A 72,089-nucleotide genomic window follows, 5' to 3' on the forward strand; every position below is an offset into this window, starting at 1 on the left:
GTGGTTAAGGGTTCCATTGTATCAATGGTCTATCGCCATTATGACAAAGTAGTTAGTTAGTTTAGTTAACAGCCTTATTTTCAGCTCATTACATTACTTAACATTGATTATTGCTACCATCCAGGTTTAATTTTCCACAGCCTGTAAGTTATGTACAAATTGGGTATAAATTTGCTAACAACCAAAAATATATTTATGACTGATAGTTTAAAGATGAGACTACATGAATTTAAACCATTGCTTTCCATTTCAGGATTGTATCCCTCTTACAATTGATAATAAAAAATATTATAGTCATGACAATAGACTGACAATCAACAATGCAGACAATGAAGATATTGGATATTACACGTGTAAACTTGAATACAAGTATCTTGGGAAGATATATAATGTAACAAGGACAACACCATTAAAAATGAAAGGTAGGACAATTGGTAAACATATTAGTCTTCAACTCTTTCTCCTAGCAAAATTAAGAAAGGAGATTTTTGTACAGTATGGCATGTTTTACAGAACTAATTTAGGACAGACTTTTGCACTTGTATAATTGGTGGAAGAATAGCACTCATAGACATAGGTGAGAGGAATCCTGCTTCTTCTGCTGTGCGATGAAGTTGGAAAATATAACAGGATGATTCAAGTAAAATTTGGAATGTGATCTGAATAGTTATGTGCATAAATTTGCTTAATACAATGTTACACATTTAGATAATTTGGAATATACAACAAAATTAGTTTTGTTTCTTGTGTATTTTTGATATCTGGTGATATTTGTCTAAAATGCATGCCAGCAGTAATTTGTGCATATGTGAGATTTTAAAAATAAGGTAATCATTTAACTGGTCCACAACATTAGCATCTACTCTATATTCACAAAGTAATGTGATCTTTAGGAGACGGGAGCCTTAATGTTATGATCTTTGCATATTATCCAATTTGCAAATGATGGAAGGGGGCGATAAGAAAGAGAGAGGGAGATGCTATTGAGAGTTGGACAACAGAGAATGGATCTTCAAAAAGGCAAGAGTGAGAAAGAGAAACTGTTCAGGGATAAGCTGGTGGAAGGCACCCCTACAACTTTTCAAACAGGGAAGGGAAATTGACACACACACATACTTCCACTGTTCTTAGTTGAATGGGAGACAAGACAGCCATAAATCAACCGTACTGAGAAACTTAAAAAATGCATAAATATATAAAATACCAGCTAAAGATCAGAATCTGCTTTCTTGTCTATTGAAATGAGGATGTTATCTGTCATGCTCCATGTTTGATGTGTCCTCCAGTGACTCAGCAGACCAGTTCTTGGGGTCTTTGCGCAGAGAGGGTATGAGTTGTCGTAGAGAAAGGAAGATTCTCTAGTCAGGATTCTGCTTTGTCTCTCCTTTCAATTGTATTACTTCATCAAAGCAGTTTCTACAGTCAATTTCCAACATTTTGCAGCTTGTTCAATGAGTCATCATCACATATCACAGTTTGTGGCACCATCCTCCTAAACACCCATGTCAATTTGTTCCCTTCATAATAAGGTCTTCAGAGTGTCCACAAAACATTTCCTTTGCCTTCCTTCAGACACATTACCATCCATAAGTTGAGAAGAGTTTGTTTTGTTGAAGTAGAATTGCATGTTGGGGATTAGGTAAAGGTTCTGCTGAACTGAAGGAGATAAAGGGAATCTATTAAGTACTCAGGCTACAGGAGCGGTAAAGACGAGTTGTATAAGACAGTCGGCCTGAAAGGTAAACTTTGAAGCCTTTGTATAGCTCTATCCATGTGTGATTGTTTTTGCAAGGAGCTGGTGTTTTTTGATTGTCTGTGATAGTTATTCTAGTCTGTTAATCTTACCTCCACTGTTAACACCCATGGACCTGAGATTAACCTGGTATCTTTAGAAGGTACCAATGTCTCTTAGTAAGTGTAATATAGTTAGTAGTGTTATGTGTAAAATTAACATAAGTTACCTTTAATTTGACGACTTACTATGAAATCTCATAGACAATCAAAGACTGAAACAATAATTTAAACCTTATTGCATGTAGCAACCAAAATAAGACCCTCAAATAAGCAAGTTAAACCTCATCACTCAACATGGCTATTACCTGATTAATGGTGAAATTTAACTACAATTCCATTCAGCATCATCTGTCTCTGAATGTCTAGGGTTTGATCCTTGTGCAGTGTTGTTCTTCAAAGTTTTACTGCTGGAGAATCCCAGAGTTGAATTCTTATACAGTCTTCTCTCTTTCAAGTTTATGGTGTGACATTATTGATGCTCCTTTAGAATCATTTATCCACAATATTGACAACTCCTCTGGAGCTATCAAGTCTACAGCTTGTCTCCTTATCAGGAGTGACTTTAGTGCTTCTTGTTACATTTGGCCTTGACTGCCAGTTTTCCTGTGATTATTGCAGAGTCATAGAGTCATACAGCACAGACACAGACCTTTCGATCCATCCAGTCCATGCTGACCATAATCCCAAACTAAACTAGTCCCTCCTGCCTGCTTCTGGCCCATATCCCTCCAAATCTTTCCTCATTCTTAAATTCTTTTGCAGGGCAATCATTTATCCTTGTGGTATAAGGCAACCAATTATCAAACAGTTGCTAAAACAGTTATGTTTATGTATCTTTGACTCCTCATTCTCACAGGCACGGCTAATTGCTTTCAGTTGCTGAATAACAGTTTGTCCTTTTGCTTAACAGTGTTATTCCTGATTCTTTCAATCCAAGAACAGTATTAAATTTCTGAAGTCTACTTTATCATAACAGTCTTAATCTAACTTGCTACCTTAGTTATTATGTAATAAGCTACTTCTCATAACTCAACTACATGCATCTTCTTCTGAAATCTTATTGGTGGTTAATTGCTGACCACTTAATATGAGTAAGCCCAGTGGATTAGTATTAATGATAGGGATTGATTGTAGCATATCTAACCAAAGAGATCCCAACAGACTGAACTATCAGCAAAGGACATCTCTTACAACAAAGAGACAAATCATGTTTCTGCCATAAATAATCAGCTATTAATACCATCATTAGAAATACCTAGAACAATGTTTACCATTCCGTAAAAGGGAATAAAAGTGCTTAGGAAAGGATGTGAATGGCATGTCTTACATATAAAATTTGAAATTAATACATCATAAATTTTCACTGATTTCTATTTATATGCTTTTCATAAAGTGTCTTAAGACAATAAAATGTATTTCTAAATTATTTTATTACTTCATATTTGATTCTATAAAATGTTTTACATAATTTTCTAAACCTACAAAAAGAGCACAGAGCACTTATGTATGATATATATACATATAAACATTTATTGAATAAAAAGGTAAAATATAAATTTAAAACCATCCAAATCTCTTCATCAGGGTTGAAATATATGGGTTCCAAAAACCTATGGATCCTCTCTGAGGAAAGAGGTGTAGAAGACTGGTTACTGCTAACCTCCAGTATGATTCAGTTGGAGAGTATTACATGGCTCTGGTAACCTGCCATCCCAATAACTGAAACTCACAGAAGGATTGGGAAGAGACAGAGCAAAAGCTGCTTTTGGGTGAAGAACTGGGCATCAATCTGGGTGCTATACTATCTATAACAAATGGAAAAGGATCAAAGAGGAGATTTAGAGAGTAAAATGTGTGGAAGGTATTCCTAACCCAGTGTGTATGTGTCAGTCACCAATGTTGTGGAGGTGGATAGCAGGACATTGCCTAATAAGTTCATTGTGATTACCTCCCTCCTCTCCATGATTGCAGACAATACCAAATCATAGCTTCATCCAATTTACAAACTATCCCCCCACCCTCATATAGGCTTTCGCCAATGGTGTTTCTCTCTTCACTAAGTGTTTGTCAGAATGCTGAGTAGCTGACACTACAGTGTGTTAATGATGGCCCTTTGTTAAGATAGGCAGAACTCTCACATTAGCCATTTATGACCTCACCAACTCCCTTGTAACCTTTAGGCAAATTTTGGGGACCTGGCATTTTCAGATCCTGTTGGAGCTCCTTCCCTTTCTCCTGCACTTTCAACTGATTACATCATCTCAGGCCCAAGAGCATTTTAGGCTTTATAATCTCCAAGCACAAGCCAATATATGTACAAGTGATGCTGTCCTGTGCTCTCATCATTCTGTGATATAATGACTCTATAGCATCTCAAAATTACTGTCATCATTTACCAGAATTGAATAATTGTACTCCTGCACATTTGTAGTTGCATATAGGATATCTTTGATTGAGATCTTTACATTTTGAATTGATTGTTTCAGAGACAATAATCAATCAAGTACAACCTGAAATGATAAGCCCTACAAATGAAACAATTGAAGCAAGACTTGGTGAGTATAAAGAAATAGTCGTAACTTATGGAGCTTTCATTCTGTCTCAAATATTCTAATGATATTTTAACCTTTATTGTAGTGCTGGCAGTAAAATATGTTCAATTTTATTTCATCATATGGATGTTGAAGACACAATGATTGAAAGATAATAATTCATTTTCTAGGGAAGTGATCATTTATTTGACCACATTCACAGTCCCGCCCCCCCCAGACTGGAAAATTCTCTTTCCTCAAAGTAACTGCCATGTCATATGTGTGGAACAGATCTTTGGTTAGAGAAGTTAGCACAATGCACATTAACAACTTAAAACAATGCCTAGTTGACTTTCAACATGAAAATGGAATGACAAATTTCCTTGGTGGTTCAGTAGCTGAATGGTCTGAATGATACTGAGCAATTTGAACCAGGAAAATCATGATAATGATTTAAACATACAAAGATAAGTGTGAAATCATGGAGCTCAGAACCAACATCAGATACGTTGTTCCCTTGTCTGCCTGGCTGAACTGGTTCTCATATTGAACAACTTTTTCTTCATGTATGCTCTTTCCCTACTTTTCCTTCAGGTAAAAGATAATACTCTGCATACCCACACAGGTACTAGCTATAGCCTATTTTCTAGTGAGTTACGTTAAACATACATTTTTCCAGTCTTACACCCCAACCTCCATTTTCTGTACTTGATGAGGATATCAGTGTCACTTCCTGTTCTCACCCCGAATGGAAAATCTCATTAACATTGTTCTTCCCTTCTCTCATTAACACCTGGTTGACCTCTAGCACTGCCTTGCCCTTCAAATTTTCTGTCTCCATTTCAGTGGATAGGCTATCAACTTCAGATCTGTAAACTCTCACAGCTATCTGGAGTAAACGTTCTCATGGGCTTTTTCCTATTCACTTTTCTAGTTCAATCTTTGCCTTTAATTATGGATTCCTACCAACTGTAAGGGCCCTTGACCATGACTAATGTATTTCACAGATAATCTCTTACTCCTTCCTCTCCCTCCCACAACTTCCACAGGAGTTAAAATAACTGCACAGAGCCTGAGCTCCCATTTTTTAACGTGTGGAGTGCACTGATTGTGGCCAAACAGTTCACAGTCAGTCTTTGAAAGGAGGAGATTCTCAATCTCCTGCTTATATCTGTCAGCCAGGGCTCCCTGACTGTCCCAAGCTAACAACCCCAATCAAGGGTCGCATAATCAATAAGGTCTCCCTGGTTCCAATCACTACAGGAGTCTAAGGACAGAGTGCGAAGGAAGGTAATAGGCTTGAAGGTGGATAAATCATCCAAATTAGATGGAATACACACCAAAATTCTGAAAGAGAAAGCTGTGGAGACTGTGGAGGCATTGTTAGCCTCAACTCTACTTTCCTGTCTACCCCGCCTCATAACCGTTCAACTATTAATAATTAAAAATCTGTCTATCCCCTCCTTACCAGGGACTCAGGGTTCGATTCCCACCTTGGGCGATTCTCTAAGTGGAGTTTGTACGTTCTCCCCGTGTCTGCGTGGGTTTCCTCTGGGTGCTCCGGTTTCCTCCCACAAGCCAAAGATGTGCAGGTCAGGTGAACTGGCCATGCTAAATTGCCCGTAGTGGTAAGTGCATTATTCAGGGGTAAATATAGGGTCGGTGTGGACTTGTTGGGCCTGTTTCCATACTGTAGAGAGTCTAATCTAAGTTTACTCAATGGCCCAGCCTCCACCACACTGAGTGGTGGTGATTTCCACACATTCACAACTGTACAAGAAATACAATTATTCTTCATCTATCTATGATCTCTTGTTCTAGATCACCGCACATGAGGGAACATCCTCTCTGCATCTATGTTGTCAACCCCCTTTAGCATCTTACATACATCAACTAGACTACCTCTCATTCTTCTAAACTCCAGAGAGTATAGGTCTCAACTGCTCAATCTCCCTTAATAAGACAAATGCCTCATCTCCAAAATCAATCCAATGTCTCTCCTCTGAACCATCTCCAACACAACTACATTAAAAATTGTGCACAACACTCCAGGTGCAGTTTCATTAATGCCTTGTGCAGCTGCAGCAACACTTCCCTACTTTTATACGCTATTCCTTTAGCAATCAGTGCCAAAACTCCATTTGATTTATTACCTGTTGTACTACATACTAGATTTTTAGTGATTTATTCACAAGGACACCCAGACCCCCCTGCACCGAAGCACTCTGAAGTTTCTATTTGATTTAAGTTGCCTTTCTCCTTCTCTGACCAAAATGGATAATCTCACACTTATCTAGGTTAAGTTCCATTTGTCAAATTTTGGACCATTCACCTAACCTAACCATATCCATTTGTACATTTCTTCTTGATTGCAAGGAACTGAATGATCAATTAATCCATTATCTATCCCATGCTGAAGCATAATGGCAGATTTATTTTTCAGTATTGACAAATGTATTGTTAGCCATTTAGTATGTTAATGAATGTGCCACTAAGTAAAACTATTTAATGATGTTAATTCAATTAGTGATGTTATTTGGGCTTTATTAATTTCCTGTTGTTCCTTATGATTCTAATAATTAAAGTAAAATGTTAAATCCTTAATAATTTAGAAGTATCATTGGGAAATCCTTCAGGTTCTAGTAATTTCCTCTGTGTAACTCCAACCTTAAATGTTTGGATGTGAAAAAAGAAACACATTGCATGACAGGTTGTTTTTTTTCTACATTGGCATAATCAGTTTGATTACACTTGAAACTGTGCAGCATTATTTTGTTAACTATATTTCTGTATATTAAGGCTGCATAGTTCTTTTCTGATTATTTCACAGGCTCAGAGCTAAATATAACCTGTGAAGTTCTGGGATCTGACGAAGTGGAAGCATTTTGGAGGCTTACCTGGAAAATGAATAACACTGATATTCCTGAAGATATGTTCAGAATTAAGCAAGGAAACAAAATGTATGTTTTACTTTTAATCCTTAGCTAAACTGATTGCTTGTTAGGAAAGTGTTGGATGAATGAAAAGAAACTTCTGTAAATGCACCTACTGATTATGAAAAAGACTTCTCTGGAGTTAAGCTACCTCTGTCTGTCAAAATATATTAATATGTAATTTACAAATGTATGTTTGATGATAAAGGTCCTTTCTTTCCTTCATCATTACATCGGATGGAATTGCCCATGTATTTATGCCCAGAATCTCAGATAATTAGGATGTTAATAAGGGAAAGAAGTCTGGAGTAAAAGATCAATGAAACTTGAGCATAAATGTGCTATACATGTCATTATCCTATTCTCATATTTTCTCACTGTTTTATGCCTTCTGTTGATTCAGGTGCTGAAATCCATCTCAATTTCACTTAAAATGTTCTATCCAATCTAAAATGTCTGATAAATGAATTTTTTGCAATTAATATTAGGTACAGTCAAAGAGGCTTGTCCTGGAGCTTTATTGCAATTTTTTTTTTCTGGTTTGTTTTATTGCAATTTCATACTAATGTGTAAGTTGCTTTAAAAATTGAAATATTTCTACAACCGCAAGCTCCAGAATGTGCTGTGGCTTTTCATGCATCAAGAATAATCACTTTGAAATTCTGCTACAATGTCTATGGGGAAATTGTGAACCAAATGACTCCCAAACAAAGAAGTTATTGAGATTTCACATGTTGTAACTTTCATTTTAACTTAACTCTGTCCCAATGCAAATGATATTTTAAGTGCAACAGTAGATTTCACATTGCAGGGCAGTTATGACAAGAGGTTATTTCTCATTTGCACATTGGCCTTCACAACACTCCATGCAACATGTGATACTATCTATAGTTCCACGTTTTCTAACTCTGTCTCTGGTAAATAAGAGCTCTCATTTTCCCACTGAATCAGTTCAGCCCTTAAGACTCAACCGACTCACTTCCATGCAAGATCCCAGAGACTGTTCGCTCCTGCAAAACCTCATAAAGACCAGATTCATAACAGTTCAGGTGGTACAGTCATAGAGTCATAGAGATGTACAGCACGGAAACAGACCCTTTGGTCCAACTCATCCATGCCGACCAGCACTTGGCCCATATCCCTCTAAACCCTCCTATTCATATACCCATCGAGATGCATTTTAAATGCTGTAATTGTAGCAGTCTCCACCACTTCCTCTGGCAGCCTATTCCCCAGAGATTCCTTTGTAAGCCCCTTTAATAAACCCAGTTTATTAGTCTGGTTTGATCAAGAAAACTGAACCAATAGTATTAAACATATACAATTCACAATTCTGCTATAACTGTGTCTTCATCTTTCTGAGTCTAGAGTGTGGTGCTGCAAACGCACAGTAGGTCAGGCAGCATCCAAGGAGCAGGAGCATTGATGTTTCAGACATAAGCCCTTCATCAGAAATCTTTCAGCTTTCTGTCTTATCGCAGTGTATTGTACAATCATGTATATTCATGTATGTGCTTCTCTGTTCTTCCCTCTGCAGTGGCATTCTTACACATTCTTACACTCACAACTGTTTTGTCTGTCTTTTTTCTGTCTGGTCGCATGGCGCTTTGTACCTTAACCTCCATCTTGTTGGTACTGTCTCCAGGTAAAGGTAACCGGTTTACTTGGGCCAAGAGTTATATTATTCAAGAAAATTACAATTAATCCCTTTACAATTTGTGCAAACTTTTCTAAGTTATTTCATGCATTCTTAAAAACAATTACAAACCAACAGGCACTTTAAAGAAATTACAAATTTTCATTACTGTATTGCGTTTGGGTCAAAGACTTAATTTGAATTCTCACACTTACAGAGGAGCATAGGGTGTCAGTCAGTATTTTCTTTAAATCTTGACTGTTAACACTGCCTCACAGCACCAAGGACCATTAACAGAAAAGAGGTAGAATGAGTGGATAGTGTCAAACTCCTGGGAGTGGTCATCCACAACAAGCTTTCTTGGACTCTTCATGTGGACACATTAGTTACAAAGGCCCAACACATCTCTTCTTCTGGATTAGTGGTGCTGGAAGAGCACAGCAGTTCAGGCAGCATCCAAGGTGCAGCGAAATTGACGTTTTGGGCAAAACCCCTTCATCAGGAATAAAGGCAGTGAGCCTGAAGCGTGGAGAGATAAGCTAGAGGAGGGTGGGGGTGGGGAGAAAGTAGCATAGAGTACAATGGGTGAGTGGGGGAGGGGATGAAGGTGATAGGTCAGGGAGGAGAGGGTGGAGTGGATAGGTGGAAAAGGAGAAAGGCAGGTAGGACGAGTCCAGACAAGTCATGGGGACAGTGGTGAGCTGGAAGTTTGGAACTAGGGTGAGGTGGGAGGAGGGGAAATGAGGAAACTGTTGAAGTCCACATTGATGCCCTGGGGTTGAAGTGTTCCGAGGTGGAAGAGGAGGCAGCTGATGAAATTTGGCATGATGGTGAATATCCTTGCCAACTATTATAGCTGCGTCATCGTGAGCATTCTGTCTGGATGTATCACCACCTGGTATGGCAACAGTACCATTCAAGGTCGGAGACAGTTACAGAGAGTGGTGAGCTTGGCCCAGGCAATCACAAAGGCCATCTATAGAATCCATCAACAGGCCTGGTGTCAAGGAAAGGCCACCAGCATTCTCAAAGATCCATCCCACCTTGGCAATGCTTTTCTACAACCTCTACAATTGGGGAGAAGGTACGGAAACCTGAACACATGTACCAGCCGGTTTTGCAACCGTTTCTATTCTCCTGTTATTAGAATACTGAATGGGCTCACAAACTCTTAACATTCATCTGTACCTGTGTTTTTATTTTTTACCGCTCTAACCTATTATTTACTTATCTATGCTACTTAACTCTGTGATCTGCCTGTATTGCTTGCAAGACAAAGCTTTTCACTGTGCCTCGGTACACGTGACAATAGATTCAATTCAATTCAATTCAAATGGATTGTGACAAAATTAGCACACAAATGGACTTAATTTTAAGTTGTTTAGGTTAAGGTTTCCAAAAATTGCAGTTTAAGCCAATGTTTGAATTTACACAACCAACAACAGACTGCAAACGTCTCTTCCTCTCAGGCAGATTTGCATCATAATCTTCCTAAATGCAATAATGATGGGGCATTGTTATTTACATTTCTTGCACTGCCAACAACAGTGAAATCTTGATTGCACTTGGAGTTAATGTAAAAGTTACACATCAGAGCATAACAAAGGAGTAGCCATAAGGTGTCTTGAGCTTGAACAGCCATTTAATAAGACTATTACTGAACTTTTGCATCAACTGTTCTTTCCTGCACTGTTCCCTTAACCATTAGTCTGAATAAAGCTATTGATCTCCATTTAAATATACTCAACTCAACAATTGAATTCTCTCTCTGTTGCTGAGTTTAGTGTCAGGCAGTTGGTTATCATGTGGGAGTGTGCTAGGTTGGGGCTTTTCAATCTCTGTTCTGATTATCTCTGCGGTCAACTTGTATTTAAAGAAACAGACTCCTGTTGGAAATTTATCCTTGATTAGGTACATACATCAAATCATGTGGTTCAGCAAGATATAAATTTCTGCTTCTTCTCTGGGGACTGGGCCCACCTGTGGATGACACCAATGACAGAAGACAAGAATTGGGTGTAAGATAGATGAAAAAAGCGTGGGACAGTTAAAGGCAGCTGCACCATATGCATGCTTCTTTTAAACTTTAAACATGCGTTTTTTGTGTGGGCGGCACGGTGGCACAGTGGTTAGCACTGCTGCCTCACAGTGCCTGAGACCCAGGTTCAATTCCCGACTCAGGCGACAAACTGTGTGGAGTTGGCCATTCTAAATTGCCCGTAGTGTTAGGTAAGGGGTAAATGTAGGGGTATGGGTGGGTTGCGCTTCGGCGGGTCGGTGTGGACTTGTTGGGCCGAAGGGCCTGTTTCCACACTATAAGTAATCTAATCTAATCTAAACATATCACTTTGAAGTAACCATGAAAGCAACTTCCCTGTGGCCAATACAAAAAAGAGCTCAGAGTAAATAGACAAATGCTCATCAGACTGAAAATAACATTCCACGTCCCTTTTGTTATATTTTGATGAAGGTTCCCCACTGCTTCAAGTGGGACAAATGTAATTTCTCTACTAATTGGGGAAGAGATGAAAATCATTTCCAGAAACTGCAAATTCATTGTGACCTACATAGGGTCATCTCGTGTATAGATCTTGCAAATGTCACATCCCTCACACTTTGTCTGCCATAATTTCAAAGTCTCAAAAACATAACAAAAAAAAGTCAGTTAGTTCTGCTTTTAAAAATCTTGATGTTCCATTTTCTCTCAGAAAACGGAAGATGAAGGATTTCTGCAGCCGTTACTTACTAATTAGCCTCTCAAAGTAATTTGGCAATGACTTAAAGGCACATTCAAGTTTAAACACATTTCAGTCTTGGTAGCTAAACACAAAATATTCTCAGCCACCATCAGACTTCATCTGATGAAAGAACAGTGACCCAAAAGCTTATGATTTCAAAATAAACTTGGACTATAACCTGGTGTCATGTGACTTCTGACTTTGCCCATCCTAGTCCAACACCGGCACCTCCACATCATGGCTACCTTTTAGTTAATGTATATACTTGAACTGACATTTTAAAATGTAATGTTTTTCCAAAAAGTAAAATTCTGAATAATATGTATCAAGTGATCAACACTTACTAATTGCTTTATTTTTATTTCACAGTGACAAAAAAGAAGCTAAGCATGCAGTAGTATCTTTAAGAACATTATCTATCTCCAGTATCATTGAAGAAGATTTTCAAACCACATTTGAATGTTTTGCAAATAACCCACGAGGCAAAAGTTATGGCTTTATAAAAATTATACCTCAATGTACGGTTTGCTTTTGGATTTAGTTTTTTTTACTGAAATAAAGGTATTTTGCTATTTCATATTTAGTTTAACAACCAGTCTATGCATAATGTAAAATTTAAAACACTGACAAAAGCCTGTTTCCATATTTGTATGAGTAGGGTTGGAATTATTGATTCCATGGTGGTCCAGGCATTGGCTTAACTGTAAACTCAGAGGGAATATTTGTACATACTTTCTGTGGAAGAATGAATGGTTTTGAATTTAGCTGTAGCTTTCTGGCCAATTTTCTCAGCAGTTTCTTTTTAACATTTGCAATTCATATTTGTGACGGGTGATTGTTAACATGATAGACATTTGTCCCTAAAAACGGCTGAGTTAGAAACAGGTATCTGAAGTGATTCAATTAATTCATTTATTTTTGTGATATCCTGATAGGTTTGTTCATTTGTACATTTTTTGGCCAGAACGTCAGTCCATTCACTCTTATTGTGTAATTTTGAGGCAGTTCCTCTCTGGTGCTAAGAATGAATATCTTGTTTGTTCAGTGCCTGGTGAGATTTCCTAGGTATTTTCTAGTGTCATTGTTATCTTTTAAGCTGGGAATGGGCAGTCTGCATCTTACCATCTTAATGCTGTCTTTTTATTGCATTACTTTACCTTGTTGCACTGCATTTCTCCGACTCAATCCCACTCAGAGTTTGTCAACAGAATAGGTAAGGAATAACACTGGTCTTGATTTATAGTAACTTTGACTTAGTGCTAGCTGTTACTTGTTCATCAAAAGGCATCAGTGTAATCTCTACTCTGGAGATCTTGGACAGGATTTTGCATTTTCCGCATCAGCGTACTGATATGAAGCTCTCAACTCTGTACTGTTCTTGATAACAATTATCCAGCACAAATTTTCCCTTGATTGGCCAGGTGGTGGCTAGAAATTTCACTTGCCTTGCAGAACAGTGGAAAAGTCCTTCAGTGAGTTAACTAACATTTATATGCAACTAATATTACCCAAACAGATTATCTGATCATTCATCTCATTTGCTGTTTGCAGGATCTTGCTATATTGAGACTAACTGCTGTATTTCTCTGTATTATGACAGAGAGTACTTTTGAAAAACAATTCATTAATTACTTTGGGACATTTAGATGCAAAGTGCTGTTAAATGCGAATTCTTTATTCTATCTGACCACAAGTACGAACCTTCAAGCATTGTGGCCTTTATATCAGAATGGGAGCAAGATTGATGGAGGAACAAGCTTACATTTTAAAGCATTTATTTTTAAAGCATGGAATTAATATGCATCGTATTTTTTAAAATGAAATTACAGATACTTGCAAATTAGTTAAAGAAAGTCTAGATGCTAAATAAGTTCTGCAATTAGACACAGAGAGGAAGGAAGGCAGAGTGTGAATCAAATATTTTTAAAATAAATTAGTTCTTTATCCATGCACTGAATGATGATTTCAGATAATAGATTAATAATGTCTTGCAAACTTCAACAGATCCTGTACAGAAAGTGGGGCGGGGGGTGGAGGAGGAGGAGGCAGGGGATGGGGAGTTGTGGGGAAGCAGACAGAAGGATATATTAAGTTGGTGGAGCAGCATAATGCCTCTTGGCTCCTTGATCCTGCTCTAACAATTAATATAATCACTGCTATATGAATTGTGCCACATTCCTGTCTAACCCCTTCCCCCCAAAAAACATTTTGCCCCTTTGCTTAATAATGAGCCATAGGAGTGGACGTAAGCCATAAGTCATTAAGCCCACCAAGACTGCTCTGCCATTCAGCAAGGTAACATCTGATGTGATAGTCCTCAAATGACCTTTCCTGCTATTTCCCTATAACTCTTGGTTCCCTTACTGATTACAATCTGTTTATCTCAATATTGAACATACCTAATGATCCAGTATCTACTGCCTTCTGTGGCAAAGAATTCCACAGATTCACTACCCTCTGAGAGATGAAAATCTTCCTCATCTCCATTTCAAACAGGTGACCCCTTATTCTGGGATTATGCCGTCTATCTTAGACTCTCCCACAAGGTAATACAACCTTCCACATCTACCCTGTAAAGTCCCCTAAGAATTTTGCGTGTTTCAATAAAGTTGCCTCTCATTCTTTGAAACTCCAATAATACAGGCCCGATCTACTCAAGCTCTCCTCATAACATAGGCTCCCTATATCTGGAATCAACCTAGTGAACTTTCTCTGGACTGCCTCAAAAGTAAGTATATCTTTCCTGAGATAGAATACTGTTCATAATATTTCAGCTGTCATCTGGCTAGTGCCTCGTACATATTTAGAACAACTTCCATATTTGTATACTACATTCCCTTTTATTTACAGGCTAACATTCTATTTGCCTTCCTTTGTACCAAATTCCAAATCCCTCTGGATTCTGTAGTCACAGTTACTATGTTTAATTCCTCTCCTCCTTTCCCTCCTTAATTATTTAATAATTTTGGAATGACATGTATACCTTTATTGGGAAGACAGATGCAAAATATTTGATCCAGTCCTCTTCCATTTCTTGGTTCCCTATTAGTATTCCCCCAGCATCATTATCTAAGGGATCTACATTAATTTTGATGCCCCACCTTGATTTATATCATTATGAAAGCTCTTGCTTTCTATTTGCTATTGCTTGCAAGTCTACTACAAAGTTTATCATTTTCCTCTTTATTATTTATTTAATTATCTATTGTTGGTTTTTAAAACTTTCCCAATCCTCTGGGTTGCTAGTAATCTGTCAACCACATTGTATATACAGCAGACTTTTTATTAACTGGAACTTATGGGACCAGGAATGCTGATCAAGTAGTCCATATAATTAATGTAAAAATGCACACTCAGTAATATAACAAAATGCAGGAGGTATACACATCACTGTGATACTTGACTTACAGTATAATCACTTAAGTAATAGCTTAAAATAAAACTTGCTCGCAGAAAGCCTTCTCACTCGCATCTTTGACTGACTGCTCTGATTTGCATAAATCACAATAACTTTTGATGTTTCAGGTGTATAATTTTTGCCAGTACGCAAGTATATGCATATGCATATGTATATGCATATATGCGAGTATGTCGAGAGTGCTAGTTCATTAGGTGCCGGTTAAAACAAAGTTTGCGTGTACCCTTCCTGGAATCCTTCTTTTCCACTGGAATACTACTATGCTGCGAGCCATGAATTATTTTCTTAAACATCTGCCATTATTCCTCAATTGTCTTTGGTCTTAAATATCTTTCCCAGCCCATTCCAGCTAGATGTGCCTTCATTTCTTCATAATTACCAATTTTGCAGCTTTACACATTTGTTTCCAACACAAGTTCCTCCCACATAAGCTAACTACTAAATTCTACAATCTTACTGTTGCTGTTCCCATGAGATTTTTAACTCTAACATCATTTATTAATCCTACCTCACCAGATCCAATATTGCCTGATCTCTTGTTGGATCAATCACATATTGTTTCAGGAAACTGTCTTGAACACACACTCTGAATTCTTCCTTGTGGCTACCTCTGCCAATCTGACTAACAATATCTACGTGAAGATTGAAGTCACCCATGATTAATGTATTGTCTTTTCTTCCAAGCCTTTGTTATGTCCTGGTTTATTCTCTGCCCACTGTACAGTCACTTTCTGGGGACCTAGAGCCAATTCTGACTTGTCTTTTCCCATTTATATTTCTTACCTCCACCCATATGAATTCTGCATCTCTGATCCAAGATCATTTCTTGCTTTCATGTTTATTTCATCCTCTACAAAAATGCTACCCTGCTACTCTTTCCTTCCTGTTTGTCCTTTCAAGAAATCACATGCATATGAATATTTAGTAACCAGCTTTGATCTCCTTGTAACTGACATCTTCTTAATTGCTGGAAGATAATGCCCATTAATGTGTATTTGTTTTGTTAATTCATTTATTTTGGCCCAAACATTTAAGTGAAGAGTCACTAATTTTCTTTTTTAGCCACTTTCCTCCCCTTTGATCCAACTTAATGATTTTTATTCTACGTTTGTATGCTCTAATAAGAATCTATCTCCTTCTGACTTAAAGCTTCTCAGAACTCTATAATTTTGCAGCATTTTTAAATTCTTTCTGCAAAGTGGAAAATTTCACCTTTTGCACTTTATACTTTATTTACCAAACCAAATCCGTATCTTTCGTGGCCTGCTTAAATCCTCTTCATAATCTACTTTCTGAACTGCCTTTGCGTCATTAGCAAATTTAGCAACCAAATATCTCTTCACCTAAGCCATTTATACAAATTGTGTGAAGTTAAGACCCCCACACTGGGGTTTTACAGCTGACCAATAACACTGGTGACAACTAAAATTAAGACTTCTGACTTCTATATTGCAGAAACCTATCCAATTAAACATCCAATGCTGTCTTTTTTTTATTTCCATTATAATTTTGATATCAGACAGAGATCAGGAAAGTTTATTTGAATTTTCAAGGATTTTAAAGTTGTGCAGAACACTGTCTGTTTACGATTTTTAATGATCTGGTCATTTTCCTCGAGCATACCTCTACAGTTTTAGGTTTTGGAAAAAATGCACAATCAGATGATGCATTTCACTCATAACACTTCCATTAAGATCTATCTTCCTGCTCCTACTGATCTTGAAGATCAGGCTCTTGGATCTAAATGATTCCAAAGGACATATTAACAGAAATATCCGTGTTGCTCTAAAAATGCTCACAAACCAGGTGTAGTGCATTAGATGTTCATTTAGCAACTCTATTAAACAAAAATGAGGTGGGTTCCTTTAAAGCAATTATGGGAGATCCTTGTCACATCTCTGGAATCTCTTTGCACACTCACACCATGAAGGTAGCTGGTGCTTTGCTTTCTTTGGTGAAGTCATTTTGATCTTTTTCCTTTGAAAAGCATTCAGTTATGATTAGCAGCCTTCCAATACTATAGGGCAGCGACATTTCCATTGTTGTGGGGCATCACTGACTGCATTGCTTTGCATCCAATTCAAAAAAAGTTATGGAATGGGTCACTGTTTTGGATCCAATGATATGCACTGGAGCCAAAACTCTCAGCACCATTTTATGATTCAGCTATGTCGAGGTATGAGGAAACGTACTGTAACATTCACACTTCTACCACAGTATTAGTGAAACACAGACTAGGTGTTCTCAGCTAAGGGAAGTGCTACTGTGTAGTCTGGTTGACATCACCAAGACTATTGAAGTTAGATGTGTCTGACAAAATAAATACCTTTCAAAAAGTCTTCAGTCATGGGGCAGGCAGGAGACAAACAGTCATCAAGAATCAGCAAGAAAATGAAGCATGTCCTAAGACAGAGAACAGAAAGAACACATAAAGAAAGATATAAAGACAAACAACTTGCATGTTTTAAAGTTAGAAAGTCCCAAACATTTCACAACAAATTAATTATTTTCAAACTGTTGTCACTGATGTTATAAAGGTAAACATGTCAGTCAATATTGTGCACAATAATTCCCCATAAATACCATTGGGTTAAAAAAACCTCTTTTTGTGAAGTTGATTGAGAGATTAATATTGACTGAGATTCCAAGGAAATCTTTCTTCAAACAACTGCCACAGAATCTTTCTCATCTATTAGAACAGGTTTGTAGGCCTTTTTACTACTGAATCCAAACAAAGTTGTACTTTTGTGCTTCTACACTGCACATAGTCAGAGCTAAAATTCAAAATTAATTAATAGCTTTTGGGTGGCTTGCATATAGATCGATAATTGGTGGTCAAATAAATCTATATACTTTATTAAACTATTATACAATAGTCATCATGCTTGTTGTTTTTTGATGAGACATTCTCAAAATATGTTTTAAAATTGGATCAGATTGCATCATTCATTAAAATGCTGTTAAAGCAACCTTTCTTTCAGTCACAATTCTTTAATTCTTTTCCTAGCCTCAGATTGGATACTACATGTGATTAAGATCTTTGTTCCATTGATTTTCATGACTTTGGCCTGTACAACAATCAGTATGATTTGCAAAGTGGACATCGTCCTTTGGTATCGTGACCTATTTAAATCCCACAAGGACATTGATGGTAACTATTACATTATTTCATCTGACTTTCATATATATATTTTAAATTTTTTCCAGAAAATAACATTATTATAAATGCTAGCTGTTAAGAGGAGATTTTGTACAGTTTACAATAAAATGTATTCTGCTGCTACTTCCTGTCATGAACGTCTTATGTCTCAGTGGGTAGTGACTGTATCTCTGAGCCAGATGTGCTAGATTCAAATTCCCTAAGACTTGTTAGAAAGAGTGTTCGTAATGCAGTTCAAGCTGATTGATAATCGGTGTGATAATCCTTCCAAAACGTGCCCAGTTTCCTAAAAAGGCAGTATATGTGTGTGTGTGAGAGAAACATAGAATCCCTATAGTGTGGAAACAGGTCCTTTGGCCCAACAAGTCCACACCAACCCTTTAAAGAGTATCCCAACCAAATCCATTCCCCTATATTTATCCCTGACTAATGCACCTAACCTACACATCCCAGAACACAATGTGCAATTTAGTATGGCCAATCCACCTAACCTGCACATCTTTGGACTGTGGGAGGAAATCGGAGTACCCGGCAGAAAGCCACGCAGACATGGGGAGAATGTGCAAACTCCACACAGTCGCCTGAGGCTGGAATCAAACCTGGGTCCCTGATGCTGTGAGGTAGCAGTGCTAACCACTAAAGCCACCAGGCTGCCCCACGGGATTGGTGGGGTGTGGGTGTGGGTGCAGGTATGGGAAGGAGAGAGATAGAGAGACGCAGGGTGGGGAGATGGGAGAGAGTTGGGGGAGAGAGAGAGAGAAGATACAAAACAACAGAACGCAAATTTCCTTTCCTTTTTCCTTCTTCTGCACATAGCCCAATTTCTTGGTACCTTAACAACTGGCAGATTGGGCTTTGCAGTGTGCTCTTCTCTAAGTTTCTTCTCATGTGGACAGGTTGTTAGCTCATACTCATCACGGGGAGAATCAACTTGAAGGAAAGGGATTTGTCAGTCCACCTGCATTGGACACATGTGGTGCACTTGATTTCTAAAGTTAAATACCTGTACATCAGTTTTGCATAATAATATCTGATGATTCAGGTTTTCTAAATTATTTGGTATACGATATCAGTCTGAGTTTAGGACTACAAAAATTAAACAATTTGTAATCACAGTGTTTGTTTATGCATATGAAATAGAATGTAATATGGCTGTCAGTTCATGACTATTACAAAGCAGTATTGAATGGTTTAATATTATGTATATCAACTAGCATGTAAAATCAATTTGATTTCTGTATTATGTATTTCAAGCAGTTATTTTCCATTTGACATTGTCAACCAGTGTGCAATATCATACAAGTAGAGGAAATAAGGAAATGGGTGTCCACTAGGCAGTCCAGAAAGAACAGGCAGGCAGTGTAGGAGTCTCCTGTGGTCCCACTCACTCACCGGTATTGCAGTTTGGAAGCTGATGAGAGTGTTGGTACTTCAGAGGAATACAATCAGAGCCAAGCTTCTGGCACCACAAGCGGCTTGACTGTATGGAAGTGGAGGTGGTAGTGAGGGGAGAGACAATGAGAAGAAAAGGGAAGGGACAGGGTGAAAATGATTCTTCAGTTAGGGAAGCAATCAGGCATTTCTGCAGCCAAAGACGTGACTCCAGCATGGTGTGTTGCCTCCCTAGTGCCAGGGTTAGGATGTCACTGAACAGCTGCAGGGCATCATGAAAGGGAATGGTGATAAGTTGGAGGTCGTGGCACATGTTGGTACCAATAATATGGACAAAGTGATAAATAAGATCTTGCATCAAGAATTCAAGGAACTAGGCAGCAGATTAAAAACCAGATATCCGCAGGGTTGGTGAGTCCAAAACTAAAGGGCATAGGTAAAGGTGAGAGGGGAAAGATTTAAATGGTATCGAAGGGGTACCTTTTTCATGCAGAGAGTGGGGTGTGAATGGAATGAGCTGCCAGGGGAAGTGGTGAAGGCTGGCACTCTTAAAAACACCTAGAAGGCATTTAGATAGGTATATGATTAGGAAAGGTTTAGAGGGATATTTACCAAATGCTGGCAAATGGGGCTAGATTAATTTACAATATCTGGTCAGCATGGATGAATTGGACTGAAGGCTGTACAACTCTATGACTCTATCACCTCAATGGTTGTATCTCTGGATTATTCCTGGTGCCATGTGCAAGTGAGTTTAGAAATAGGAAAATAGGACAGATGAATATGTGGCTCAAGAGTTGGTGCAAGAGGCAGAGCTTGAGGATCCTGGATCACTGGGACTGTTTTGGGAAGGTGGAATAGGTACAAATGGAATGGTCTATACCTGAGCCCAACATCCTTGCAGGTAGGTTTGCTAATGCTGTTGGGAGGGGTTTAAACAAGTCTGGCAGAGGGAGGGAACTCAGAATATTGATGAAACAGGGACACATCATGCTACAGAAAAGGAAGACAGTCACAGTGAGTTCAGTTACGTTGAGTGTCAAGAGAGTAAGGCAAGGCTGGCAAGTCTTTAATGCTAGGAGTGTAATATAAGACTAACCAGTGAATGGTGTGGATTAACACATGGAAAGATGATATTGTTGCCACCACAGAAATATAGTTGAGGGAAGGGCTAGACTGGCAACTCAACATTGGTGGTATAGGATCTTCAGTGAAATAGAGGAAGGTGTAAAAAAGGTGGTGGTGTAGCGCTATTAATGAGGGAGTCAATTACTGCAATAAGGAGAGATGATGTCTTGGAAGGGTCCTCAAATGATGCTTTGGGGGTAGAACGTAGGAATGTTAAGGGGGCAGCTATTTTACTGGGACTGTACTCTAGACCCTCAAAGAGTCAGTGCAAAATAGAGGAGCAATTATGTCGGCAGTTCACAGAGGTGTATAAGAGTAATAATTGGGTAATTATATAAGGGGATTGTCATAGTGTTATGGGTTTAGAGGGGTCAGATTTCTTGAAATGTATCCAGCGCAGTTTTTTGTACCAACATGTAGAAGTCCCAACAAGGGATATTGCAGTGCTGGATCTGGGGAAAGAAGCCAGACAAGTGCTCGATGTGGCAGTGGGGGAACGTAATAGGCAATAGTGACCACAACATGGCACACTTCAAAATTTGTCAGAGACAAGGAGAAAGATGGCCTGCAAAAGACAGCTGTGAACTGGGGGAAGACAGATTTTTTTCGAATAAAAAAGGATCGGGCCACAGTAGACTGGGAACAGTTCCTTGTGGATAAGTCTACAGCAGAGCAATGGGAGGGACATTCAAAAAGGAGCTGGGGAGAGTACAGGCCCAAAATGTACCTTTTAGTGTTAAATGACAAAGCAATAAGTTCAGAGAACCCTGGATATCTAGGACAATTCAGGATTAGATAAAGAAGAAATGTAGGGCTTTTATCAAGTCCAAATAGCACAACTCAGCTGCAGCCCCAGAGGAATATAAGAAGTGCAGGAGAGAACTTTAGAAAACAATTAGATGAGCAAAAAGGGAGCATGATAAAGAACTTGTGAACAGGATTAGGGAGAATCCTAAGCTATTTAATAAATATATTAAAATGAAGAGGTTAACCAGGGGAAGAGTAGGGACAATTAGGGACCAAGGGGGCAACTTGTGTGTGAGGTCGCAGAATATTGGAAGGGAGTTGAATGAATCCTTCTCATTGGTCTTCACTCTGGAAAAGGAGAATGCAGATATGGATTTCAGGAAAAGGGACTGTCTGGAACTTGCACAGTTTGTCATAGGAAATGGGGAGGTACTGGGGGGTCTGTCAGGCTGGATGAATCCCCTCGCCTGGTTGGATTGCATTCCAGGCTGCTGTGGAGGCGAGGCAGGAAATGGCAGGGACTCTGACACAAATTTTTAACTTCTCTTTGGTGACAGGGTGATGTGCCAGAGGACTGGAGGGTGGCTAATGTGATTCCACTTATTAAGAGGGGTGGACCAGGCAATTATAGACTAGTGAGTCTCATGTCAGTGGTAGGGAAACTATTGGAGAAAAGTCTGAAGGAGTGAATTAATACTCACTTTCAAAGGCATGGGTTAATTAAGGATAGTCAGCATGGTTTTGTCAAATACATTTGTTAGAATCTTTTGAAAATGTGATCAAGTGTGTGGATGTTCAGTTGATGTATTTTATATGGATTTTAGCAAAGCTTTTGAAAAGGTCCGACACGGTAGACTGATTAAAAAGGTTAAAGCACCTGGAAATGAGGGAATCCTTGGTGAGATGGATCAGAAACTGGCTTAGTAATAGGACATAAAGGTTAAAAATCACACAACACCAGTTATCGTCCAACAGGTTTAATTGGAAGCACACTAGCTTTCGGAGCATCGCTCCTTCATCGGGTGATAGTGGAGGGCTAATCCTAACACAGAATTTATAGCAAAAATTTACAGTGTGATGTAACTGAAATTATACATTGAAAAATTGATTGTCTGTTAAGCCTTTCATCTGTTAGAATACAGTGATAATTTCACTTCTTTCATGTGTAAATCACAAAACTGTTTTTTTTAAAAGTTGCATTCTCGGGCTAGCTGTTAACAATGGTAATAGCTAAACAATATGTTGAAGGTGTTAGCCCCCTGCGTTCTCTGTCTATGCCATGATGTTTAGATTGATTCTAATCTAAAACGTGAGATAATGGAGTTTTATGTAAATTCATGCAGTTTTTGAGCTCAGAGTTCTACAAGAATGCATGCAGTTTTTGAGCAAAATACAATGTAACCCTGCAAGTACAAATTCACCCCACAAAATATATATGTGCACGTGGGTCTTTGTCTGTCTGTCTGTGTGTGTGTCTGTCTGGGGTGGGGGTTGTACTATGGATTTCTTACAGAAACTCAGGACCCATGGAACACTACAGATTTCTTACAGAAACACAGCACCCACAAACCAGTCGAACCGGGAACATTCCTTGTCACAATGAACGTTTCCGCACTCTACACCAACATCCCCCACAATGATGGCATCACTGTAACAGCCTCAGTACTCAACACCAACAACTGCCAATCTCCAATCACCATCCAACAACTCTTCCACTTTATCCTTGATCAGAACGTCTTCACCTTTGACAACCAGTTTTACATCCAGACATGTAACAGCCATGGGGACCAAATTTGCACCCCAATATGCCAACATTTTTATCCACAGGTTCGAACAAAACTTCTTCTCTATGCAGGATCTCCAAACAACATTGTACACCAGGTACAATGATGACATTTTCTTCCTCTGGACCCATGGCGAGCAGTCACTGATAAAACTGCACAGTAACATCAACAAGTTTCATCCCACCATGAAACTCACCATGGACTACTTTTGACTATCTGTCTCATTCTTGGACACATGCATCTCCATCAAGGATGGACACCTCAGCACGACACTCTACCACAAACCCACAGACAACCTCACAATGCTGCAATTCTCCAGCTTCCACCCAAAACATATTAAAACAGCCATCCCCTATGGACAAGCCCTAGGCATACACCAGATCTGCTCAGATGAGGAGGAACATGATGGACACCTGGAAGTACTCAAGGATGCGCTGACAAGAACGGGGTACGATGCTCAACTCATCGACTGCCAGTTCCGACATGCCACAGCAAGGAACCGTAATGACCTCCTCAGGAGACAGACACATGCTGCAACTGACATATTTCCCAGGAGCATAAATTACGTGACATGCAACACATTATCAATGAGGATGAGCACCTCACCAAGACCTTTCCCACATCTCCACTACTTGCCTTTAAACAACCGTCAAACCTCAAAGAGATCGCTGTTCGTAGCAAGTTGCCCGGCTCTCAGGACAACTCTATACAAGACTATCACAGTTGACGCTGCAAGACTTGTCAGAGTGTGGACATAGATACCACCATTACGCGTGGGAACACCTCCCACCTTGTACTCATGTGACTCAGCCAATGTTGTCTATTTTATACGTTGCAGGCAAGGATGCCTGGAGGCATGGTACATTGGGGAAACCAAGCAAAGGCTACGACAATGGATGAATGGGCACCGCACAACAATCAACAGACAGGAGGGTTCCCGCCCAGTTGGGGAACACTTCAGTGGTCCAGGACCTTCAGCCTCGGACCTTCATGTGACCATTCTCCAAGGTGGACTTCGGGACAGGCAACAGCGAAAAGTGGCCGAGCAGAGGTGATAGCTAAGTTCGGTACCCATAGGGAGGGCCTCAACCGGGACCTTGGGTTCATGTCATATTACAGGTGACCACCATTGCGCTATACACACACACAGACACTCCTATACACACACACACACACACATACACTCCCACACTCACCTCCTCACAGACTTAAGACACGCTGCACTCACCACACACACACACACACACACACACACACACACACACACACACACACACACACACACACACACACATTCTCACACTCACAATCCCCAACCCAGACAGACAGACAGACACAGACCCACATGCACACATATATTTAGTGGGGTGAATTTGTACTTGCAGGGTTACATTGTATTTTGCTCAAAAACTGCATGCATTCTTGTAGAACTCTGAGCTCAAAAACTGCATGAATTTATGTAAAACTCCATTATCTCACATTTTAGATTAGAATCAATCTAAACATCATGGCATAGACAGAGAACGCAGGGAGCTAACACCTTCAACATATTGTTTAGCTATCACCATTGTTAACAGCTAACCCGAGAATGCAACTTTTTATAAAACTAGGTTTTGCGATTTACACATGAAAGAAGTGAAACTATCACTGTATTCTAACAGATGAAAGGCTTAACAGACAATCAATTTTTCAATGTATAATTTCAGTTACATCACACTGTAAATTTTGCTATAAATTCTGTGTTATGATTGAGCCCTCCACTATCACCTGATGAAGGAGTGTTGCTCCGAAAGCTAGTGTGCTTCCAATTAAACCTGTTGGACTATAACCTGGTGTTGTGTGATTTTTAACTTTGCACACCCCAGTCCAACACCGGCATCTCCAAATCAGGACATAAAGGGTAATGGTAGAAGGCTGTTTGAGTGACTGGAAACCAGTGTCTAGCACTGTACCACAAGAGTCAATACAGGGACACTTATTATCTGTTAAATACATAAATAATACAGATGAAAATGTGAGAGGAATATTCAGCAAATTTGCATACAACACCAATTTGGTAGCGTGGTTAATAGTGAAGAAGATGGTTACATGTTACAGGAAGATATAGATGGGTTGGTCAGATGAGCAGACAAGTGGCAGATGGTATTTAACCCTGGTAAGTGTGAGGTGATGCACTTTAAAAGAAGAAACACAATGAGGGAGTACTTAATGAATGGCAGGACATTGGATAATAGGATACGAAGAGTAATGGAGAAGGCAGTTTGAGTTACTGGAAGCCAGTTCCAGCACTGTACCACAAGGGCCCTCTTTCAAGGAACAGAGGGATCTTGCGGTAATTATTCACTAGATCCCTGAAGTCATCAAAGCACATGAATAGGATAGTTAAAAGGGCATATGTGACACTTGCTTTCATCAGTTGTGGCACAGAGTACAAGAGAAAAAGGTGGGGTTGTACAGAGCATTAGTTAGCTGGAGTACTGTGTGCAGTTCTGGTCACCTCACTACAGGAAAGATGTGATAACATGAGAGGGAGTACAGAGGAACTTCACCAGGATGTTAGGTGAAAGTGACTCCCTCATCAGGTCACACCTCCCCACCCCCCACTCCCACCCACCAGCCGAAACCCCACTCCTGGTACTTTTCCCTGCCACCACAGTAAATGCAAAACCTCCGTCCATGACCCCAAAGGATTCCACATCCATCAGAAATTTACATGTACCTCTACCAATGTCATCTACAGTGTCTGTTGCACCCAGTGTGGTCTCCTTTACATCGGGGAGACAGGACGTCTTCTTGCGATTGTTTCAGAGAACATCTCTGGGACACCCGCATCCATCAGACCCACTGCCCCGTGGCTGAACACTTCAACTCCCCCTCCCACTCCGTCAAGGACATGCAGGTCCTTGGCCTCCTCCACTGCCAAACCGTTTCCAACTGATGCCTGGAGGAAGAACGCCTTTTTTTCTGCCTTGGGACCCTGCAACCACATGGGATAAATGTGGATTTCAACAGCATCCTCATTTCTCCTCCCCCCCCCCCCACCCCCCGCATTATCCCAGTCACAAGCCTCCAACTTGGCACTGCCTTCCTGACCTGTCGATCACTGCCTTCTCTGACCACTCACCTTCTCTCTCACTTTCATTCACTTACAGTTACGTCCCGCTAACCCCACTCCCCTCCCATTTATCTCTCAGCCCCGACCCACATGCCTCATTCCTGATGCAGGGCTTATGTTCGAAACATTGATTTTCCTGTTCCTCAGATGCTGCCTGACCGGCTGTACTTTTCAAACAACACACTCTCGACCCTTCACCAGGATGTTGCCTGTGATGGAGAACTTTAGCTATAAGGAGAGTCTAGATGGGCTTGGATTATTCTTTTTACAGCAGAGGAGATGGAGGGGGAACATGTTTGAGGTGTACAGGATTATGAAGGGCATGAACAGGGTGAATAGAGAGCAGCTATTCCCCTTGGTTGAAGGGTCAAACACGAGGGAGCATAGATTTAGAGTAAGGAAATTCAGAGGGGATTTGGGAAAAGAACCTTTTCCCTCAGTGGATGGTGGGAATCTGGAATGTACTGCCTGAGAAGGTAGTGGAGGCTGGAAACCTTTAAAAAAATATTTGGATGAGTACTTCAAAAATCATAACATTCAAGGATATGGGACAAGAGAGGAAATTGGGATTAACACAATTTTAGTAGTAGTTATGACTGTGCAGTCTTGATGTTTTTCTGTGCTGTATGGATCTATGAATCTATAAATCACTCTGTTTCTATTACTCACATCAACCAATTGCTAACATTGAATGAGGTTAAGACTACAAATATTATTTAGTCTTGTAGTGTAAATTTCAGACTACAGCATTAGAGCATTGCACACTTACAATTTCAAATTACATTTTGTTGAAAAATAAATGTGCCATCTTTAATCAGTACAAGCAAATTATTTATTATCAATTAGTATTGTTACAAGTACATATTTTTCTTTGATTATACAGATGGTAAGATGTTTGATGCATACGTCATCTATCCAAGATATGTGAATGAAGGATCTCTTGATAACTGTAATGCAAACCACTTTGCTCTCCACACTTTGCCACAGACCCTTGAGGAAAAGTATGGCTACAAACTGTTCATTTCTGGCAGAGATGACCTTCCTGGTCAGGGTAAGATGAAGAAATTTAATTCCCTCCATTGTATATCGTAAATGCTGGTCACTGAACAAAAAGTACTGACTAGTACTTTCTTTTAAAACATCTTCATTTTAATTTTATTTCTGTGTCAGTCCATTGGCCAAAAATAAAGATGAAAAACAAAATGTTGATCTAATATACTACACGGTATTTATATTATACTAGAGATTTATGCAATCACGAAGGGCATGGATAAGGTGAATAGCTAAAGTCTTTTTCCCAGCTAGAGAAATCCAAATCTAGAGGCAATAGGTTTAAGGTGAGAGGAGAAAACTTTTAGGGGCAACCTTTTCATACAGAAGGTGGTACGTGTATGGAATGAGCTGCCAGAGGAAGTGGTGGAGATGGGTACAATTGCAACATTTAAAAGGCTTCTGGATGGAGATATGAATAGGAAGAGTTTAGAGGGAAATGGGCCAAATACAGGCAAATGGGATAAGTTCAGTTTCGGAAACCTGGTTGGCAGGGATGAGTCTGACTTAAGGCTCTGTTTCTATGCTGTATGACTCCATGACAGATTGAATTATGGGAAAATGGCAATTATTTAAAATTACATCAGAGAAAGAAGTATAAATTGGATCATCCTCATTATGACTTATTTACATCTGTTCCATTTTACTCAATTGTTAAATATTTCAAAATTACACATAAGCATCACGTGTAAGTAAATGTATAATGAAATGGATTTATTTCATTCTATCTAGCTTTTTGTATGGAGGCAAACAATGTAACTAGTGTAGAGGGGGTACTGTTCTTTGAGTGTTGCATATGCCTATGTTACTCTGAGCTAATATTATGTAATACTGCAAAGTAAGCTGACTTTCAGGATATTTCAGCACTTCTGGCATGCTGTGTTGTGTAAGCTAGGAAAGCGGGAAGGTTGCTCAGTACTAGCAGCTTATAACTAAGACTCTGACACAGGGGTCATCAATGATAATCCTAACCCTACCTGCCCTGTACTACCTCCAACTTCACTATGTCTCTCATTCTCCACATCCAGAATTGGATGCAGTACAGAAGTCAATATGTGCTTTAAGAAAAACAATTAATTTTTGGAGCTTCCTCTGACTTTGATTTTACTGTTTTGGTTACATTGTACAACGTTCACTTGCTATGATTGATGAATGTCTACTTTGCATTGGGAGGACTTATTGAGCATTGTGTCTAATAAGACAATTAGACCGATGCAAATTTATTCTTAACGATTTTATCATCATTATAATGGAGTTATGTTTCTATTCTATTTATAATATTTCACACTTTTTCATACAAAATTTCATCAGCCATTATTTGGTCAGTTCACAAATCTTGTCAGCATTATATTGACTCATTCAATTTTACAATGCACTGTAATTTTTTTATCATCTGCAAATGTAGCTGATTTGTATTAAGTTTCAAAATCCAAATCAATGATGCATGTTCGAAACCATAGTCATCCTAATTCTGAGCTCTGGGACACCCTACTCAGGACTTTCCTTAATGATTGCATCCCTTTAGGTCTAGAACTTGTATGTTTAAGTCACCATGAGCCTAATGCAGAGAAAAGGCATGCAGCTGGTTGAGAAAACACATCATATTCCTATTTTGTTTAAACTGACACTGGAAAATAAAAATAGAAGACAATATGAATTTGACATGTTCAAAATCAGGTTGGAGGGAACGTCACATTCCTATCACAATCTTTCTGGTAAATTGCCATCTCTACCATTAGACATTTCCAGATGAGTACGCCTTCACCTGTTTGAGCTGATAACACCAGAGTCAAAAAGTATGGTGCTGAAAAAGCACAGCAGGTCAGGCAGCATCCGAGGAGCAGGAGAGTTGACTTGTTGGGCATAAGCCCTTCATCTGGCTTTTCCAGTGCCACACTTTTTGACTCTGATCTCCTGTTCTCACTTTCTCCTGTGCTGATAACATGTCAGTTGTTCATTTTGAATGGCAAGGATGAATACATATTTGTCTTTCTAGCTTCCTGTGCTTAAACTCATTCTGTTAAGAGAAACTTGGAAGTATTCATACAAGAAACTCATAAAGTTAGCAGACAGGAATAGTAAGCCTTTCCTTTGCTGTATGGAAATTGGAATGGAGAATGAGGAAGCTTTGGTTGAATTGTCTGTGATGATTTGGCCATTAACTGGGAGAGAATATATTTTGCTTGGAGGCAAGACAGCAAAACCTTCCTAGATTGCTTCCAGGGATGTGAGAGTTGTCTTAAGTTGTGAGGCTGAGTAAATTGGGTCTGAATTTTCTGGAGTTTGGATAATAGCATGTGATTTCATTGAAAGACGATTCTGAAGGGGCTAGTGAGGGTTTGTACCTTGGTCTCCCTGATGGGGAGTCTATAGCTTAAAGGCACAGCTTTAGGGTAAAGACTCAGTCGTGTAATTTGGACTGAAATGAACAGCAATTTCTTCAATCAGGAGGTTCTGCCCCTTTAGAATTTACTGCTCTAGAGGGTTGTGAATGCTCCTTCAGTGAATATATTCCAGACTGAGATTGATGGCGTTTGAACTCTTAAGGCAACACATGGTAGGGGGAACAGAAATGTGAAGTTGGGGTAGAAAAAAGATCAAGTCATGATTGCATTGAATGACGGAGCAGGTTCAAGAATCTAAAAGATACACTTACTTCCCATTTCTTATGTTCTTATGATCTCATAAACTTGCAACTACACATGTACGTCCCAGATATATCTATAATTGCTTTGTAAATTTGATTCAATTGACAAGCAACCCACTTGGTCCAGCTTGAGTTTGCTGGCACTTATACTCCACATAAACCTCATCTCATCCTTTTAACATATGCCATTGCATTGTTTATTTCCTTTCTCCCTTAAATATATTTCCACCATTCCTTCAATTATACCCTGTGGTACTGCATTTCACATTCTTATCACTAGCTGGGTGATAAATCCTCCATTGGATTTATGCGTGATACGTTTATATTTCTTGCTTTGGACAAATTGACAAGTGGAAACAGAAAGAAGTGCAGATGTTGTAAATCAGAAACAAAAACAGAAGTTGCTGGAAAAGCTCAGCATTTATCGCAGCATCTGAGAAGAGGAATCCAAGTTAAAGTTTCAGTTCCAGTGATCCTTCCTCAGAATGTAATGGGTGTACCAGCCAAGGATTCATGGCATGGCCAAGCAGATCACGTCAGCTTGTTAAGACTAAAAGTTAATTTACCCAACTTCCCTGAATGATTTTTGTGTGAGTCCCTGTACCTCTATAGCTGCACTATCTTTTCAGCTCTGCATCTGCATTCTGGATACAGTAGATTGTGTTTTGAGGTTTCGGTGCTGGCCACAAATACAGACAGCGAGCTCTTTATTAAACGCAGCTGCCTTTTAAAGGAAGCCCAACAAAAACTTTCTGCAATGAAAAAGTTTGCAAAATGAGCACCACTCCTGACAGAGGGGTCTAGATTAATGGAGGGAGTGCCAAAGACATTAATGGTGCAGGAGAGCTGGAGGAGAGATTGCATGATCTCACATGTTTAGAGGATCCATGACATAACCTGTCCCCGAGGAATACATTATGCAATTCAATTGCACCACCATTTCTCTATGTCTAATTGATCATTGGTTTTCTATTTTTAAGGCCCCCTCTCAGCCTTTTCTAGAGAAGAAGCCTCAACTTATCTTTCCTGACCGGTCTAACCAATCAGTTTGTGCTATCGTCCTTTTGAATTGCTTTTACATTTTGCATGATACTAATTCACAAGAAGGGACCAGCAAAAGGTAAACGAGAGACTGGCAGCAGTCTCTGGTATGTGAGGGTCAGCTGGCATTTTGGTTGAGCCCATGAATGCCAGGGATGTACTGAATGAGTTACTAGATTGTGTTGTATCGTGCAACAAAATAGAGTAGTGACAGAATTGGTGTGCTGCTCTTCTCTGAGAGATAACAGGAGATATGTTGATGAAGATACAGAAAAGACAGCTCTACAAAACTTAATTAATTTATTAAGTACTTTAATGAATAATACATGCTTTTAGCTACCAGTGATACCTGTCCTTCACTAACATGGGTTCTGTAACAAAGCCAAACATAGAACCAGAGGGAATATCTACTGGGGAGAGGTGGCAGCTGGCCAAGCTGGAATCTTCTCAATGTCTTTACCGTGCCTCCTGACGTAGGGTATCTCCTGCAGTGTTATTTTCCTAAGTCCTGCTGAAAATCAAGGAACTCCATGTGCTCTTTCTGCACAGGTCTCTGTGCCAAGTGTAAGCCTTCTTTGGAATTGACTGTACACATCACCAGTCCTAAATGGTTCCTCCTTATTTGGTGGAGACAGCAATTACTAATTTCCTCCAATCTTAGTTATTAGCAGACCTGAATGACTCATTCACATAACAGCCCATTTGCAAAGGCGCAGATCAGTTCCTGTTAACTTCAGCCTTATCCAACTTTTCGCCCCACATTTGAATCAAATATTTATCTGAGGATCATTCCTGCTGGGTTTGCTATATCCTCCAGGGAGTGGTGAGCATTACCTCCCTTACACTGATGCATTCTCAACAAAACAGTACTTCATTTGTGTCATTTGAAATGCCATCTATATCATTGTACTTATCAAAAACACAGTCATACGTCTGACAACATTACAAAGCAGTTTACAATATCTTTCACATTTTCCTTTTGTTCTGTGACAAATACAATGTTATATGCTTTCCACACCTTGCAAGTTACACAAAATATCAATGCAAATGAATGAATAGTAAGAAACATGATGAACTAGCTACATCTAGATTATTCCTATAGTAAGCAGCTATTACAAGCCCTTTTCCATATGAGCTATCTTTTTGGTATCCAAGACTCATCTCTATTGTCAGTCTTCCCGGTTCTTAACTTTTAATAAACAAAATAAGACTATGACAATTACAGGAAATAGCAGCACAACAACCATGTGAGACACAATTCTGATCCATGAATGGGTGTGTGTTCAGTCCTCAATTCCAAATTTTACTCCAGAAACTTGGAGACTGTCTGTTCTATGTTAGCTTTAATCTCCTTCTCATCCACGGTCCATTTATGGATAATTTCCTTTGCCTCAAAAATGACCTACAGCCAGTCTGCGGTGAAGTGGGGTATAGATGGAAGTTCCATAGCTATAAACTGCCAAAAGTCTTTGTCTTAGGTGGATGGATAGAGTTATGCTTAGTTTCTCATCAGGTTCTGACTTAAACAGAATTTAGTGGCTAATGGTTAAGTTAGAAGAGATATTGCTGTTTGTCACATTTAGTCCATCTATGGTACACCATGCCCTTCCTTTTGATATCCTGAGGCAAACATGACAACATTGAAAGTGTCTCCCACCAAGACATACTTAAGAAAACCTTGTTTGTTCACCAGCAGAACAGACAATAAGCAATTCTTACAGGAGGCAAATCCACACTGAGTTAGCTCTTCTTTGATCATTCCTTCTGGACATGCCCAGTGGTTTCCCCTTGATGGCATTAGGATAAATCCAGCCCCCTTTGGATCCCTCTAGAACGACAGCATGGGTTAGTGGGTTACTTAATGATATTGAAGTTCCTTTCTGGTATTTACACACATTATGAACTCACATTTGTGAGTGTGTCAGATTGCCCCCATACTGGAGTATCATAAGCACCTCACCAATGTTGAGCTGACCTTTTTTTTATAGATATTTTTATTAGAAATTTAACATTTTTGCAAGTTTATAAAAATAAACAAAACTCTCAAATACAAACATTGATGTACAATTAAATCAAATATACAATAGTCAAAATTTAACAAAGGAAAGTAAAAAAAACAAAAACCAAAATAAAATAAAAAAAACCAAAACTCAACTTTCTACTAATCTAACCTATAACTAACCAGAGTGTATACTTAAGTCTCTTACATGCTCGGAATGTATTAACATCAAATGTAATAAAACCCGTATTCGTGCGTGATTCCTCTCCCAAGGGGCCCCAGAGCAGCCAGGTTTGTAATCTTCACTAAATAAAGGCCCTTGTTAGGATGGCCGAAATATCTGCATTTATGTAATTCAAAAAGGGCTGCCATATTTTATAAAATAATTCAGTCTTTCAGTGCACCATATTTGTAAGGAAGTCAAGGGGAATATATTCCATAATTAATCTGTGCCAATTTGAAAGTCCAGGGGGGCCCTCAGCCACCCAGTTCATCAAAATATTTTTCCTTGCACAGAAAGAGAGAATAGAAAATAGTCTCTTCCCGTGCGTATCCAGGGAAGAAAAGTTCGAAAAGCCCAAAAGGAGAGATACAGGGTCCACTCTAATTTCCGTTCCTAAAATATCTGTCAGGGTACTTGCTACTTTAGTCCAATATCTACGGATCTTATGACAAGTCCATAGGCAATGTACCAGAGTGCCCACCTCTATTTTGCATTTGGGACACATTGGAGATGCTCCTGCCTTAAATTTTGCCAATCGAGCCGGTGCTATATGGGCCCTATGAAGTATCTTCAGCTGGATAGCCTGGGTTCTGTTACAGATAGTAATTCTTCTAGCATTTTCCCAAATATCATTCCACGATTCTATAGAGATTTCTAGTCCCAAATCCTGATCCCATGTTTTAAGCAGATTGTCCATATCTCCCGACACTTCATCATGTAGTAAATGATAAATAGTACTAACGGAGGATACCCCTACTGGTCGTAGGACATTACATTCTCTATCTGATTTATAAAGACTATCTATTAACGTAGTCTTCTTCTGTATATAATCTCGAATTTGGAAGTATCGAAAGAGGTTTCCATTGGGTAATCCGAATTTCTGACGCAGCTGTTCAAAGGACATCAGGACCCCATCTTTAAATAGGTCCCCTAAACATGAGATACCCCTGGATCTCCAGAGTTTAAAAGTGGCATCTGTAAACCCCGGTTGGAATCCCCATGCCCCTACTATCGGTGCATGGGGGGATGTTTTATGTAAATTACCCTCATTTTGCCGCATTATATTCCAGGCCTTAATTGTGTTTAGTATTATGGGGTTTTTACAGTGATCTGTAATGATTTTCCTCTTGTCTGAAAATAAGAGGTTAGTAAGTGGGTATTTTACTTGGGAGGCCTCGCTCTCCAGCCAGATTGATTGTGGATCAGACAAGACCCAATCAGCTATGTAACTTAATAGGGAACTTAACTGATATTTCCTAAAGTCTGGGAAATCCAGTCCTCCCCTTGCCTGTGGAAGCTGTAGCTTCTTCAGCTTAATAAGGGGCCGTCTATTCCAAATAAAGGAACCCAGCCAGCCATATAATTTACGTAGGGCTATCCTTGGCAGCATCACTGGGAGCATTCTCATAGGATATAAGAGACGGGGCAGAACATTCATTTTAATTAGTGCTATTCTGCCCAACCAGGAAATTGGAAGGTCTCCCCATCGCTGGAGGTCCTGCCTTATCCTTTCCAGTAATTGCACAAAATTAGCCCTATACAACTGACCAAATACTGGAGTAATAAAAATACCTAAATATAAGAAGCCCTCCAGGGACCAACGAAAGGGAAAAAGGGATCCGTCCACTAAGTGGGGTGTCATAACCAGGCCACCCATTGGCATAGCGTCCGATTTTGAAAAATTAATTTTATAGCCTGAGAATGCACTAAATGTATTAGTAACTTGAATTAGACGAGGTACTGACATCAGAGGATTATTGAGGAATAAAAGAACATCATCTGCATAAAGGGTAATTTTGTGTTTACCTGTACCAATCCTCGGGGCCGTTATATTAGGATCAGTCCGTATAGCTTCTGCTAGTGGTTCAATTATTAGCGCAAATAACAATGGCGAGAGGGGATATCCTTGACAGCAGCCCCTACCCACACTGAAGCTATCCGATCTTAATCCATTGGTAATAACAACTGCTTTGGGATCACTATACAGTGTTGAGACCCATTTGGTAAACACCTGTCCAATGCCAAACCTTTCCAATGTGTAAAACAAATATGACCATTCAACCCTATCGAATGCCTTTTCCGCGTCTAATGAAATTACTACTCCTGGTATCTTTCCCTGATGACAGGCTTGGATCATATTCAAGACCCTTCTAATATTATTGGATGATCTATGGCCTTTAATAAACCCCGTCTGATCCTCCTTTATAATATATGGCAGTACCCTTTCTAGTCTCAGTGCTAACATTTTAGAGAGGATTTTAAAATCTACATTTAGCAAGGATATTGGTCTATAAGGTGTACAGTCTTCTGGATCTTTTCCTTTTTTGAGGATAAGAGAGATATTTGCCTCTTTCAGCGAAGGCGGGAGACAGACCTGACTATATGCAAAGTTATACATGTCCATAAGTGGATCAGCCAATATTTCTGTAAATTCTTTATAGAATTCAGCTTGAAAACCATCTGGACCCGGTGCCTTTCCGCTCTGGGGTTGCCTAATTGCATCAAGTATTTCTTGGACTGTTAGAGGAGCATTTAGGGCCGATACCAGTTCCGGAGTCAAGCCCGGAAAGGTCAAATTTTTAAAAAATGACTGCATCCTCCTAGTCCTATCTTCACAATCCTGCGATTTATATAACTCAGAATAAAATTCTCTAAAGATCGCATTAATCTTTTTATGATCATGAGTCAAGGTACCTGTACTTTCCTTGATAGTCGTAATAGTTTGAGGGGCCTTCTTTTTCTTTGCAAGAAATGCTAAGTATCTACCCGGTTTGTCGCCATATTCATATAATCTTTGTTTTGCAAATAATATTTCCCTCTTAGTCGTTTGAGTAAGCGTAGTGTTTAGAGCTGTCCTAAGAGCCGTAATCCTTTGCAATTTTATAATAGAAGGTCTATCAGCATATGCTGTTTCAGCTGCTTTTAAGCGAGCTTCGAGCAGACGCTGTTGCTCTCCCTTCAGTTTCTTCTGGGTCGCTGAGTAGGAGATGATCAAACCTCGTGCATAAGCTTTGACGGTCTCCCACATCATTGGTGGGTTGTTAGCTGTACCTGAATTAATTTCTAAAAAAGTTTTAAATTCTTGGGAGAAGTACTTTACAAATTTACTATCTTTTATCAGGAAGGGGTCCATACACCAATGCCGAGTGGATGTCCCATTGTTCCTTGCCTTAGTTTCCATATATACAGCAGCGTGGTCGGAAATCGCTATAGTACCTATTTTACAGGATAATATAGAATTTTAAAAAATCGATGGGGTAAAAAACATATCAATTCTTATATGACATTTATGTGGATTAGAGTAGAAAGAAAAATCTTTACCCTGTGGATGAAGACATCTCCATACATCTACCAATCCTAATTCTTTATTCAGATCCGCCAATTGTCTAGATCTGGGAGATACTCCGGCAGCACTCTTGGGAATCCTATCTATTTCTGGATCCATAATACAATTAAAGTCTCCCCCTATAATTGTATGACGGGCACCAAAGGCCATCAATTTTAAAAAAGCTTCTGTTATAAATTTAGAGGGGTGTGCCGGGGGGCAGTACAAATTTAGAATCCCATATTCCTCTCCATTTACGAGGGCTTTAATCAAAATATATCGTCCAAATTCATTTTTTATCTGATTTAGAATTTTGAAAGGGAAATTCTTCCGAACAAGAATAACAACTCCCCTGCTTTTTGAGCTAAAAGAAGAGAAAAAGGCCTGGTCAAATCCGCCCTGCCATAATTTTAAATGTTCTTTATCCGACAGGTGTGTCTCTTGTAGGAGAGCTATATCAACTCTTTCTTTCTTAAGATTTGATAATATTTTCTTCCTTTTGACTGGCGAATTACTCCCCTTGACATTCCAGGTGCACCACTTAACCGACTGATCAACCATAATCATCTGGGCAGATCCGAGACCCCTTGGGAGGGGAAACCCTATCTGGAACATCCCGAGCATGGAGCATATAAAATTTACAAAAATAAAGGCTCTCTATTACACTCACAACAATATAATAAAAAACTATTTCTAAATAAAAAAAATATAAAACGTACCTAAATGGAGATTTTCCCCCTTGTTCCCAGGGAGCGTCACTTCCTCTCCAAAAGTCCATCTTATCCTCTCTCAACCAATGCCCCACCCTTGACCCAGGTGCTCCTCAATAAAATGAGGAGAATTCAAATATAATACAAAGTTAGAGTTAACAGTGAGCACCCTACCCCCGCCCACACCAACACCTGGATATATTTGGGAATGTTAATACCATATATAAATATATAACTATAAAATTACAATCTCAACAAGTAATAATTAGATAGAATAATACAAAATAACAGGGGGAAAAACAACCCTGCTCCTAAAGACAGAGGTAAAATAGAATAATGTAACCACCTCCCCCCACCAACATTAACCAATCGCCCCAACATATATATACATACATACATACCCACATATATACATAAAGTAATAAAAGAAAACAACCAAGCAGTGGGGGGGAGAAAATCAAATCCCTCTCCCCCCCGCCAAGATAATATTAAACAATGAGGAAAAAAAAGGAGAGAAGAAAAAAAAGGGGGAATATAGACCAAAGTGGGGGGAAAGGCAAACCAACATCCACAATCTCTTACAGTTTATTTAGGAGAGTCCAAGAATTCCTTAGCCTTCTCTGGTGAACCGAAGTTATATATGGATCCTTCATGGTTAAAGCGTAGTGTCGCTGGATAGCGTAAGGAGTACTGAGTAGTTAAGTCCCTTAAACGCTTCTTCACCTCATCGAATGCCTTCCTCTTTCGGACCAGAGCTGGGGAAAAATCCTGAAATAGCATGATCTTGGATCCTTTATAGATCATGGCTTGGGGGTCTTTTCCAAGATTTTTTGAGGCTTCTAGGAGCATCTGCCTCTCCCTATAGCTCTGCAGCTGGAACAGGACCGGGCGTGGGCGCTGGTTTGAGCCGGGCCCACGTATTGCGACCCGGTAGGCCCATTCCACCCGTACCTGGCCTGATCCAGCATGCAGATTTAAAAGCTGTGGCAGCCACTGCTCCAGGAATGCTGTAAACTGGCCTTCCTGTTCCCGTTCGGGAAGGCCCAGCAACCTAATATTTTTTTGACAACCTCAATTATCCGAGGTCGCGGCCTTTAACTCCACCCCTCCGACTCGGCGCTCCAGTTCCTGGATGTCTCGGCCGCGCTGCAGAAGCATGGCCGAGAGTGATTCCCAGCGATGTCGGGACTCCTCGATGAAGGCATCGATCTTCGCGTCCAGCTTGGTAATCATCTCCACAAGGCTTGTTACCGTCGGTAAGTCCCCCGGGGCGGCTGTGGACGCCTCTGCTGCAGCTGAAGAGGGAGAGGGTGGGGGAGGGGGTCCTGTTTGTTGAGAGCTGCGGGCTCCCTTCCCTTTGGTCATTTTTCACTAAATATTAGACTATTTAAATATAATACTAAGCAACTATTTAAATTTAACAGCTATTATGAATGATTTGGTGAGTGTGGTGGGGGTGGGTGACCCTCTTTACCCAAGTCTTGGGAAGAGCACTATAGACTCAGACTTGCTGGGTCGCCGCCATCTTGGATCCCGCCGAGCTGACCTTTATTACCATCACAGGCACTCAAGACCTGGTTGGTGAAAGTGAGGCTTCTGAGTTGATTTGGTGCATCTCCTCTACCACCCATACTCTCAGATGCTCTCCTGACACCTATTCTGGAACTCTATGAGCATCTAAAATCAACATATTTGTGCTAAATGTAGATAGGAGCCAGATAAAATATGAACAATTGCTGCTTTATTACTGCATGTTGCCTCATGAGCCTTTCCTATAATGTAATTGTAATATCTTGAAGGCGTCTCAACATTTTGATGCTGCTCAGGGCTGCTTGCAATCCAATCCTGCCTGTCTTTTCTTGATCCTGGTATTCCTGGCCAACTATTATCCTCATCTTTTCCTGGAGGGAATTTAACAGAGCCTCTAATTCTGCTATGTCAAGGGTTTAAAAGTTGTTACACCTGACACATAGCCTAGTCCTGCTAACTCTATCAATCCTCTCTTCCTCCTTTTTCTTTCTGATATAAATTCACCATGACTAAGTTGTTTCCAATGTTGTTCTATTGCACCAAGACAACACCTGTATATCCACCAGGCTAAACGCTACCTTTAAGTCTCCATATCCTGGTACTAGATTAATTATCTCTTCCGCTTCTTCTAAAACTAACCCTACTCCCTTTGTACCTCTCTGTGGCTCTGAGGTAGTTCCAGGCAGTCACACTAGGTAGTAGTTAGTGGGCTATCTCTGTACAATATACAAGTGTCTGGCCCTAAGCAAATTGTCCCCATCCTTTTTGGATACATTTGGCTTTGTGGTAAGTGTGGCCTTAAACTCTACTCTAAACCACTCAACTGAGCTGTTAAATACTTAGGTTTCCAATCCTTGAGGCTTACTCTTGTCTCAGATCATGTAACAGGTATCATCATCTTTTAGTCTGACAGAGCCATTGCCTGAAGAAAGGGGTGCATCTCAAAACTTGATAGAAAGACTCACATCTCATCCCAACATGTGACATTTGTTTGAACACTTAAGTTTTTACGTTTGCACTCAACAATCGCCACCCCTTTCCTTCCACAATACAAGTCTGTCAGCTGCCTGTTCCCAAGATTCCATGGTTACACTAATTGCAATTCCAAGGAAGATGACTATGACAATTGATTCTCCCATGTTTGTCTCTTCCTTTATTTTACTGCTTTGTCTTAGTTTCCTGCAAAACAAGCATAGTTTCTGCTCTTGCTTACAGTTTATTCGATGTTTGTTATTCTATTTACAGCACTAATCTCCTCGCCCCATCAGCCAATTTATGTACATCAAGAGTTGCTTCTCGCCTTCCATCCCTTCCCCTCACCCATTTCGGTTGAGGCATAGAACTTTTATCCATTATGTTCCGCTTTTTCTTTTCCCTTCATTTTCATTTGCATTGGTGAGCCTGAAGGGTCCATCTGAATCTTAAGGGGGTTGGGAGATAACAGTGCACTTGCTGGATATACATTTTGTTCAGGTTGCTCTGGTCCCATGATGCCATGGTTTATGTTCCAAAACCAGTCCAACTCTAAGTTTCCTAATTCTGATGCATCACATTCTTCCAACATCATGTGTAAATGATAATAATTATCCTGCCCCTTACAAATGTTTGCAGCTGGTTAATATGATACTAGCCACTCTTGTTAGGGGTTGTTAGTCCTTGTATACTGATGAACTTGGTTTATCTATCATTTCATATGGTCCTGCAAAGCGAGGGGTCAGGAAGAATGTTGTTTGATGTATAGGTATCATTACCTGTAGAGAAGGTGTTGCTGGAAAAGCAGGAATTTTGCCCGAACCATCGATTTTCCTGCTCCCCAGATGCTGCCTGACCTGCTGTGCTTTTCCAGCACTACACTCTCAACTCTAATCTCCAGCACCTGCAGTCATCATTACCTGTTGCCCCACCTGTACCTCCGTTGGCTTTGCCTTGGAGTCAAAGTAGGTCTTATTTTGTTGTTTCTTCCTTCCCAAATAATTTGAGACCATATAATTTGCTTTTTCTCACACCCTCAATGAACTGTTGTACTTATTTTTAATTATTCCTTTTACTTCTAGCTCAGAAAAGTCTAATCTTAGCAGTGGCTCAAAGCCACGCATCTCTCAACCTGTCATCAACCTGTAAGGGGTAAATCCTGTCCAAAACGCTACAGTGCTTTTTATTATCATCCAGACAAAAGGAAGCACCATTAATCAAGTGGCCTGGTGCTGCTGCACCATTTTGGCCAACAAACTTCAAAGTTTCATCCTTTCGACTATCCCACTGGATTGGGGCCTATAGGGTATGTGGAAACATTGTTTTATCCCTACCAGTGTCATGCCATTCTACTTCACCTGTACTGTAAAATACACCCCTTGATCCGATTCAATACTCCTTGGTAAGCCGCAACGAGTAAAAGCTCTTTGTAACAGGGATCTTCACTGCGATCTTGGCAGTATTGATTCGAGTGGGAAACACCTCTTGCGATTTGGTGAAGGTTTCTACTCTCTCCAGGATATACTTATAACCTTCTGTAGTTGGGGGTAAGGGACAAGCAAAGCCAGTTTGTAGATTTGTCCAGGGCCTCTCTATTAGCCTTGTGTATCTAAGGACTCTGTTCTTCACATTTTTGTCAGGGTTGTTTTGGGAACATATCAGGCAATTTTTCACATAATATTCCACGTCTCCTTACATCATGGCCACTAATATACCTTCTTCAAACTCTCCAAGGTGCTTTACAACTCTTGGCATCCATATATGTCATGGTACCAATAAATCATCTAATCCCGTTCTCTTTCTGGTTCTACAAATTTCTCTTTACACAGTACCACACCCTCTTTTATGTGTTGGCCTTTTTGAACCTTATATTCCTCTGATTCCTTCCCTCCAATTCTTTTTATAATTCTTTATCTTTTCTTTGTTCTCCTGCTAAGTCAATTGAGGCCATTTCTTTCTCTTTCTTTCCCTATTTCCTTGATTTACAGCTGCCATTCTTCTCCAGTTATTGCCCTTTTTTTTGGCTAATTCATCTGTCATTCTATTTCATTCTGGTGATAACTTAGAATGAGCTTTTATTTTCATCACTCCATGTTCTTGCACTTTCGTCATTTCAAAGATGTACCTCAGCAATGAGGTGGATGGTAGGACCTCTTGACACAAAGCCTCTTGCCTCCTACAGGGGTACAATATAGTGGTTCCGCTAAATTTGGGGTTTTTATGTCAAGCCCTGTTCAAAGCTGCTATTGCTTGCCTGTGTTCTACCTTCCATTCCCATGGGGCAGTTTTCTTTAGTAACATCATTAGTGGTAAAAGCCAATATGGTCTCTAAAATACCCAGTCAAGCCCAAAAATGATCTTAATCCCAGCACATCTGTGGGAATGTGAAGTCTAATCGCTGTTTCAATTCTTTGTTTGTCTATCTTCTCTTTCTCCTGGTGTTAACACCACTCCAGAAATAATTCATTCTCTGCTTTTTCATTATTTCAGCCTTTATCGGATTCACTTTTAAGCAGAGCTCCTTTAGCAATTGTAGTGATTCATTCAGGAGCTGATATTGATCCTGTTTGCTGAAGCAAAACATCAACATCCTGTACCTGGGAGTCTGGCCGAGAGAAATCCCACAACCCATTGCTTAACCATTGATGAAATATTAACAGAGAATTGTGAAATCCCTGTGTCAAAGCTGTCCACGTATATTGTTGTCCCTAAAAGGTAAATGCAAATTTATACTGACATTCCTTGGACAAGGGGATTGCCCCAAATCCAATACTTATATCTAGCACCATAAACCACTGTGCAGATTCACTCGATTTAATTGTGGTTTCTGTATTAGCCACTGTGTTAGCTTATTGCGTTCTCAATAATCAATCATCAATTACCTACTCCCATCTGGTTAGTTTACCGCTCCAATAGGTGAATCATTCATGGAGGCAATGGTCCTTTACATGCCTTGTGCTACCAGGCTTTGTACTATCTTTTCCATATTAGCTTCCAGCTGCTTGGAGAATCCCATACTGTTTTTGGGGCTTGGATCTGTGCCTGAATGCACACCTCTCCTTACATCTGTCCACAGTCAAGCTTATGTTTGGCAAACTCTTCCTGGTTTTGTCCAATAATTCCTTACACTATCTGGTCCTCACTCATGTCAGTAGGACTGATCCACATTTCTCCCACCATGCACTCTCTCTCTTTATACTGTCCTGCAGGGATATCAATAAAATACTGCTCCTGACTTATTTCTGGCATTTGCCATATCATACATTTCACTGGATCAAAGTAGAGTCCTGCTCTGGCCAGGATATGTTCTTGATTTGCTGGGAGGTTTATTAATACTGTTGGAAGCATCAACTATAGCTCTCTTATATGTGTTTTTAAAGGGCTAGTCATTTGTACTACTTGAGATTGACCTGCAAAGCCAATCATCACTATTTATAATGGATGTGTTCAGGTGTGGGTTGGGGTACAATCCATTTGTTGCGTCAGTTGGTTGCACATTGTCCTGTGGCACAGACTGGGGTCCCTCTAGTCGTAAGGATTGGACCTGCACCTGATTCATCCTGCCCCTCGGGGATTTGGACAATGCCTGGCATAATGCCATTCTCCGTTGCAATTGAAACATTTCCATGAGCCCCCTGGGGTCCGACTGCTCCCTATGGCCACAGGTCAGCCTTGTTGTCCATGCCCTCATCCCCTTCCTCTCAGTTCTTATCCAAGATGTCGGCGGAGTAGAGCCCCTGAGCTGGGGTTTGTCTGCTCTGACCGCTTTTCTTCTTTTCTTCCATTTCTTTTTCTTTTTTTTTAAGACTTTCTCTCTACTTACCTTCTGGACGGAGCCTGGTCATGGAAATAGCAGATGGGGGTCTAGAACAGGGACTTTGCCAGTTTTGCACAAGGTGTTCGGGGTGCTCAGGCCAAACTCTGGTGGCATTGTGGAAGTGGCTGGGGGCCTGGAGGGGCACCATGGCAGGATTATGGCAGCCTGTGGCAATGCAGCTGGTAAGTCTGGATGACAGTCAGTGGTGAGATGGCACTACAGAGGCACAGAGATTGAGAGATTGAGCCCAGCGCGGGACAGAATTCGAGGCCTCCTGGGGAAAGCCAGCAAGTAATGACTGCAGGCCCACGCCTAAAGAAGGACCGTAATTTGGAACTTCTAACTTTATTTCTTATTTACTACTTTATACTTGCAAGGACTATAATGTTGAACTTTTAACTTATTTCTTCATTTTTCTACTCTTTACCTAAGATTTTGTGGCTAGGTCCCTCGTTCCTTGGTGTTGTGAATGGTGACATAGTAAACTTTTCACTGTACTCCAGTATTCCCTGTGCTTGAGTACACGTGACAAAAGAACCTAATTATATTTCTAATATGAGAGGGTGATGATGGTCCCCTTGGAACTGATCCCTTTCCTTCATTTCTCCTTGCTGCCCTTTGATCCCTAAGAGATGCCATTCATCCTCCCTTAGATTTATATCCTCTTGTCTCCTTCTCCCAAGCTCTGACCATTTTCCCCAACTCCCAGGTCTCAGTGTGAGTACTGTCAGAACAGTCAATAATGTCATGTGCCTTTCATGACTTCTCTGTCCCATGAGACACCACTATATGGACCCACCGATTGTCAAAATGTGCAGCCAAGTCTAGCCTGGGGCCATATTTGCTGTGGAACATCACCCTCATCCTTATTGGATGCTCCTTCTTCCTCTGTGTGCACTTATTTAGGGTTTTCACTGGGGCCCCTCTATTAATTCCCATGGCTGTCAATACAACCTCCCTTAACTCATCTGATGGACAGCCTCCTGCATTTTGTTGCTTGGGCAAAGCTGAACGTATAGTGGGATGGGGACACATCAGGATTAGCTTTTCCTCCAACTCATTATCTAACCAGTGTCTGGTTTGCTGCTTGGGGATAACTTGGAAAAGCTCCTAGGGGCCATGCCAGGCTGACAATCCCCTTTCCACTTGGTTATATCTCTTGGCCCACCCTTTATAATGTTCAACAGCTACGTGAGGTCAGCAGGCACTGTGCAATGGCCTCCTGGTGCTGCTGGCTGTTTTCTCCTATGATCGTGGGGGTCCATAGGAGCCTTGGGTCCTGCTTTCCATATCTGGCCAATTCATCTGCAAGCCCTTCCCAGTCAACATCACCATCTTGCTCCAATCCCTCCTCAAAGGGTGAGTTTATAAATGTTGATAGAGAAGTTATAGAGCCAGATATTAGCACAAAGAGGAATAATCTGTGTTTTAGTTTCCTCTTTACTTTTCTCCTTTCCCCTTATCAATTTCTCACACTGCATCTGATAATGGTTGCTATACTTGAGATCTATGTCTCTCTGGCTTTGTAAATTCTTGACCTTCTCAGTCAGTCTCTGCATCTCTTTAATCTCAGCCATCTCTGTTCATAGCTTCAGCCCTTGCTGCTGCTTTATTATTCAGTCTTCCAACATACAGCCTACAGCTATGGCTTTCTTTACATTTTTAAAGTTCTTTTTGCACATACTATCTTTTGCATTCGCATTCCTGTATCAGTCACACCTAATACATTCATGGTACTTTGGCCATTTCCCAGCCACATACTATTGGTGAAATCCTCCTAAGTCAGAGTGCCCTGGAGCCAACATTTTCTTTTAGTATTAACTTCTTTAGTGTATCTGCTGTTATTTTTATTTACACCCACGTATTCCAGCGGGATGTTGGAAAATTCAGAGGTTACAAGGTCCCGCGTCAGAGTAACTTAAAGCTACTTCTTATTGATGCCCACCCAGGGACGCCAAATTCCATTGCCCATCTCTGAGAGACAAAAGTATATACATAGATGAGGACGCAGTGGGAGACACTTAGAGTTCGATAAAACTCAATTAATTTATCAAGTACTTAAAATGAATAACATGCATTTTTAACCATTTGAGATAACTCAATCACGGTCTTCCACTACCCTGGGTTCTGTAACGAACCCCAAACATTATTATTATCTGGAAAAGTTGGCGCCTGGTCAAGCTGGAATTCCTCTTGATGCCTTTACCATGTATCCCAACATGGGGTACATCCTGCAAAGTCATTCTTTAAAGTTCTGCTGAAAATCAAGGATTTTCTTGGGCTGTTTACACGCAGGTCTCTTTGCCAAGTGTCTGCCTTATTTGAAGTTATTGGTGCACGTAACCAATCCTTAACTGGAAGAGACAGCAGTTACTGATTTCCTGCAATCTTAGCTCTTTGCTGACCTGAATAATACAGTGCAACTCCACTCTCATAACAGTCCACTGTCAAGCCTCTTATCAGTTCCCTTTATCTTCAGCCTTATCCAACAGGCAGGTGATGTCATATGCAGATGCATCAATTCATATTGATCACTTTGTGAAGTTACTGGACGTATTTTCACATTGCTGTCAGGTTCTTGGTTCCTGGATCTGTTTGTTAACTTTCCTGGTTGTCTGCTCGTGATCTCTTCTCACTGTGTTAGTTCTCCAGGATCTCCTTCCCCATTGTCCTACACAAGCATGGTGTATCACCTCCTGCCCACGTCCACCATTAAGAGCTCAAGAACAGCATTCCGTGTCCCTGGAGGTTTCTCCCTATGCCAGTGTTCCATTTTCCTTGTATGGAATTGCAGCAAAAATAGAGTATAAGAATTAAGAGCAGGAGTAGGCCATCCGGCCCTTCAAGCCTGCTCCACCACTCAATAAGATCATGGCTGATCTTTTCATGGACTCAGCTCCACTTACCCGCAATTTCACCATATCTCTTAATTCCTTTATTTTTCAAAAAAGTATCAAACTTAACTTTAAAAGTGATTGCTGAAGTAGCATCAACTACTTCTGTGGGCAAGGAATTACACAGATTAACAACCCTCTGGGTAAAGAAGTTCCTTCTCAGTTCAGTTCCTACTTTCTCTAATCTTGAGGCCATGCCCTCTTGTCCTAGACTCATGTACCAGTGGAAACATCCTATCTATTTCTGTTTTATCGATTCCCTTCATAATTTTATATGTTTCTATAAGCCACTATAAATATAAATATTTCTATAAATATTCTTCTGAATATTTGGCAAATGTCTCCAGTGCCGCTTCCCTTTAAGAGGGAAACATGGAATTGAGACTGCAGGACTGTTTAACAGCAGCAGCCAAATTAGACATTGTGGTACGATAACAAATATTGGGCCCGTGTTTTATCAAATGCTTATTTTAAGAGAGCACTTAGAAGTCAAAACATTTCCATTGGGGATTGGGCATGGATGATTACAACTGTGTATAGTCTGTGCTCATCTGTCTGAATTTTGTACAGAAAAGCAAATAGAAGCAAGCCACAATGTGGGTGGCACAGTGGCTCAGTGGTTAGCACTGCTGCCTCAGTGTCAGGGACCCAGGTTCAATTTCACTCTCTGAGCAGCGTTTTCACATTTTCCCCAAATCTGCATGGGTTTCCTCACAGCTCATTATTTTGCAATCTAGGAGAACTACTGAACACAAAATTTCGGGTTATGTAATATGATGTCCCACAAAATTTTAGAAATGATCACTTCTTGGCTCATGTTACTCAAAAATTAATTGTGTATTTATTTATTTTTTTTCTCTCAGTCCAAAGGTGTACAGTTTAGGTGGATTAGCCATGACAAATGCAAGGGTAAGGCGGTGATGGCGGGGGGGGGGGGGGGGGGGGGGGGTCTGGTTGGAATGCTGTTCAGATTATCAGTGTGGACCTGATGGGTCAAAATGCTTGGTCCACACTGTAGGGGTTCTATGATTATTGGAATCAATTTCCTCCCTAATGTTTTTTTGGTGCCTCTCTATAAATCTTTGCAGAACAAATGTTAATAAGAAAATATCTAAAATAGGTGTTATGCCTGGTTTATATTTACAGCCGAGGTTGAAGTTATTGAAGCAAACATAAGGAACAGCAGAAGGTTGATAATCATTTTGGCTCAGAAGCCTTTGACTAATGACCAAGCATACTGTGGATTTGAACAGCAGATTGGATTATATAAGGCTTTAATCCAGAATGAAATAAAAGTCATTCTAATTGAATTGGAGAAAGGTGATTACTTGAATCACTTTCCAGAATCCATAAGACACATCATTCAAAGATATGGTACTATTAAATGGAAACCAGATAGAAGAAGCAAACTGGATAGCTCTTATTCAAGATTTTGGAAGCAAGTGAGGTACAAAATGCCATTGAGAAGCAAGTCTTCTATGTCTGCTGTGTACAATTCACAAATAAAATTCAAGCTGAGTGACAGGCAATTACTCGGAAAAGAACAAACTTGAACCTCTCCTCGTTGACCTAATGTACTTCTGCCAAGCTGGAAAAGAGATATTGGCATTACATAGCATTTTCAAATGACAAGACAACATAAAAGTAGACTTTGATATTTTTCTTGCTTTAGAAAGAGAATTTATGTAATATTTCAGTGCCTATTAAAGTCCCCTTTCAAATGAGTTTTATTCAGACATTTATTACTGTTAAATGTGTAAAGGTTTATTTTCTATGTGAGGATCCCTGGCGTGAAAATTTACTCACCAGAAACAGATATTGGACTCTCATGTGAACACAGCTCATTATTTTGCAATTTAGGAGAATTACCAAGCACAAAATTTTCGCAATAATCAGTGCTTATTGCATGTTATTCAAAAATTAGTTGTGTATTCATGTTTTTTTTCATCTTTTAAGTCTGTTCGCTTGATGTACTCATTGATGAATTAAAATTATGTGAAATAAATCATAGCAGATGGTGAATAATTTTGGAAAAGGTGTTGTTTGAGTATCTTCCTCTGCAATGTCTCCCTGCTTCAGATATCAGTTGACTGGATTGACTTGCAGTTTCTGGTTGACAAACAGATGCAAATCAATTTTGTCAGTCTGTGGAGAGACTGTAGTAGATATACTTCTCAGGTACAAATAAAAGCAAGGTACTGCAGATGCTGGAGATCTGAAATAAAAACAAAAATTTCTGGAGAAACTCAGCAGGTCTGGCAGCATCTGTGGAGAAAAATAAAGCCAATGTTGAGTCCAATATCTTCTTTGGAACTGAACAACAGAATCCTATTCTTCTGACAAAGGATCATATTGGACTTGAAATATTATCTCCAATTCTCTGTGCACAGAGACTGCCAGACCTGCTGAGTTTCTCCAGCGCCTTCTGTTTCAACTTACTTACACAATGTGTTGCTTTAGTTTCAGAAGTAGGATGTTGTCAGAAGTAGCTGAAAATGTATTGCTGGAAAAACGCAGCAGGTCAGGCAGCATCCAAGGAACAGGAAATTCGACGTTTCCGGCAAAAGCCCTTCCTGAAGAAGGGCTTATGCCCGAAAAGTCGAATTTCCTGTTCCTTGGATGCTGCCTGACCTGCTGCGCTTTTCCAGCAACACATTTTCAGCTCTGATCTCCAGCATCTGTAGACCTCACTTTCTCCTGTTGTCAGAAGTAGGCATTTAACAATTTAAAGTACAAATACAGGTAGACAATCACAAAAAATGTGACAATTTACATTATTCTAAACTGTTTGGAAAGGGAATTTTGCCAGAGGGCTAGAGGTTGATAGATCTGTCACAGCTCTAGAAAAAGAAAGAGTCATTACAGTTCAGTTAATCTTACTTCAATTGTTGGTAAAATACGAAATCTAAAATTTCTGCAGACAGTTCACCAGAAGGGAATCTTGCACAATACTACTGCAGTCGGGAGATATCAAAGTCACAAAGCTATAACACTCTGCATCTGTGGTTTCTCACCATTATCCTCGTAAACAGCTGAAAATGTGTTGCTGGTTAAAGCACAGCAGGTTAGGCAGCATCCAAGGAACAGGAAATTCGACGTTTTGGGCATAAGCCCTTCATCAGGAATGAGGAGAGTGTGCCAGGCAGGCTAAGATAAAAGGTAGGGAGGGGCGATGGAGATGTGATAGGTGGAAAACCAACAGTCCTCCCCCTCACTGAGGACGAATGATCAGTCCTCAGCAAAGGACTCACCTTCATCCCCCTCCATCCAGGCATCAATGAATTTAATACACGCCATGATGTCGAACAATTCTTCCGTCGCCTCCGCCTCCGAGCTTACTTTCACAATCAGGATTCCTGCCCACCTTCCGAGGACCCCTTCGCCCACCTCCAACACACTGCATCCACCTGGACACCCCGCGGTGGCCTATGACCTGCCCTCGACCTTTTCATTTCCAACTGCCGCCGGGACTTAACCACCTCAATCTGTCTACCCCCACTCCAACCTCTCACCCTCACAACGCGCAGCCCTCCAATCCCTCTGCTCCAATCCCAACCTCACCATCAAGCCAGCAGATAAAGGGGGCGCAGTGGTAGTCTGGCGCACTGACCTCAACACTGCTGAATCCAAACGCGAACTCGAGGACACCTCTTCCTACTGCCCCTTCAATCATGACCCACCCCCCCATCACCAAATCATCATCTCCCGGACCATACAGAACCTCATCACCTCAGAAGATCTCCCACCCACAGCTTCCAACCTCATAGTCTGGGAACCCCGCACTGCCCGGTTCTACCTCCTTCCCAAGATCCACAAGCCTGACCACCCTGGCCGACCCATTGTCTCAGCATGCTCCTGCCCCACTGAACTCATCTCTTCCTACCTCGACAGTGTCCTATCCCCCCTAGTCCAGGAACTCCCCACATACATTCGTGACATCACCCACACCCTCCACCTCCTTCAAGACTTCAGTTTCCCCAGCACTCAACGCCTCATCTTCACCATGGATAACCAATCCTTCTACACCTCCATCCACCATGACCAGGGCCTCTAAGCCATGTTTTTTTCCTCTCCAGACGTCCCCAACAGTACCCTTCCACCGACACTTTCATTTGTTTGGCCAAACTGGTCCTCACCCTTAACAATTTTTTCTTTGAATCCTCCCACTTCCTCCAGACCAAAGGGGTAGCCATGGGAACACGTATGGGCCCCAGCTATGCCTGTCTCTTTGTTGGCTACGTAGAACAGTTGATCTTCCGTAATTACACCGGCACCACTCCCCACCTCTTCCTCCACTACATTGATGACTGCATTGGCGTCACCTCGTGCTCCCGCGAGGAGGTTGAGCAATTCATCAACTTCACCAACACATTCAACCCTGACCTTAAATTTACCTGGACCATCTCTGACACCTCCCTCCCCTTCCTGGACCTCTCCGTCTCCATTAATGACAACCGACTTGACACTGACATTTTTTACCAACCCACTGACTTTCACAACTACTTGGATTACACCTCTTCCCACCCTACCTTTTGCAAAAATGCCATCCCGTATTCCCAAATCCTCCGCCTCTGCCGTATCTGCTCCCAGGAGGACCAGTTCCACCACAGAACACACCAGATGACCTCCTTCTTTAGAGACCGTAATTTCCTTCCCACGTGGTTAAAGATACCCTCCAACACATCTCGTCCACATCCCGCACCTCCGCCCTCAGACCCCACGCCTCCAACCGTAACAAGGACAGACGCCCCTGGTGCTCACCTTCCACCCTACAAACCTTTGCATAAACCAAATCATCCACCAACATTTCCGCCACCTCCAAAAAGACCCCATCACCAGGGATATATTTCCCTCCCCACCCCTTTCCGCCTTCCGCAAAGACCATTCCCTCCGTGACTACCTGGTCATGTCCATGCCCCCCCAACAACCCACCCTCCCATCCTGGCACTTTCCCCTGCCATCGCAGGAACTGTAAAACCTGCGCACACACCTCCTCCCTCACCTCTATCCAAGGCCCTAAAGGAGCCTTCCACATCCATCAACATTTTACATGCACATCCAGTAATATCATTTATTGTATCCGTTGCTCCCGATGCGGTCTCCTCTACATTGGGGAGACTGGGCGCCTCCTAGCAGAGCGCTTTAGGGAACATCGGGACACCCGCACTAATCAAACACACCGCCCCGTGGCCCAACATTTCAACTTCCCCTCCCACTCTGCCGAGGACATGGAGGTCCTGGGCCTCCTTCACCGCTGCTCCCTCACCACCAGACGCCTGGAGGAAGAACGCCTCATCTTCCACCTCGGAACACTTCCACCAGGGCATCAATGTGGACTTCAACAGATTCCTCATTTCCCCATCCCCACCTCACCCTAGTTCCAAACTTCCAGCTCAGCACTGTTCCCATGACTTGTCCGGACTTGTACTACCTACCTATCTCCTTTTCCACCTATCCACTCCACCCTCTCCTCCCTGACCTATCACCTTCATCCCCTCCCCCACTCACCCATTGTACTCTATGCTCCTTTCTCCCCACCCCCACCCTGCTCAAGCTTATCTCTCCACCCTTCAGGCTCTCTGTCTTTATTCCTGATGAAGGGCTTTTGCCCGAAACGTCAACTTGGATGCTACCTGAACTGCTAAGCTCTTCCAGCACCACTAATCCAGAATCCGGTTTCCAGCATCTGCAGTCATTGTTTTTACCTGAAATATGAAAGGACCAGCTGTGGATGTGATTTACATGTTTCTACAAAAGCCACATGGTAAGATACTACTAACAGGGTGCTAGCAAGGATAATCGTGTAAGGAATTAAGGAACCCATCTCCACCTCCAAGAAATTAGACAATGCAAATTCCTGACATGTGATTATTACAAGTTACTTGTGGTTTCAGCTTGTTCTGGTCTTCATCCAACTCTACCTTCCTCTTAACATCTTGTATGCTTCATGGACACCTTTCATCTCCACCCTTCATCAACACAAGTCACCCAACCTCACAATATCAACAAGTTGATGCTTGACCCAACTCACACACACATCAGGCCTTCAGGACTTTTAATTGGAGCTCAGGGACACCCATGATTTGCATGCTTCTGCCAGGTCATTTAGCACTCAGAGACATGCCCATATTTCATCCATCTAAATGGAATGCAGCTTATTGCTGTTAGCTCATTTCTGCTTACTTGAAGCTGTTTGCCTCTCTGGCTGGCATTACACTTTCTAATGCAAAGAGAAAGGCAGGAATCTTGCCATGGCTCATAACACTGAACAGTCAATGGGGTAGTTGTGTTGCTATATGACAATGTGCTATGTCGATGTCCCAACGACAGTAGGTGTCTATGGCTAACGCATCATATACAATGCCTATGCATCAAGCAAATAGTCATGCTTGAAAGTCAAAGGAGAGCAATCCTTGGTGGGGTCAAGGCAGACTACAGTGAGTTCATTACAGTACAGCAGGCCATGGTCAGGCAGGTGCTTCATTTTACCAGAGTCTGGGATACATGTCCTTACAGTCTGTGGCCAATCCTGCAAGGCAAGCGCAACCAGTCTGGGGTTTACAAGTACTTGTAGTCGTATGTTGTAGAGATATCTATGTTCAGTTGGGCTGACCTGCCAATTCAGTTGTCAATGAGCCATGGTCAGCCCTAGGAATTTGAACAATCATGGTCAGAGGCGGTTATCAGTGAGCAGTCTGTATAGTCCTGGGGAAAGTGAGAAACTCAAGTCTGGGAATGAGTTTCAATAGACAGGGACATGAATTGGATGAATACATTGAAAGGGTGCAATTCAAGAAAGAAGGGTGGAATCTCACTGAGCATAGGAAAAGCAGGGAACTCCACAAGGGGGAGTATCCACAGATCACTATCAGACTAGTTTTTAGACACCAATTTGCCAAGTTCATCAACAGAAGAGGTTTCAACTCAATCAATGATCAATCTAAACCAAAGATGCCATATTTTGAACATGTCTTCTCGATATCCTGGGAACTTCCAATGAAGCTTACATACTGGAGAACTCACAGCTTCCTGCCTCTATTCAAGTTGTCTGGGCAACTGGTTGTTGGGAGATGAGAGCTACCTCCTCCAAACATGGCTGATGACACATTTATAAAACCCTTAGGACTGATGTAGCCATAGTAAGAATAAGGCTCATCCTACCACCAAGTTAATGTGGAACAGACCATAGGCCTCCTCATGATGAGGTTCACGTACCTGGACTACTCTGACAGTATAGCATCTTCATGGCATGCCATCTCCTCCACAACTGGAGCCAACAAAACAGGGATGTCCTGGATACAGTAAATCTGGGAGATAACAGCCATTTTATAAGGAAATAGATGAGAATCTGGATATTGACCTAAAAGGATATCCAAAAGAGCAGTACAGAAGAACCTTGATTATCCGGCATAATCCAAACAAGATCGCAAGGTCTCAATGTGCGGCTAGCTACGTTACCTGCTATCGATTATCATGCACTCAATTAAACCTATGAAATACTGTCCACCCGTGTCCGTCAGGTAATTGATGTTCATCATCATTAATTGTGAGAAGCCTGAGAGAATTTAATTGAAACTTGTTTCCAGAATAAATGACCCGTATCGGAACTTTCTTTACCTGTTTAACATTCTGCTGGTTCTGAGACAAAGAGTTCTACATAACGCAAAGAGCATGTGGAACTTGTTATTTTTGCAGTCCTTTATCTTTTGATTTGTAGATTAAGTGTCTCATTGTCCATCTGATTGTACATTCAATATCTTTGCTTAATCCCACTTTCGAGTATGCACACAACAGATGTCCTACTCACTAAGCAACAGGCATTGAGACATATGGTGCTGAGGTTAAATCAGATTAGATTAGATTCCCTACAGTGTGGAAACAGGCCCTTCGGCCCAACAAGTCCACACTGACCCTCTGAAGAGCAACCCACCCAGACCCATTCCCCTACATTCATGCCAACTAATGCATCGAACACTACGGGCAATTTAGCATGGCCAATTCACCAAACCTGCACATCTTTAGAGGAAACCAGAGCACCCAGAGGAAACCCTCACAGACACAGGGAGAATGTGCAAACTCCACACAGACAGTTGCCCAAGGCGGGAATTGAACCCAGGTCCCTGACGCTGTGAGGCAGCAGTGCTAACCACTGAGCCACCGTGCCACCCACAAGAGATAGCTCTTAAGGCTTCAGTCAGCATTTGGCAAACATGTGCTGTGCAATGAAATCTCTCAAGGAAGGCCGCAGGCTTAGATGAATGCGGAAGATTCTTCTTTTGACCCTTTCAACATCAATGTTTCAGAGTGTTCATAGAATCATGGGCTTGAGCTCATTGTAAGATAGTGCTGAATTAGTGAGAGGCAATGCTTTGTATAACTTTTATCAGCAGGCCAATGTGTTATGAGGCAGAGTGGAGGTGTGAACTGCTTACTGTATGTCTCCTAATCTTGAGTAGGAGTGCACCTCCTTGATAGATAAAATGAACCTTTCTGTCCAGTGATATGTGAAATCATCACTGATTCTGTACTCTCACTCACAAGGTGGGTGTAATTGTGGAAACTGTGTGCATGCCATGACCTAGAACATTGTGATCACCCTCAGTTTTACCCACATTAAAGGGTCCTCAATGCCAACAGTCCAAGGACCGCTGACACCTGTAAGCTGTGGAGTCAGTTGCTTGTGAGAAATGAACAAGGATTGGCCATCACAATTTCTTTCATCCTGGGGATGTTCGAGATGCTGCCAAATCTCACATGGTTCTGACTTAATCAGGTCTGACAGGGACAAAGACGTCATAGAGTCATAGAGATGTACAGCGTGGAAACAGACCCTTCGGTCCAACCATCCATGCCGACCAGATATACCAACCCAATCTAGTCCCACCTGTCAGCATCCCGCACATATCCCTCCAAATCCTTGAGAGTGTAAACACATGCAAGTTTATAATCGTGCAGGATTATTTAGAATTATGTCACCCATGTCACTGATATGTTCTCAGCAAGGCCTTTTCTTCCTTTCCCACCCACCCTGTCTAAGTATGATGTCTACAGGTGGGATGGAGGGAATCTGATCTGAAGTTGACTGTGTTGGCCTGGAAAACTTGTTTTTTTTTATCCCCAGGGGAAAAACATGAAAGTTCTGGAGAAACTCAGCAGGTCTAGGCAGCATCTGTCGAGTCTTCTTTTCGAGTCCTTTGTCAGACTTACTCTCTTCATCTGGAACTCCTGCAGTCTGTGGCATCATAACTGGGAATGTGAAGGTCTAAGCACTTCTGGAATTCTGAGAAGAATCTTCTGTGGGGTCTTATGTGTGCCACCTCCTCCCTGTGGGTGCCTCATGGTACCAACCAACGTCCCTGAGATGAAAGGGCACTCGGAGTGAGATCAATGGCCCCTTGTACCCCCTACCATTGATGCTGAGCACCTATGTCTGCAGTTATAGAGTGAAGGTCTGTGTCCATACCTGGCACCCATTGTGTGTGCTGGACTGGTTCATCAGAGTGGCTGCCAACCTGTTCATGGAGATTGCCAGACCCACACTTAACCATGCCAGCTGGTGACCTTGGAGGATTCCTCTGTCCTTTGCTCCAGTTTACCGACCACCTCTGACAAACATGTCTGCTGTGCCTCTGACTGCCTGTACATTTTGACAGTGAAATTAATGAATAAGACCACATGATTGTCTTCTGCTTGGGGGCTGAGCAGGTGCCTGTCTACAGTGGCCCAGAGATTTGGGGTATTTCTTCTTTTACAAACATCTGTGTGATTCCACAGGAAGGCCACCATAGATCCTGAATGCCTAATGAGGTGAGCAGCAGAAGATACTGTAAGCCAGGTTGCTTTGAGCCATTGCAAGATGACATGAATCTCACACAATCAAACATTTTGGCTGAAACTGGGAAAATTCCGCTAAAACAGTAGAAGTAAGGGCAATTGGTCAGGCTGGAGAGATATGAAGAATATTCCCTAATCTGTGCTGGGATCACTTTAGCATATAAATACACAAGATTCTGGATTGAATCATTGAAGGATTTATGCCAGCCTCCACAAAACAATTAAGAAAAATACATAAAAAAGTATAACAAAAAAAAACAATTTTGTGGTTAACTATAAATGATTTGCATTCTCTTGCACTTTCTCGCAGAATTTGTGTGGGCCTTTACACTGTGATTTGTAGTTGTCAGAAAACCAAGACAACGAACTGGGATGCATGTGAAGAGTGCAACCAATTGTATGCTTCCTCAGCAAAACATTCTGAACAATCCTTAATGCAGCATACAGAGTTTAAACCAGGAAGTGAAAGTCAGCCCTTTTTATTCACTGTAAAATGATGTGCATTAAGTGAAAGATGGCATAATAGGATAGGTGCAAAACAGTCAAAATGAAAGGTATTTTTAATATATTATGTATTTTTAAACTATCTTCAACAATAAATAAAATCTGAAGGAATGAGACACCACGCTGATAAAAGTATATTCAAAATTTGTGGAAGGGATGCTTGGCATTGGTGATAAGTTATCATGTCAATTAAAAAGACTTATTACATTTTAATGAAGAGGCCCTTTTTTAACCAGTTTAGCAGGTATTTGGTACATATGCAAATAACTTCATTTGGTGGATGTTTACAGGAGTCGACGGCTATGGGTGAGGTGTGAGGCAGAATCAGGCAACAAGTGTGACAAATGTCAATGTCAAGATCATCTTACACCCTCAATACCACAGTGAAAGCCTTGCTGTGCATTGGCAAGGTGCCAATTGACAAGATTAAACACTTGTTACATGTCTTTTTAACACCATAAGTCACCTCAATAATAGTCAGAGTATCATCTTACTAAAACAGCCAAATAAGCTAAACTTTGGGAAAACTGAATGAGGGAAATAAAGTGAGCACATGGTGGATTCAGCTTGCTACATACTCCAAATGATGACTATCTTGGATCATGGGCAACATCTCATTTGGAAGTGGAGGGCTTGCCTCCCTCCAGAGTGCTCTGAGATGAGACCGCTGAGGTGTCTGTGTGTGGTTCCACCTCTTTCACCTCCAGCTGTGTGTCTGCTGGTCAAGGTCTTCCTCCCCCCGCCAGTCCCCACCGACCCTGTGGTCAGGATTTCATTCCTGGGGGCCAATGGGTGATATAAGGAGTGTAAGAGTGTGTGGCAATCCAGCAAACCCTGAGACTGCTGGGCCTGTGTCTCTATGGCAGCCAACAACCTGCCCATGGAGGCAGTCAAACGATTACATGACTCATTGCATTGATGCAGCTTTGGTGTAATGAGAGCCATTTCATGCCATATACCTTCCTGCCAATCCTGTGTGTCTGGACAAATTCCCAGACTATTGACACCAGGGGGCCCTCTCCTACCTGGGACTGAGCAGGTGTCTGGTCTCTGGCTGTCCTCTGAGTACCAGTGGCCTTGGGTGCTTCTTCAGCTGCGGAGCTGCCAGATTGTGTATGCACACTCTATCACAACCATTCCCACTAAGGGATCGGTAGCTGAGCTGGTGGGGTGGAGGAGGCAGCTTTGCTGATGCCACTTCTGAGGCCTCAGTACTTGGAGAACTTGGAGGATCTGTAGCAGACATTTCTCTGCAGAAGGAAGACCAAAGAGAGAAAGCTTCATGGCTAGTGCTTAACAATGCTGTCTGACAATGATGAGTGAGAGTGGGGATCATGGGAGAGTGACAAGTGTACTGAATCCTGGGAGTTTCCTTATTTAGAATGACATGGATATTGTGTGACGCCACAAGAAAAGTCCTGGTTTACTCTGGTGAAGGCCAGGGATCTCTCCTTCTAGAGAGTGAGGACATGAATTATGGGCTACCCCGCCCACCCATACAGGCTCTTTTACCCTGATTTGTGCTGTCTTCACTTGCAATTAAAAAAAACTGGGCGGGCGGAGCAAGTGAGATGACGATGGGTGGCATGGCTGTTGGGAAGAGGTGGTGAGATGTAGCAATGGTCTGAGGAGGTAACACAGAGTGTGTGCTAGGTCAGTGGTATGGGAGACTGAGGGGGGTAAGAGCAGGTATGGAAAGGCGTTCCAGACAATGGTGGGAGAATGGTGGAGGGAGCCTTGGTGAGAGGTTTGTGCAGTGCCACTGATAGATATTGTGAAGTGGCAGAGAGAAGAGTGTAGCGCTCACCCTGGCGGTCCAGAATAGGTCACTGATCTTCTCTCTGCATTGCTAGCCATTCCTCCACACCCTGGCAACAGCACTGACCCAGGTGGCAACCTCAGACCAGGTTGGCACTGTCTGGTGTCACACCTCCTCTTCTGGTCCACTGAGGACAATACATTGTTGTACTGCCCACTAACCAGAAACTCCTGTTGGAGAAACATTGTGCCATCTTCCCCCTTTGTTCATCATCTTGTGCCCATGCCTCTGAACACGGCAGCTTACAGTCATACCTTAAAGATGGCACAGGAACCAGGGCTGCCAGATTTTCAGCGGCTATACAGCGAATGACAAGTTATGTCTGGAATGGTGCATGGCAATAATGGGGTGGAAATCGACTGTGAGAGATGCCATGGGGCATAGTAAGTAAATAATGAGGTGAATTCAATAATAAAGCTCACTACGCCTTGTGGTGAGAATCCCCCAATAATCTTGTGGGACTTGGACTTAGCTAAAAAAACGTAAGATTTCTATGTTTAAATATCAACTCTCTCAGTGAAGTATTAAATTAATACAGCAACTGGAAAAGTAGTTTGATTCAGACAGAAACTTGTGACTTCCACATTTAACTATGACTGGTGCAAATTATTCAATTTTAAGAACAGTGAGGTCTGATTGCTTCATCACCATTCTAATTGTGTAATCCTATACATCATAATTATATATTTAGATTGTAGTTGTGCTAAATTATTTTCTTTAAACAAAAGCTTCTAAGGATAAAGCAAATAAAGATTTCTTCAAAGGAGGTTGATCGCTTATCATTGATGACTCGTCATTCATATATTTCACTATATTGTTTTGTCCCTAATTTTAAGCAGCTTGCATGCGAAATTCCACTTTAGAAATAGAACCAGTCTGGCTGAAGATTGGGATGCAGACAGACTTTAACCTCACACCTTTAATGCATTGTCTGAGCTGAGATGGCACCTTTTGTTATAAAATCTTAAGCTATCTTCAGAATGTGATTTAAACGAAGTTCTGGGATTTACATATTAAAGAACCGAAACTAACAAACTCATTCTAAAAGATGAAAAACTTAATCTAGTTTTGTTCAGTACTGTATATCATTTCAACTGCATGACTCTGTAATTTTTTTTATAAATTCTGTGTCTTATGATCCTGCCTCATAACCACCTGATGAAGGAGCAGTGCTTCGAAAGCTAGTGCCTCCAAATGAACCTGTTGGACTATAACCTGGTGTTGTGTGATTTTAACAGCATTCTTGCAGTAGCATTACAATATTATTGCCAATGCAGCATTGAAGTGGAGGACTGTTCTGTAACTGGATCAAAGATATGCTGTGAGAGTACTTAGAGGTTTGCACACATCAGATGCCAATGTCCATGGAGGTGGGTGCATGCGACCACTGCATGCCCCGAGATGTTAGTGCAAAAGATATCCAACATGGATATCAGCAATCAATGAGGTGAATCTGCCAGGTTCCTGCTCTGATTTCCACACTGAGTTTCCTCAACTTCCAGATTATTTGGCGCATTTGCTAAAATGGAAAGTTGAATATTAATGAGGTGGCGTGTCATGTTTACAAGGCTTTTAACAAGCAATAATCGCCCCTAATTGGCAACTCACCACTGCCTCGCATGAAACTTCCCAATGTGGATTGATTGTTTTCAAAGTACAGATAGGCCTCACCAGACGTTTGATTCTGCTACAAATCTAGCCATAGAGTCATAGAGTCATAGAGATGTACAGCATGGAAACAGCCCCTTCAGTCCAACCCGTCCATGCCAACCAGATATCCCAACCCAATCTAGTCCCACCTGCCAGTACCCGGCCCATATCCCTCCAAACCCTTCCTATTCATATACCCATCCAAATGCCTCTTAAATGTTGCAATTGTACCAGCCTCCACCACATCCTCTGGCAGCTCATTCCATACACTCGCCTACATCACTCAGAACCCTGTAAGGTTCTGTCCTCTGTCTTTGAGTATAAAAGACTAGCTTTACTGAGGCCTTGCTCACCTGCATAACGGATTCTGGTAACCCTGGTTCTGTTGTATTGTTAATCCGTACAAAAACCAATAATGATTTTTAAAAACAAATGAAATTCCCAGTGAAAACACAGTGGAAATACTCTTCTCAGTTTTTCAGAAAGCTTCATTTTCCCTGTTAGGTCACTTTGGGTATCCTTTGAAAGTCATTCCACTCAGTTTTTGCAAATCCCCAAACTAGCTGCTCGCTGCAAGGCTCTTTCCCCTGAATATTTGGTTTCTAAACCTGCACAAGCCTAGTCTCCTCATACAGAGAACCTGTTCTCACTAGCATATTGCTTAGTGGCTGACATAAAATGGTCTTCCTCTACTTTTCAGCAGATTTTTCCGTCTCTCCCCCTCTGGCTCTTTGAAATAACTCCATGAAGGCCGGTATGTCATCACATTGAGCCCATGAATGGACCAGCAAGTCAACGTATATCTGACTCTAGAGTTTACCCAGCCATTTACAGGAATGTGGGGGTGCTGCTGGGTTGTAGTTTTGGTCCTTGTTATCACTCTGGGCAATGCCGCACCAATGAAGCTATGTCTGCTTCCAATGCTGACCACCAGACATAATTTCTCACCAACATCTTTATTTTGGACACCCTTAGGTGACCCTAGTGGGATCCAGCCAATATCTGAGGCAACCTTTGCTCGGGACAATCATTCTTGCTCTCCATAATAAAATGGCGTCCTCTCTGGTGATCGGTTCTCGCCAGGTCCAGAAAGGTTTCAATTCGGGTTGGGATGGCCCTTTTGCTCTGGGCTCCAACCCTTAAATTTGTGCAAGACCTCAGTTAGAATGGAAACCTCCACCAGGAACCTTGTACCACATTAACGGTACAACTTCGGTTCTGAAGAAGCAGTTAGTTCAAATACCTTGGATTGTAGGAGAATGCTCAGGCCTGAGCCTGATGCGGCAAAATTGGTTGAGAAAGATTCACCTTGATTGACTCAACATTTTTCAATTAGAAAATGGCTGCCTGAGTGAAATCCAAATTAAATACCTGGAAGATTTTCAGGAAGGTCTAGGGACGATCAAAGGAGCCAAGGCCACTTTGCATGTTGACCAGGAAGCAATTCTCACAAGGCCCGCCCAGTGCCTTTTGCCTTATGGGCAAAGGTAGAGATGGAAATTAGGAGGCTTAAAGTTAAGGAATCATCAAACCAGTCTAGTTTGTGGAATGGGCAGCACTGGTCATACCGATGAAGTTTGATGGGGTCAGTTGGCCTTTGTGGGGATTTTAAACAAAGAATAAATGGCTTCTCACAGCTGGACAAATACTCAATCCCTCACATAGAGGACTTGTATGCAAACTGGAGAGCAGCTGTCCTTCACGAAGCTGGATATGAGCCATGAATACTTGTAATCGCAGTTAGATGAAAATTCCAAAGGTATGCTATAATTAATACCCAAAATGGTTAGTACCAAGATATGAAACCGCCATCTGGGGTACCATCAGCCTGTGTCATTTTCAGCAAATAAGGTAGAACATTTTATGAGGTCTACCCCAAGTCGCCTTTCATCTGGATAATGTGCTAACAGAGAAGGCCAATAAAAAGCATTTAGAAAACGTGTACATAGTCCTGAGACATTTCTCCATGGTGAGCATAAGCCTTAGAATGGGAAATGTGTGTTCCAGACACCCCAAGTGACCTACTTGGGCTACAGAATCAACAAAACTGGATTACACCTGTTGTAGAAGATAAAGTGAGGATGATCAAAGGAGCCCTGGCTTTGACCCCTGATTCTTTTGTTAATATCTGTCAGCTAGGGCTCCCTGATTGGACCAGGTTAACAGCCCCAAACAGGGAACTCATAGATTATGAGTTTCACCTGGGTGACCTCATGACAATCACTGCAGTATCCCTCCACCATCAACACTAAGCAATCGCAGTCTGTACAATCTACAAGGTACAATGGAGAGATTCATCAAGGCTCCTTGGTCAGCACCTCTCGAATCCACAACCTTGTCATCTAGAAGGACAACGATAGCACATGCACGTGAACACTACCACCTGTGGGTTCCCCTCCAAGCTACTGTGCAAAAGATGTGCGGGTCAGGTGAATTGGCCATGCTAAATTGCCCGTAGTGTTAGGTAAGGGGGTATATGTAGGGGTATGGGTGGGTTGCGCTTCGGCGGGTCGGTGTGGACTTGTTGGGCTGAAGGGCCTGTTTCCACACTGTAGGGAATCTAATCTAATCTACTCATTGTCCTTAATTGCAAATACTCACCGTTCCTTCAGTGCTGCCGGGTCAAAATCCTCAAACTCCCTCCCTAACAGCATCGTGGGCCTACATACAGCAAATAAACTACAGCAGCTCAAGAATTGTTCCAGATCCAGGAGTCACAGTGTAAGGAAACAGGGGCAGGCCATTTAGAAATGAGATGGGGAATTTCTTCACCCTCAGGGTAATGAGCCTGTGAAGTTCTCTGCCATGGAAAGCAGTTGAGTCCAAAATATTCAAGAAGGTGTTAGATAAAATTCTTTGGACCAAAGTTTTCAGATGATGTGGAGAGAAAACAGGGACAGGGTACTGAGTTGGATGACCAACCATGATCATATTGAATGAAGGAGTAGGCTCAAAGGGCCAACCAGTCTCCCCTTGTTTCTATTTTCTGTACTGCTAAGAAGGCAGCTCACCATTACCTTTGCAAGAGTAACTTGGGATGGACAATAAATGTCGGGCTAGCCAATGAGTGACAAGTCCAATAAATTAATGAAAGAATGGTTTGCCAAATACTTTTACCACCACTCCATCTCTCTCCAAGTCTCTGACTTGATAAATATCTGGTGACTTAATTGAGTTGGAAACCTGCTGCTTGAGGATGAAATAGAGTCATTGAGTCATAGAGATGTACAGCCTGAAAACAGATCCGTTGGGTCTAACTCGTCCATGCTGACCAGATATCCCAACCTGGTCAAAACAATGACTGCAGATGCTGGAAACCAGATTCTGGATTATTGGTGCTGGAAGAACACAGCAGTTCAGGCAGCATTCAAAGTGCAGTGAAATCGACATTTCGGGCATAAGCCCTTCATCAGGAATAAAGGCAGTGAACCTGAAGTGTGGAGAGATAAGCTAGAGGAGGGTGAGGGTGGGGAGAAAGTAGCAAAGAATACAATGGGTGAGTGGGGGAGGGGATGAAGGTGATAGGTCAGGGAGGAGAGAGTGGAGTGGATAGGTGGAAAAGGAGATAGGCAGGTAGTACAAGTCCAGACAAGTCATGGGGACAGTGCTGAGCTGGAAGTTTGGAACTAGGGTGAGGTTGGGGGAGGGGAAATGAGGAAACTGTTGAAGTCCACATTGATGCCCTGGGATTGAAGTGTTCCGAGGTGGAAAATGAGGCATTCTTTCTCCAGGCGTCTGGTGGTGAGGGAGCGGCGGTGAAGGAGGCCCAGGACCTCCATGTCCTCGGCAGAATGGGAGGGGGAGTTGAAATGTTGAGCCATGGGGCAGTGTGGTTGATTGGTGCGGGTGTCCCGGAGATGTTCCCTAAAGCGCTCTGCTAGGAGGCGCCCAGTCTCCCCAATGTAGAGGAGGCTACTTCGGGAGCAGTGGATACAATAAATTATATTAGTGGATATGCAGGTAAAACTTTGATGGATGTGGAAGGCTCCTTTAGGACCGAGGATAGAGGTGAGGGAGGAGGTGTAGGCGGCACAGGTTTTACAGTTCCTGCGGTGGCTGGGGAAAGTGCCAGGATGGGAGGGTGGGTTGTAGGGGGGTGTGACCTGACCAGGTAGTCACGGAGGGAACGGTCTTTGCGGAAGGTGGAAAGGGGTGGGGAGGGAAATATCTCCCTGGTGGTGGGGTCTTTTTGGAGGTGGTGGAAATGTGGGCGGATGATTTGGTTTATGCGAAGGTTGGTAGGGTGGAAGGTGAGCACCAGGGGTGTTCTGTCCTTGTTACGGTTGGAGAGGTGGGGTCTGAGGGTGGAGGTGAGGGATGTGGATGAGATGCGTTGGAGGGTATCTTTAACCATGTGGGAAGGGAAATTGTGGTCTCTAAAGAAGGAGGCCATCTGCTGTGTTCTATGGTGGAACTGGTCCTCCTGGGAGCAGATACGGTGGAGGCGGAGGCGGAGGAGGAGGAATTGGGAATACGGGATGGGATTTTTGCAAGAGGTAGAGTGGGAAGAGGTGTAATCCAGGTAGTTGTGGGAGTCGGTGGGTTTGTAAAAAAATGTCACTGTCAAGTCGTTCATCATGAATGGAGATGGAGAGGTCCACGAAGGGGAGGGAGGTGTCAGAGATGGTCGAGGTAAATTTAAGGTCAGGGTAGAATGTGTTGGTGAAGTTGATGAATTGCTCAACCTCCAATGCAGTCATTCAATGTAGCGGAGGAAGAGGTGGGGAGTGGTGCCGGTGTAAATACGGAAGATCAACTGTTCTACGTAGCCAACAAAGAGACAGGCATAGATGGGACACATAAGTGTTCCTATGGCTACCCTTTGATCTGGAGGAAGTGGGAGAATTCGAAGGAGAAATTGTTAAGGGTGAGGACCAGTTTGGCCAAACGAATGAGAGTGTCGGTGGAAGGGTACTGTTGGGGACGTCAGGAGAGGAAAAAAATGGAGGGCTTGGAGGCCCTGGTCATGGCGGATGGAGGTGTAGAGGGATTGGATATCCATGGTGAAGATGAGGCGTTGGGGGCCAGGGAAACGGAAGTCTTGAAGGAGGTGGAGGGTGTGGGTGGTGTCTCGAACATATGTGGGGAGTTCCTGGATTATGGAGGATAGGACAGTGTCGAGGTAGGTAGAGATGAGTTCAGTGGGGCCGGAGCATGCTGAGACAATGGGTCGGCCAGGGTGGTCAGGCTTGGGAAGGAGGTAGAACCAGGCAGTGCGGGGTTCCCAGACTATGAGGTTGGAAGCTGTGGGTGGGAGATCTCCTGAGGTGATGAGGTCCTGTATGGTCCGGGAGATGATGGTTTGGTGATGGGCGGTGGGGTCATGGTCGAGGGGGCTGTAAGAAGAGGTGTCCTCGAGTTGGCGTTTGGCTTCAGCGGTGTAGAGGTCAGTGCGCCAGACTACCACTGCGCCCCCTTTATCTGCTGGCTTGATGGTGAGGTCGGGATTGGAGCAAAGGGATTGGAGGGCTGCGTGTTGTGAGGGTGAGAGGTTGGAGTGGGGGAGGGTGTAGACAGGTTGGGGCAGTTAATGTCCCGGCGGCAGTTGGAAATAAAGAGGTCAAGGGCAGGTAATAGGCCAGCGTGGGGTGTCCAGGTGGATGCAGTGTGTTGGAGGTGGGCGAAGGGGTCCTCGGAAGGTGGGCGGGAATCCTGATTGTGAAAGTAAGCTCGGAGGCAGAGGCGACGGAAGAATTGTTTGACATCACGGCGTGTATTAAATTCATTGATGTGTGGACGGAGGGGGATGAAGGTGAATCCTTTGCTGAGGACTGATTGTTTGTCCTCAGTGAGGGGAAGGTCTGGAGGATGGTGAATGCTCGGCAGGGCTGGGAGCTGGGAACTGGTGTGGGTGTGGAGCTGGGAGTGGGGGTGGAACCTGTAACTGGAGTGGGTGTGATGGTAGGGGAAATGGGAGTGACCATGTCTGTCTAACCTCTTCCTATTCATTTACCCATCAGATGCCTTTTAAATGCTGAAATTGTACTAGCCACTACCACTTCCTCTGGCAGCTCATACCATACACGCACCATCCTCTGCGTGAATTAGGTCTCTTTTAAATATTTTCCCTCTCACCTTAAACCTATGCCCTCTAGTTATGGACTCCCCCAAACTAGGGAAAAGACTTTGTCTATTTATCCTATCCATGCCCTTCATAATTTTGTAAAGCTCTATAAGATCACCCCTCAGCCTCTGATATTTCAGAGAAAACAGCCCCAGCCTGTTCAGCCTCTCCCTTTGGCTCAAATCCTCCAACCCTGTCAACATAGTTGTCAATGTTTTCTGTATCCTTTCAAGTTTCACAACATCCTTCTGATAGGAAGGAGACCAGAATTGAACACAATATTCCAACAGTGGCCTAACCAATGTCCTGTACAGCCGCAACATGACCTCCCAACTCCTGTACTCAATACTCTGACTAATAAAGGAAAGCATACCAAACAGCTTCTTTACTATCCTATCTACTGAACTATGAACCTACCCTCCAAAGTCTTTTTATTCAGCAACACTCCCTAGGACCTTACCATTAAGTGTATAAATCCTGCTCTGATTTGTTTTTCCAAAATGCAGCACCTCACATTTATCTAAATTAAACTCCATCTGCCACTTCTCAGCCCATTAGCCCATTTGATCAAGATGCAGTTGTAAACTGAGGTAACTTCTTTGCTGTCCACTACACCTCCAATTTTGGTGTCATCTGCAAACTTACTAACTATACCTCTTAAGCTCACATCCAAACCATTTATATAAATGACAAAAATCAATGGCCCCATTACCGATCCTTGTGGCACTCCACTGGTCACAGGCTTCCAGTCTGAAAAGCAACCCTCCACCACTACCTTCAAGCCAGTTTTGTATCCAAATGGCTAGTTCTCCCTGTATTCCATAAGATAAAACCTTGCTAACCAATTAATCATGAGGAACCTTGCTGAATGCAATACTGAAGTTCATATAGATTATGTCCATCATTCTGCCTTCATCAATCCTCTTTGTTACTTTTTCAAAAAACTCAATCAAGTTTGTGAGACATGATTTCCCATGTGCAAAGTCATATTGCCTATCCCTTGATTTACCAAATGAATGTAATTCCTGTCCCTCCAACAATTTGTGCACCAACAATGTCTGTTTCACTGGTCTGACTTTTCCTTATCAAATTTCTTAAATAGTGGCACCACATTAGCCAACCTCCAGTCTTCCAACATCTCACCTGTGACTATCGATGATACAAATATCTCAGCAAGGAGCCCAGCAATCACTTTCCTAGCTTCCCACAGAGTTCTAGGGTACACCTGATCAGGTCCCAGGAATTTATCCACTTTTATGTGTTTCAAGACATCCAGCACTTCCTCCTCTGTAACATGAACATTTTTCAAGATATCACTATCTATTTCCTCACATTCTATATCTTCCATGTCCTTCTCTACAGCAAACACTGAGGCAAAATACTCATTTATTACCTCCTCCATCTCCTGTGGTTCCACACAAAGGCAGCCTTTCTGATCTTTGAGGGGCTGTATTTGCTCCCTAGTTACCCTTTTGTCCTTAATACATTAATAAATTGCTTTTGGATTCTCCTTAACTCTATTTGCCAAAGCTATCTCATGTCCCCTTTTTGCCCTCCTGATTTCCCTCTTAAGTATACACCTATTGCCTTAATACTGCTCTGAGGATTCACTCAATCTATCCTGTCTACATGCAACAGACGCTTCCTTCTTTTTCTTAACCACTCAATTTCTCTCGTCATCCAGCATTCCCTACACTTACCAGCCTTAACAGGAATAGCCTGTCTCTGAACTCTCATTAACGCATTTTTGAAGGCTACCAATTTTCCAGCTGTCCTTTTACTTGCAAACATCTGTCCCCAGTCAACTTTTCAAAGCTCTTGCGGAATTCAAAATTGACCTTCCTCCAATTTAGAACTTCCAACTTTTAGATCCAATCTATCCTTTTCCATCACTATTTTAAAACGAACAGAATTATGGTTGCTGGTCCCAAAGTGCTCCCCCACTGACACCTCAGTCACCTACCCTGCCTTATTTCTCAGGAGTAGGTCAAGCTTTGCACCTTCTCTGGTCAGTACATCCACATACTGAATCAGAAAATTTTCTTGTACACACTTAACAAATTCCTTTCCATCTAAACCCTTAGCACTATGGTAGTCCCAGTCTATGTTTGGAAAGTTAAAATCCCCTACCATTACCACTTTATTATTCTTACAGATAACTGAGATATCCTTACAAATTTGTTTCTCAATTTCCTGCTGACATTTGGAAGATTTACAATACAATCCCAATAAGGAATCATCCCTTTCCTATTTCTCAGTTGCATGCAAATAACTTTCCTGGATGTACTCCCAGGAATATTCTGCCCAAGTACAGCTGTATTGCTTTCCCCTTATCAAAAATGCTACTCCCCCTCCTCTCTTGCCTCCCTTTCTATCCTTCCTGTAGCATTTGTATCCTGGAACATTAAGCTACCAGTCCTGTCCATCCCTGAGCCATGTTTGTGTAATTGCTATGATATCCCAGTCCCATGTTCCTACCCATGCCCTGAGTTCATCTGCCTTCCCTGTTAGGCCTCTTGCATTGAAATAAATGCAGTTTAATTTATCAGTCCTACCTTGTTCTCTGCTTTGTCCCTGCCTGCCCTGACATTTTGACTCACTTCTGTTCTCACCTGTACCAGTCTCAGATTGATCTCTTTCCTCACTATCTCCCTGTGTCCCACCACACACCCCCCCACCCCACCTTTCTAGTTTAAATTCTCCCGAGCAGTTCTAGCAAATCTCCCTGCTCGTATATTAGTCCCCTTCCAATTTAGGTGCAATCCGTCCTTCTTGTACAGGTCACTTCTACCCCAAAGCAGCTTCCAATGATCCAAAAATGGGAATCCTTTTCCCATACACCAGCTCCTCAGGCACACATTCATCTGCTCCTTCCTCCTGTTCCTCCCTTCACTAGCTTGTAGCACCAGGAGTAATCCAGATATTACTACTCTTGAGGATCTCCTTTTAAAATTTCTGCCTAACTTTCTACATTCTGCCTTCAGACTCTTTTCCTTTCCCTTCCTATGTCATTGGTTCCAATGAGTACAATGCCCTCCTGCTGGCCCCTCTTCCCTTTGAGAATATTCTGCATGCTCTCTGAGACATCCTTGATCCTGGTATCAGGGAGGCAACACACAATTCTGATATCTTGTTGCTGGCCACAGAAACTTTTGTCTGTGCCTCTGACTAGATAGTCCCCTCTCTTTGTACATTTAACCAAACGTATTCAATTTATCTTTCACAAGACCTATTTATCTATCCGCCTTCAGATAGCTACCAAAGTGAAACAAGAAAAGACAGAATATATAAGCATAAACAAAGACAGCAATTAGTGTTAAATGGGGGAAAATGGTTTCCAAAATAGGGCAAAATTAATGCCTCCTCAATTAATGTTTGAAATGAAATAAACAAATTAATGACACAAATAGAGATTAACAAATATTATCTTAGAGCCACAATGGAGACATGGTTACAAGGAAACCAAATCTGAAAATTATATACTCAGGGCACTTGTGTCTTCAGAAAGATAGGCGGAAAATAATGATGGTGGGGTAGCTTTGTTATCATGAGAGAGAATAAGAATGATAGCAATAAATGAACTAACAAGAGAAAGAAGATATGGAGTTTAGAAGGTTGAGGAGAGATCTAATTGAAACATACAGAATACTGAGTAGATGTTGGGAAGATGTTTCCATTGATAGGAGAGACTAGGACCCAAGGGCACAACCTTAGAGTAAAGGGAAGACCTTTTGGAATGGAGATAAGGAAAAAACTTCTTCAGCCAGAGAATGGTGATTCTGTGGAACTCATTGCCAAAGAAGGCTGTGGAGGCCAGGTCATTGAGTATATTTAAGACTGAGATAGATAGGTTGTTGAGTATCAAGGGGATCAAGAGTTATGGATCAAGAGAAAGTGGGAGTATAGGGTAGAGTAACCTATCTACCATGATTGAATGACAGAGTAGACTCAATGGGCTAAATGGCCTAGGTTCTGTTCCTAAGTCTTATGGTCTTATAGTCTTATAAACAAGGAACATGAGTAGGCCACTTGGCCTTTGATCCTGATCTGCCAACAAAAGGATCATTTAGAGACAAAGAAACACTGCAGATGCTGGAATCCAATGTAGATAAGCAGGAGACTGGAAGAACACTGCAAGCCAGGCAGCATCGAAGGTGGACAAGATGATGTTTCAGGTGTAACCCTTCGTCGAGTCCTGAATCAGGGGTACACTCCAAACCCTTTACTCTAAGGCTGTGTCCTTGGGTCCTCATCTCTCCTATCAATGGAAACATCTTCCCAACGTTTACTCAGTATTCTGTATGTTTCAGTTAGATACCTCGGTCATCCTTCTAAACTCCATGTCTTCTTCCACTTGTTAGTTCTCAACTCTACCTATACATACTTTTGGAAATTGGCAGATACGATATTGTGGGGATAACTGAGACGTGGCTTCAAGTAGACAGAGCCTGGGAAATGAATATTCAAGGCTACACATGCTATCGTAAGGACAGACTGACGGGCAGAGGGGGTGGGGTGGCCATGTTGGTAAGGGATGATATTCAGTCCCTTGTGCGGGGGGAACTAGAATCAGGGGATGTAGAGTCAGTGTGGATAGAGCTGAGAAATACTAAGGGTGAAAAGACCCTTTTGGGAGTTATCTACAGGCTCCCAAACAGTAGTCTGGATGTCGGATGTAAGTTAAATCAGGAGCTGAAATTGGCCTGTCGCAAAGATGTTACTACAGTTGTTATTAGATTAGATTATTTTTTTAGATTAGATTATTTACAGTGTGGAAACAGGCCCTTCGGCCCAACAAGTCCGCACCGACCCGCCGAAGTGCAACCCACCCATACACCCCTTACCTAACACTATGGGCAATTTAGCATGGTCAATTCACCTGACCCCGCACTTCTTTGGACTGTGGGAGGAAACCGGAGCACCCGGAGGAAACCCACGCAGACACGGGGAGAACGTGCAAACTCCACACAGTCAGTCGCCTGAGGCGGGAATTGAACCCAGGTCCCTGGCGCTGTGAGGCAGCAGTGCTAACCACTGTGCCACCGTGCCGCCCTATGGGGGATTTCAACACGCAGGTAGACTGGGAGAATCAGGATGGTATTGGACCTCAAAAAAGCGATTTTGTGGAGTACCTCAGAGATGGATTCTTAGAACAGCTGGTGCTACAGCCGACCAGGGAGAAGGCAATTCTGGATCTGGTATTGTGCAACGAACCAGAATTGATCAGAAACCTCGACGTGAAGGAGCCATTGGGAAGTAGTGATCATAATACAATAAGCTTCAATCTGCAATTTGAGAGGGAGAGGGTACAATCGGAAGTGACAATACTTCTGTTGAATAAAGGGAACTATGGAGCTATGAGGGAGGAGCTGGCCAAAGTTCAATGGTGCAATACCTTAGCAGGGATGACAGTGGAGGAACAATGGCAGATATTTCTGTGTATAATGCAGAAGTTGCAGGATCAGTTCATTCCAAAAAGGAAGAAAGATCCTAGGAGGAGACATGGGTGGCTATGGCTGATGAGAGAAGTTAGGAAACATATAAAGTTAAAAGAGAAAAAGTATAACATAGCAAAGATAAGTGGGAAAACGGAGGACTGGGAAGCTTTTAAAGAACAACAGAGGATTAATAAGA

At 41.8% G+C, this 72,089-nt stretch overlaps 1 protein-coding gene across 1 annotated transcript; it reads left to right on the forward strand.

Moving 5' to 3' along the window:
• Positions 1-18,134: 18,134 nt before the first annotated feature.
• On the forward strand, positions 18,135-48,201 carry LOC132816935 (interleukin-1 receptor type 1-like). Its single transcript, XM_060826960.1, has 3 exons — positions 18,135-18,201; positions 27,260-27,427; positions 47,731-48,201. Exons 1-3 carry the CDS (start codon positions 18,135-18,137, stop codon positions 48,135-48,137), a joined length of 642 nt encoding a protein of 213 aa, XP_060682943.1. The 3' UTR covers positions 48,138-48,201.
• Positions 48,202-72,089: the final 23,888 nt, after the last annotated feature.

Source organism: Hemiscyllium ocellatum, chromosome 6, assembly GCF_020745735.1.
Source record: "Hemiscyllium ocellatum isolate sHemOce1 chromosome 6, sHemOce1.pat.X.cur, whole genome shotgun sequence".
NCBI lineage: Eukaryota > Metazoa > Chordata > Chondrichthyes > Orectolobiformes > Hemiscylliidae > Hemiscyllium > Hemiscyllium ocellatum.

Coding starts and splice junctions, on each gene's coding strand:
- LOC132816935 (XM_060826960.1), top strand. CDS start 18,135: ATGATTTGCAAAGTGGACATCGTCCTTTGGTATCGTGACCTATTTAAA. Junction 18,202..27,259: donor ATCCCACAAGGACATTGATG/GTAACTATTACA, acceptor TTGATTATACAG/ATGGTAAGATGTTTGATGCA. Junction 27,428..47,730: donor AGATGACCTTCCTGGTCAGG/GTAAGATGAAGA, acceptor TTATATTTACAG/CCGAGGTTGAAGTTATTGAA.